Below are 72,089 nucleotides of genomic sequence, written 5' to 3'. Positions count from 1 at the left end.
AGTGAGAAATCTGCAAATATTCTTCAGTCTCTGACTATCACTCCATCGGGTGCCGTCAGTTTGAAAACGGATTTATGACTTCGAGCACAGAGACACGTAAGGAAGCATTCTTCCCTCGTTCTGCCCGCGCCGTTGCGGTGTAACTCACTGCTTTGGACACTCGACTAGCACACTACAGGAGCAGCGTTGAAATCTCCATCCGACCGAACTGATCTGGAGTTCCGAAGGATTGCACAAGTTACATGAGGTAAATACCTAGATAGTTCCTTTGTAAGAGAAACGATGGACATTACTTGTCCAGTGTAGATGCGAACGAAACCAGCACGAAAACCGATAATACATTATATAAAAACTCTATAAAAGACATTGTTATGATTTATGGAATTCAGGGGTATCAGAAGACTGTGACGACACTAGTTGGGAAATAGGAAGGAGAGCAGTGTTTTTTAAGGTGTATTGTTACGTTTCTAAGTTCATATTGACAAGAAAAGGGAGCACTGGGAAACAGGGTCCCAACACATAGCAAACCTTGCTGCAGTAACAACGGTGTGACAACCGATATTAAAAAGCCTTCCTGACAGATAAATTATCTCACCTGCTGTTGTGGAGATATTTGGAAGTCGACACAAGACAATGGTGCATATTCTGGTGATCATTATCCAACTAGCAATCTAATTTCCAATGACAAAAATTTAAATTTTAACTGAAACCATGATAGAATGTAGCATACCAAAGAAATCTGCAAGGCTCGTAGAGGTATGCTTCAACCACACTTAACCCAATGGTAAGACAGTCAATAAAAAGACAATAAGATTCCTAGTGGAAAGAGGATTTAGACAAGCATATGGATTGCCACCTGTTGTTTTTATCCTGGCACCCGGAAAGGTAATGCGGAGGTTCAGCAAAGAGAGATATCGGGGTGTTTAAATGGAGAATAAAAAGCGTTACCTATCTGATCTATGTAGATGACCGTGCGTTAGCAGCATGCACACCATAGGAATGAAAAATTATTCCGGCATTGGAATTAGTGCATCGACGTTCGGGTCTCAAATTACTACTGAAAATGATGAGTATATGACCACAAGAAGAATGGTCCATAACTCCCAAGATCTAACAGTGAACTATACCAGGTATAAAAAAGCACATAAAAGAATACAGCCATCTTGATCGATTTCTACTAATGTAACAAACTGAACCAGAGATTAACCCGAGATAGTAGGTGGCAAACAAATGCTGAGGCCTTCTAACTACGTATTAAAATACAGAAACATATCTCAAAAATTAGAGCTAAGAGCATATAGAAGATTAATAATGCCGGTAGTAAATGGTTAAAATGGCTCTGAGCACTAAGGGACTTAACATCTTAGGTCATCAGTCCCCTAGAACTAAGAAGTACTAAAACATAACCAACCTAAGGATATCACACACATCTATGCCCGAGGCAGAATTCGAACCTGCGACCGTAGCAGCCGCGCGGTCCCGGACTGAAGCGCCTAAAACCGCTCGACCACAACGGCCGGCAATGCCGATAGTAAATATGGTTGTTAATCTTGGAGTGCTAGAAGATTGAAACCTTAGCTGAATGGTTACATTTGAACGAAAGTTCCTGAGAAAAGCATATGGACCAGTATGGGGCAGAACTACCGGAGACTGGAGAAGGTGCCACAATATGGAACTAGAAGTGCTATGCAAAGAGCGTAACATCGTTGCAGTGATGAAAAATAAGACTACAGCGTGCTAGACATGTACTGAGAATGGGAGAAACGGGGTGGCCAAATCTGCAGTGGACTGTATCCCATTAGACAGTACACCCGTGGTAAGACCTAGGAAGAGATGGATGGATGGCCGTAAGACAAGACTTGCTCCAGCTGAGAGTCTTTGAGAACTGGAAACAGGTAACAGAAAATAGAAGCAGACAGAGAGACTTAAGGCTCCATTGCCCTAATTCAACGTATAAAATGACAGATTTTGCAACTTTTTTTTTGGAAAAACTAATGAAGCAAACAATATAATCTTTTACAAATTATTTATTGATTCTTGGTCAACATTTCTCCTGATTTTTTAAGAAATTCCGGCATCATTAAGCCCCCTACTATACACGAAGCTGACGGAATGGATTGTAGGCTCATTATAATATGTCTTTCAGACATTTGACTGTATTACACCTCGGGCATGGCAGCAAGGGTGAATAGCTAATTTTCTTAATTTTAATTTAGGCATTAGTTAATCCAAAAAACTTGACCAAAAACGCACTTCGAAACTATATGTTTTTTTCAAACGTCCACCATTTTATTATATTTTCAAATCAAAAAAATACTGTGCTATTATTCCATGCGCAATATCCTACAGATTAAGACAATTGTTTGTTTTTTGATTTCAGATAAGATTTGCAGACTGCAGGACTTTCGTCATAGGCGCACCTCATTTTACACAGAGCAACTTTAACTTCTCGGGTGGGAAGCATAATGATAGTGAAATTCCTTAAAAAACACTCAGAAAATGTTGTCCAAGCGTCAATGAACAATGTGCAAAATGATTTACGTTCATTGCTTTATCAGTTTTCCAAAACCCATCACGAAAATCGCTTATTTTCTACGCTGACTGAGGAGAATGAACCCTTAACTGTGACGTCGCGCGGTCCTCTGGTCTTGATCGCGTGAAGTAAGTAAAGCAGGAAAATTTCTGGTAGTTTTTTTTTTTTAAGTCATTAGTCTTCTGACTGGTTTGATGCGAACCACCATGAATTCTTCTCCTCTGCCAACCATTTCATCTCAGAGCCCCATTAGTAACCTACGTACTCAGTTATTTGCTGGATGTAGTCCAATCTTTGTACAGTTTTTACCCTCTAAAACCCCCTCTTGTGCTATGGAAGTTATTCCCTGATTTCTTAACAGATGTCCTACCATTCTGTCTCTTCTTCTTCTCAGTGTTTTCCATATACTCCTTTCGCCGTCGATTCTGCGGAGAACCTCCTCATTCCTTATCTTACCAGTCCCCATAATTTTCAACATCTTTCTGTAGCACCATATCTCAAAGGCTTCGATTCTCTACGGTTCTGGTTTCCACATAGTCCATGTTTCACCACCATACAGTGCTATTCTCAGAAATTTCCCCCTCAAATTAAGGCCTATCTCTGATACTAGTATTCTTCTCTTGGCTGGGTGTGCCCTTTTCGCCAGTGCTAGCCTGCTTTTAATGTCCTCCTTGCTCCCTGTGTCAGGAGTTCTTTGCTGCCTGAATAGCAGAATTCCTTGACTTCGTCTGCTTCGTTGTCTCCATTTCTGATGTTAAGTTTCTCGCCGTTCTCATTCCTGTTACTTCTCATTACTTTCGTCTTTCCTCCATTTATTCTCAGTCCGTATTCTGTACTCATTAGATTGTTAATTTCATCCAACAGATCCTGTGATTCTTGTTCCCTTTCACTAAGTATAGTAATGTCATCACCGAATCTTATCATTGACATTCTTTCAACCTTGAATCTTTCTTGTATTCGCTAATGCTTCTTCGATGTATTGGTCGAACAGTAGATGTGGAAGACTACCTTATGTCCTTACATTCTTTTTAATACGAGCACTTCGTTCTTGGTCTCCAACGTTTAGTGTTCCGACATGGTTCTTGCACATATTATGTATTTCTCGCTTTTCCCTGTAGCTTACCCCTACTTGTCTGAGAATTTCAAACATCTAGCATCGTTTTACAATGGCGGACGCTTCTTCCAGGTCAACGAATCCTATGAACGGCTCTCGATTTTTCTTCCGCCTTGCTTCGATTAACGTCGGCGTCAGAAATGCCTCTCTGGTGTCTTTGTCTATTTTGAATCCAAACTAATCGTCATTGACTGATTGCTGGATGTCTTCCTGAGTGATATCGTGCCAAACGCTGCGCAGTGCTTGTGTCAGATCACCAAAATACCGAGATGGTTGGAGTGGCAGGGCCGTTAATGCTCCTAAAGCTCTCAACAGGGAGAGATGAAGCGTCATTGCTGGCCGAGATAGTGTTTGGCAAGCTCGAAGACAAGCAGTAGAAGCTCTCGCCGTGTGCGTGCGGCCATTATCTTGGAGAAATGTAAGCCCAAGATGGTTTGCTACGAGGGTGAGTCAAATGTAAACCTTAAATTTGTAATAACAAATCGAAATTTCGCGCCGTTATCCTGTAAATTGGCAAGCGTGCTACAAACAGAGCGCAGACGGGCCTGTAGGTGGCAGCATAGTGCAGATGCCCACATACCGTCGCAGTATTAGTGTAAAGATGGCCATCCCACTTGCGACTTGCACCAGGGAAGAACAGCATTCTGTTATTAGGTATTTGCATAGTGAAGTTGTGAAACATATTGAAATTTATCGACGAATGAAGGTTCAGTACGGTGATGCATGTTTGTTTCAGCAGCAAGTCTACGAATGGAGTAGGAAATTCCCAAATGGTGTGACTTCAGTGGAAGATGCTCCTCGTCCAGGTCAGCAGCAGTGACTTCAGTGGAAGATGCTCCTCGTCCAGGTCAGCAGCAGTTGAAGCCATAGTGAAGGAAAACCGCCGAGTGACACTGAATGACATTGCAGCATGTTTACAGATTAGTCATGGGTCAGCACACCACATTGTGCATGATGTGCTCCAGTTTCACAAAGTGTCTGCACGATGGGTGCCACGGCAGCTGACTCCTGAAATGAGAGAACGACGTGTTGATGCTTGTGAAGAACTTCTTCGGCGCTTTGAACGAAAAGGTGATGGCTTCCTTGAAAGAATCGTTACTGGTGACGAAACCTGGGTTCAGTTCCACCAACCGGAAACGAAGAGAGCGAGCAAGGAATGGCGCCATTCCTCATCACCAAAACCAAAGAAGTTTCGAACAGAACCATCTGCTGAGAAGGTTATGCTGACTCTCTTTTGGGACGAAAATGGCATCATTTTGAAGCATTACATGCCTAGAGGGACCGCTGCCACCAGTACATCATACACAGATCTCTTAAAAAATCATCTGCGGCCTTCAATCAAGTCAAAGCGGCGTGGATTGCTGTCAGAAGGTGTCCTTTTCCCACATGACAATGCTAAAGCCCCACACTGCCCGTACAGCAGTTGTAATAATCACAGACCTGCGTTTTGAGTGTCTTCCTCATCCACCATACTCACCAGGCCTTGCCCCAAGTGATTTCGATATGTTTGGACCACTCAAAGACGCAATGGGAGGAAAGAAGTTCCGTTCTGATGAAGAGGTACGCCACGCGGTGCATGAGTTGTTGCGCGGACTACCAAAAGAATTTTTTTCTAAACGAATTTATGCAGTTTGTAAGCGCTGGAGGACTTGCATTGAGCGTGGGGGAGATTATGTTGAAAAGTGATACAGCTTTCTACCGGTTCTGCACAATAAATATTGTTTTAAAAAAATACGAGTATTTAAGGTTTTCATTTGACTCACTCTCGTATAAAGGGCAGTAAAATAGAGCTTAGAATATCGTCGACGTACCGCTGTGCTGTAAGGGTGCCGGGATGACATCCAAAGGTGTCCTGTTATGAAAAGAAACGGTATCCGAGACCATCACTGCTGGTTATCGGGCCGTATGGCGGGCGACATTCAGGTTGTGCCTGCAGAAGCCCTGGACAGCGGTGGGATGCCAGCCTGACTGCCTGTAGCTATGGGATTAGAAAAGATACTCCCATAGCGGGGGCCACGTCCTTACTGAATGTTAAAATTAGTACTCTTAGACGTGGACATGTATAATTTATAATTTGACGTGCATTGGCTCCTTACTTAGCTTGCATTTATCGCGAATCTCTTGCCCAACGTAAAGTCCCGAGCGACTGGAAAAAAGCGCAGGTGACGCCTGTATATAAGAAGGGTAGAAGGACGGATCCTCAAAACTACAGACCAATATACTTAAAATCGGTTTGTTGCAGGATTCTCGAACATACTCTCAGTTCGAATATAATGAATTTCGTTGAGACAGAGAAGTTGCTGTCCATGCATCAGCACGGCTTTAGAAAGCATCGCTCCTGCGAAACGCAACTCGCCCTTTTTTCACATGATATCTTGCGAACCATGGATGAAGGGTATCAGACGGATGCCATATTCCTTGACTTCCGGAAACCGTTTGACTCGGTGCCCCACTGCAGACTCCTAACTAAGGTACGAGCATATGGGATTGGTTCCCAAGTATGTGAGTGGCTCGAAGACTTCTTAAGTAATAGAACCCAGTGCGTTGTCCTCGATGGTGAGTGTTCATCGGAGGTGAGGGTATCATCTGGAGTGCCCCAGGGTAGTGAGGTAGGTCCGCTGTTGTTTTATATCTACATAAATGATCTTTTGGATAGGGTGGATAGCGATGTGCGGCTGTTTGCTGATGATGATGTGGTGTACGAGAAGGTTGAGTGACTGTAGGAGGATACAAGATGACTGGGACAGGATTTGTGATTGGTGTAAAGAATGGCAGCTAACTCTAAATATAGATCAATGTAAATTAATGCAGATGAATTGGAAAAAGAATCCTGTAATGTTTGAATACTCCGTTAGTAGTGTAGCGCTTGACACAGTCATTTCGATTAAATACTTGGGCGTAACATTGCAGAGCGATATGACGTGGTACAAGCATGTAATGGCAGTTGTGGGGAAGGCGGATAGTCGTCTTCGGTTCATTGATAGAACTTTGGGAAGATGTGGTTCATCTGTAAAGGAGACCGCTTATAAAACACTAATACGACCTATTCTTGAGTACTGCTCGAGCGTTTGGGATCCCTATCAGGTCGGATTGATGGAGAACATAGAAGCAATTCAGAGTCGGGCTGCTAGATTTGTTACTGGTAGGTTTGATCGTCACGCGAGTGTTACGGAAATGCTTCAGGAACTCGGGTGGGAGTCTCTAGAGGAAAGGAGGCGTTCTTTTCGTGAATCGCTACTGAGGAAATTTAGAGAACCGGCATTTGAGGCTGACTGCAGTACAATTTTACTGCCGCCAACTTACATTTCGCGGAAAGACCACGAAGATAAGATAAGAGAGTTAGGGCTCGTACAGAGGCATAGAGGCAGTCATTTTTCCCTCGTTCTGTTTGGGAGTGGAACAGGGAGAGAAGCTGCCAGTTGTGGTACGAGGTACCCTCCGCCACGCACCTTATTGTAGATTGCGGAGTATGTATGTAGATGCAGATGTACTGCCAACGAATGGGATATGTTTTGTAACAAGTGTTAGAGAATGGAACGCTGCTGGATTTCCTCTCTGAATCTGGCGCGTGCGGTACTGCTCTAAGAGGACATCATTGTGCAGACTGCGTGTCGACAGACAAGGCTTGCAACACGTGTGGCGAAAGCTCGACTCGCGTATGTGAAGATGAATGTACCAGGGGGCGATTTACAAGAGGCGCCTTGGCGGCGATCGCTGCCAGCGCGCGCAATTACAGTGCCGAGTGAAAGTGCCTACCTACAAGTCAGGAGCCTGTCTGCTCCGAAGAATTGAATACGACACGGCTTGGAAATATGACGGCTGTCCTCGTAAACAACTATGAAAGCCAGCGGAGGAGTCACCGGGATTGTCGACGCTTCCACGTCGGCCACCTGCGGTTTACTCGAGGACACCTGCGAGTGACGTGTTTCCAGTCTGATCTGCTCTGAGCAGAAGGCGGAAACTAATGCAGTGGCATGGTATTAATGCTGCCCTGACGGTAATGCCGTGAATCACTTCGTTCGTATTTGGCAAAAGAACGGCTTCATACCTAATACAGATATCACATCGATGAGGTCGTCACTCAAGGCGAATGCACGTTCAGTTTCTGAAACTGAGCCATCGGCGATTACATCCGGTTGCCGTCCTCTCGCCACTGTACGCTTTTCTTGCTTTAAGGTGTTGGGAAAGATGCGTAGTATACAATATGTACAAGAACCAAGGGAGAACAATTGTAATGGAAGCCTAAAGAGAACTCTTTCTTCCCTTATTATTTAATCCGCACATCAATGAACATAATACAAAAATAAAAGAAATGTAAAGGATCGGATTAAAATTCAGAATGGAAGGATATCTGAGATAAAATTTACCGATAACACTGATGTCAGTCATAGCAAGAAAGAATTGCGAAGTCGGCGGCATGAAATCAACAATCTAATGAGCTGAGAATATGGACTGAGCGAAGGCCCCCAAACTGATGTTTTGGTTTACAGAATTTTAACCCTTCCATCTGTGTACATGTTCTCGATTATAGACTTTGTTGTTGACAATACTGACTCATCTAGAAGAAAATGCAACATTCATTCACTTGAAGTTCTCTCGGATAACAATATGCACTTGGACAGCATTTTCTTCAGCCCCGAACAGAAACCAAAAATGACTTTAGCAATAAACGTAATATCAAAATTGGGTTCACAAAGTAGTCGAAATGAAGCAACGCTGCTACCATGGAAGCAAAATCCATTCTAATATTATAAATGGGAAAGTAGCTCAGCCCGTTACGCTTTCACGACTGAACCACTAAACCGATTTTGATGCAATTTGTTATGGAGGTATGGCTACGAAGGCTTTCCCGGCGTAATAATTGATAATATTCTTCTCGGGTATGCAGCCGGATCACAACGTCTTCATGATACAATATATCCGCAGTCCATCTGGCCGCCATCTTCAGGTGAGAGTGCTGGTGCACGAACTCGCCGGAACTGAAGCACTCTCACCTGAAGATGGCGGCCAGATGGACCGCGGAAATATTGTGTCATGAAGACGTTGTGATCCGGCTGCATACCCGAGAAGAATATTATCTGTTTTGGAGGTAGCTTGGACGAAGCGGAAGAATAAAGGATACTTTGTAAAGTGCGCCGTATAACGTATTTATTGATTTGAAGAACATAACGCGAAATGTGGAACATAATTACTTTGAAAATGCTATTGAGTCTTTCACCTTTGAACTTTATCGTATTTGTGAAAATGATTTTGTTGTTGGATGCATTTTAATAAGACAGTTCAACGTTATGAATACAATGCTTATACAGTCCACCTCGTGCATAATCCACACTTCCATACTAATATGAGTCACAAGCCTGACACGTTTTAGAACCCAATTTGTTCTGATTTTCATGAGCAGCTCGTGGTGCTGTTGATCGTCTCCCGATCGGGTTCGATTCCAAATCAGGTGGGGCTTTATACGACTCCCGATTGGATGTGTTGTTCTGATCATCATTTAATCACCATTGACACGCAAGTCACCGAAGTGACGTCAAATAAGAAGACTTACAAGAAGTTGCAAACATGCTGACTGGGGTACCCCGCCGACCGGGGTGGCCGAGCGGTTCTAGGCGCTGCAGTCTGGAACCGTGCGATCGCTACGGTCGCAGGTTCGAACCTGCCTCGGGCATGGATGTGTGTCATGTCCTTAGTTTAGTTATGTTTAAGTAGTTCTAAGTTCTAGGGGACTGATGACCTCAGAAGTTAAGTCCTATAGAGCTGAGAGCCATTTGAACCATTTTTTTGGGGTACCCCAGCCAACAAAGCCATACACATATTTCATTTCATGTTACTGATATGCACCGGGTAACACCTGAAATGCAGTGCTTATACAATCCTCAACGCGTTTAACCCACACTTACTTACTAATATCATAAACGCGAAAGTGACACTGTCTCCTACTTTTTTACTGCTAAACCACAGAACCGATATCCATGAAATTTGGTACGAGATAGTTTGAACCCTGAAGAACTTAGGTCAGTTTATAAAGTGTGTAGGATAAGATATTTATTGATGTGAAGAACATTACCTGAATTAAGAAAAAATAATTACTCTCTGAAAAGCTATTTACTCTTTCACTGCCGCACGGGGTAGCCGTGTGGTCCAGGGCGTCTTGTCACGGTTCTCGCGGCTCCTCCCGCTGGAGGTTCAAGTCCTCCGTCGGGAATGGGTGTGTGTTGTCCTTAGCTTAAGATAGATTAAGTAGAACGTAAGGCTAGGGGCAGATGACCGCAGCAGTGTGGTCCCATAGTCCTTACCACAAATTTCCGAGTTTACTCTTTCACTTGTGTACTTGATCATGTTTGTGGAACCGCTTATGCTTGTTGATGTGTTCTGGTAATGTGACTGAAAGTAATCAATAGGATGCTCCTTCAATTCTCAAATTGTTTAACCCATATTCCCATACTAATATGAATATTATTAAATACGGAAGTTCCTCTGTCTCTTACGATTTCATGACTCTGCCCCTGAACTGATTCAGATTAAATTTGGTATGGAGATAGTTTGAATCATGAGGAAAGAAAGTTGTATCTTTTGGGGATTATTAACATTTTTAAATATGGTATACGTGAGAGGAAAGCAAACGACCCTGGCGCTGTTTTCGGCGACCCTTACAGTTAACAGATTATTCCATGACAGTGCAAATCCAACATTATTGTGCGCGTGGCTTATAATATCGAATTGTAGTTTTCATGTTTTATGAACCTGTTGATATGTTTTACCTATAGTTCCAAAATTTTAAACCTCATCACGTCTGCAAAAACCAAAACCACCTGTTAATTTTAATACAATAGCAAGTAATGAAGAAATTCACTCTTATTACCTAACCGATACAAACGTCGCCAGTGAGTCAAAACGGCCTCATTTATGCAAGTTATCAATTACCTGTTGAATATATTTCAGTTTCTAAACTTCCTTGCAGTTTTAAACTGTATAGGTACCACTAGTACCGTGGAAACCAATTTATGATGTCTTGAAAGATATGATATCTTCTCGTTTTCCACGTATTCATCTGCTCCCCGATTCTACAAAGAATATTTTTATTTCTTATCTCACGACTCTACTCAGTATACTCTTCTTTACTACCACATCTTAAACGATTCATTTCTCTTCTTAGTCTGGGTTCCCACGGTCCATTATTGAATTTCGTAGTATACAAATGTACACTATCTGTGATTTACTCATCATATTAAGAATTTTGTTTGATATTAATAGATTTCTTTTGCCTGTGCTACTCTGGTTCTCATTTTCATTCTTGTTTCTTCCATTATCCATAACTACACTACTGCCCATTAAAATTGCTACACCAAGAAGAAATGCAGATGATAAACGGGTATTCATTGGACAAATATATTATACTAGAACTGACACGTGATTACACTTTCACGCAATTTGGGTGCATAGATCCTGAGTAATCAGTACCCAGAACAACCACCTCTGGCCGTAATAACGGCCTTGATACGCCTGGTCATTGAGTCAAACAGAGCATGGATGGCGTGTACAGGTACGGCTGCCCATGCTGCTTCGACATGATACCACAGTTCATCAAGAGTATTGACTGGCCCATTGTGACGAGCCAGTTGCTCGGCCACCCTTGACCAGACGTTTTCAACTGGTGAGATATCTGGAGAATTTGGTGGTCAGGGCAGCAGTCGAACATGTTCTGTATCCAGAAAGGCCCGTACAGGACCTGCAGCATGCGGTCGTGCATTATCCTGCTGAAATGTAGGGTTTCGCAGGGATCGAATGAAGGGTAGAACCACGGGTAGTGACACATCTGAAATGTAACGTCCGCTGTTCAAAGTGCCGTCAATCCGAACAAGAGGTGACCGAGACGTGTAACCAATGGCACCCCATACCATCACGCCGGGTGATACGCCAGTGTGGCGATGACGAATACACGCTTCCAATGTGCGTTCACCGTGATGTCACCAAACACGGATGCGACCATCATGATGCTGTAAACAGAACCTGGATTCATCAGAAAAAATGACGTTTTGCCATTCCTGCACCCAGATTCGTCGTTAAGTACACCATCGCAGGCGCTCCTGTGTGTGATGCAGCGTCAAGGGTAACCGCAGCCATGGTCTCCGAGCTGATAGTCCATGCTGCTCCGAACGTCGTCGAACTGTTGGTGCAGATGGTTGTTGTCTTGCAAACGTCCCCATCTGTTGACTCTGGGATCGAGACGTGGCTGCGCGATCCGTTACAGCCATGCGGATAAGATGCCTGTCATCTCGACTGCTGGTGATACGAGGCCGTTGGGATCCAGCACGGCGTTCCGTTTTAACCTCCTGAACCCATCGATTTCATATTCTGCTAACAGTCATTGGATCTCGACCAACGCGAGCACAATGTCGCGATACGATAAACCGCCATCGCGATAGGCTACAATCCGACCTTTATCAAAGTCGGAAACGTGATGGTACGCATTTCTCCTCCTTACTCGAGGCATCACAACAACGTTTCACCAGGCAACGTCGGCCAACTGCTGTTTGTGTATGTCAGCATGTTGTATGTGTCGCCACTGGCAATCTTGTGTGAATGCTCTGGAAAGCTAATCATTTGCATATCACAGCATCTTCTTCGTGTCGGCTAAATTTCGCGTCTGTAGCACGTCACCTTCGTGGTGTAGCAATTTTAATGGCCAGTAGTGTAATTGTTATGCACGGCTGAGATCCCATATCACTAGTTTTGCTATAATCAGCAGGTAAGCGAGTGATTTAGGAATGTCTGTGTATAAAGTGGTGCAGAGACGTCGGTATAAAACACGTATCCAGTGGCGGTAAGTAGGTACATAACGACTGTGCTGCAACCTGTTTGCTGTATGTCAAACGTGAAAGCATGCCTTACATTCTCTGATTATATTTAAAATGCTTCCATTCGTTACATTCGTACAGAAGTAAAGTTTTTAGGGGTCTCTCAGCCTCACCTAGTACTGGATAGGAGATTTTACCACCAGAGCAACATACACCAACCCTTTCTTCCTTCCATTTCAATGCATTATAGTGGTTACATTTTTGACTCATCCCCCTAAGATGACTAATGTATGATTAACATAGTCAATAGACCATAAGCAAATGCAGCCTCTCCAACAGGCTCTCACATTTCACATGTAAAGTTACGACGTCCCTCTATCGTACAGCCTTTATATGATGCCGCTGCTGTATCTTCAAGTGTGTCAGTAGCTATAAGAGACGTGCATGCACAGCGTATGAAATACGACGGTCTTGTGACTTTTCTGATGTCTCTGTAGCTCTTAAGGCCGCCTGACGTTCTGCAGCCAATTTCCGGTGAACCAAAGACTGCTCCGAGGTTTGCTGGTTTCGATAACTTTCCCTTCTCGAGCTCTCTTAAAAGTATGCACTAAATAAAACTTTGTAAGCCTTGTAGGAATATTTTTAAATTTGGATCTCGGGCTTACCGTCGGATTTTATCGTTCCATCTGCACAAAAACTGTCCAGCTGCATTAAACGTGAGAATAAAGTGCACAAGATGCCTCAACGTTACTGTAGTGTCACGTAGGGGCGCAGTCCACACTCTGGAAACAAGAACCAGGGCAGGGAGTGTACATTTACATATCAAGTTTACAATGATAGATGCTAGTGGGCTCAGGAAAATAACAGTTAAAGACTATTAGAAGTAATGGATAAAAACACATAAAAATAGTCAGTATAATTTATACTGGAAGATGAGTGCGATATCTTTTATACATTTCTATAGTACGGCATAATCTGTATATTTGACAAGAGATACTAAATGTAATATACGTGAAATTATAGATCAGTCCGTTTCACAGGTGAGAAAAGATTATAATTTATTATGTAAGGTAAAAGTTAAAAGACTAAAAACAATTTAAATCGCCCAAGAAGGCTTTACAATAGAAAGCCAGACCCCCACTGAGCTACTTTATCCGATCATTTTCCTACTGTGCTAACGTTTTAGTACAAGCATTGAGTGGGTCTGATCGGTGGATCACAAAGGCGTTATATGAAAAGCAGTACGTTTCATTGCAGCTGCCACACAGTTTTATACTTTGATGTGGTTATTATCTGATAAAATGTGCCATTATCTATAAACTAGTTAACACTTTTCTAAATCCAGTGAACATTTATGCTGGAAGAATCTTCCTAGGACGTAGAATAAGTTAAAGCAGCAGGAGGAGAAAAAAGAGAGGCGATTTCATTTGTCTTCATACTTGCATTGTTACTTTACGTGATTGTAGCTTGAAGCCCTACAGGAAGTTCAGTTGAGTGTAATTTAACTAGTTTAATAATTATTGCTTCACCCCAATCAGTGGCGTTCCTTATTTTATACTTTAAATGTGTTTCAGAGGAAAAATACGAGAGAGTGGCGGCGAATTTTTCGGGGGACGACCGAACGATGTCCGTCTTGCCTCGTTACCTGCTTTACAGCAGAAAGCCATAACCCCCATTAGAAATTATATGTGATTATTTTCCTTCCTGTACTTAAGATTTTACTGTGACCATTGCGGTCTCCCCTTTCGAATCCTGACGCCCACCAGCCTGCTCACTGGCCTGTTGCTCTCCCGGTTATAAGGAAACGTTCTGATGATGGACCATAATACGGTAATGTTTCGGTTAAATCAAGAGAAGTTCGCTATCGTGGTGCTATCTAGAAGATTGTCCATCGTCAGTGTGGCGTGCCTCCATGTCGCTACTGTTGAGTTATGCAACATCATGTATTTTGTTAAGCAATAATTGATGTCACCCCCTTGTGAAAACCCTCCCATTCAGAATCTCATTGCGAGTCTGGAGGTAGCGCCACGACGCAATACTATATACCTCATGATGTTATATCGAAAGTAAGGACAATTTAAAATAAGTTTGGAAGCATCAGGTATAAATGTGACTTGAATGAAAGTGTAAGGAAGTAAGTAGTCGTATAAAGATGGAATTAAAAACCGACGACTCGGCACACAGGAGTAATCGAATCTGAGCAAGTGACATACAAGGTGTGTTCAAAAAGAAACAGAAATTTTGAAATAGCGCGGGAACCAGCAAGGAGAGCGCGCGCGAACACTGTGCGTATCTACCGGCAGGTTTAGGCAACGAACTGCCATGTACGTCGTGTCGGTCGGACAACTAGCAAGCGAACCACAGCCGCTGATGTAAGCACGTGTAGAGCCTGCTCTTCGGATTGGTTCAATGAGGGAGCTTGAAAAAAACTTATATGTGTGTGTGTGAAATTCTGCCACAGACTTGGAAAACTTTGACAGAGACATTTCGAATGCTTAACCAAGCATACGAGGAGGACTGCATGAGTCCCACGCAGTGCTATGAGTGGTTTAAACGTTTTCGACAGGGCAGAATGTCGGTCTGTGACCATTTCAAGTCTGGTCGTCCTTCCACATCAACAGATGATGGCCACGTGGATAGCGTTCATGCTGTGATCCGCGGAAACGTCATTTAACCGTTCGGGATGTTGCTAAAGAGGTGGGCATCAGCGTAGGATAATGCCACCAAATTTTGAGTGTAAAACTTGAGATGCGTCGTCTCAGTGCAAAATTAGTACCGCGTTTCTTGACTGAAGATCAGCAGCAGACAAGTGTTGAAATGTGCGAGAAGCTGCTTGACGCTGTTAATGACAGTGAAACTTTCTTAAGAACATCATAACAGGCGATCAGACGTAGATATACGGCTATGATGCTGAAATGAAGATGCAGTCGTCGCAGTGGGTAGGCAAGGGATCACCTCGTCCAAAAAAACCATGCACAGTCGGTCAAAGATCAAGGTGATGTTGGTTGTGTTCTTCGACTGCAAAGGCATTATCCATCGTGAATTTGTGCCATGTGGTCAGGTGGTAAACAAGGAAGTCTACTAGAGAATCCTAGTGCACGTGAAATATCCTGTGCGCAGCAAGAGGCCCGAATTGTGGGAAAAACCAGAGCTGGACGTTGCATCATGACAATGCGCCAGCTCATGCGTCACTCCTAGTCTGCAGCTACCTAGCAAAACACCACATTCCCGTTGTGCCCCATCCACCGTATTCTTCGGATTTAGCCACAGCAGACAGTTTCCCAAACTGAAAAACACATTGAAAGTGCGCCGTTTCCAAACCAGAGAGGAGAGACAAGACAATGCGACGAGAAACCTGCACGCCATCCCACAAAATGTGTTCCAGGAGCGTTCCAAAACTGGAAGAAACGATGGGGTCAGTGTATTGCTAGTAGAGGGAACTATTTTGAAAAGGACGTGCTTAAAATGTTGTACAATAAGCAATAAAGCAGTAGACCTTCTCTTTCTTTTAGAACACACGTTCCAAAGGATTGGAAAAGAGCACACGTCATCCCCGTTTTCAAGAAGGGACGTCGAACAGATGTGCAGAACTATAGACCTATATCTCTAACGTCGATCAGTTGTAGAATTTTGGAACACGTATTATGTTGGAGTATAATGACTTTTCTGGGGGCTAGAAATCTACTCTGTAGGAATCAGCATGGGTTTCGAAAAAGACGGTCGTGTGAAACCCAGCTCGCGCTGTTCGTCCACGAGACTCAGAGGGCCATAGATACGGGTTCACAGGTAGATGCCGTGTTTCTTGACTTCCGCAAGGCGTTCGATACAGTTCCCCACAGTCGTTTAATGAACAAAGTAAGAGCATATGGACTATCAGACCAGTTGTGTGATTGGATTGAAGAGTTCCTAGATAACAGAACGGAGCATGTCATTCTCAATGGAGAGAAGTCTTCCGAAGTAAGAGTGATTTCAGGTGTGCCGCAGGGGAGTGTCGTTGGACCGTTGCTATTCATAATATACATAAATGACCTTGTGGATGACATCGGAAGTTCACTGAGGCTTTTTTCAGATGATGCTGTGGTGTATCGAGAGGTTATAACAATGGAAAATTGTACTGAAATGCAGGAGGATCTGCAGCGAATTAACGCATGGTGCAGGGAATGGCAATTGAATATCAATGTAGACAAGTGTAATGTGCTGCATATACATAGAAAGATAGATCCCTTATCATTTAGCTACAAAATAGCAGGTCAGCAACTGGAAGCAGTTAATTCCATAAATTATCTGGGAGTACGCATTAGGAGTGATTTAAAATGGAATGATCATATAAAGTTGATCATCGGTAAAGCAGATGCCAGACTGAGATTCATTGGAAGAATCCTAAGGAAATGCAATGCGAAAACAAAGGAAGTAGGTTACAGTGCGCTTGTTCGCCCACTGCTTGAATACTGCTCAGCAGTGTGGGATCCGTACCAGATAGGGTTGATAGAAGAGATAGAGAAGATCCAACGGAGAGCAGCGCGCTTCGTTACTGGATCATTTAGTAATCGCGAAAGCGTTACGGAGATGATAGATAAACTCCAGTGGAAGACTCTGCAGGAGAGACGCTCAGTAGCTCGGCACGGGATTTTGTTAAAGTTTCGAGAACATACCTTCATCGAAGAGTTAAGCAGTATATTGCACCCTCCTACGTATATCCCGCGAAGAGACCATGAGGATAAAATCAGAGAGATTAGAGCCCACACAGAAGCATACCGACAATCCTTCATTCCACGAACAATACGAGACTGGAATAGAAGGGAGAACAGATAGAGGTACTCAGGGTACCCTCCGCCACACACCGTCAGGTGGCTTGCGGAGTATGGATGTAGATGTAGATGTAGATGTATGCAACCGGATCAGCTTGGGCCGACCATCGGCGACAGCAGTGGCAACCACGAGGTGGAATACTCTTTCAGTCGGCTTCTGTCGACACAGGCTGTCCTCGAACTCGCTACAGGCGTGAAGTTCCCGTGATAGAAGCCATTGCCGACCGGAGTGGCCCAACGGTTGTAGGCGCTTCAGTCTGGAACCGCGCGACCGCTACGGTCGCACGTTCGAATCCTGCCTCGGGCATGGATGTGTGTTCTGTCCGTAGGTTAGTTAGGTTTAATTAGCTCTAAGTTCTAGGGGACTGATGACCTCAGAAGTTAAGTCCCATAGTGCTCAGAGCCATTTGAACCATTTTAATGGAAGCCATTACGATGAGTTGTCATGCGTCTAGACAGCATCCAGAGATGCTCTGTCGTATAAAATTTCTGAAGATGTCTTAATAGTTTCTTTGGCGGGAGGATGCTTGGTGCAAGTGCTACTCTCAACTGCAAATTTGTGGTAAGTACTATGGGACCAAACTGCTGAGGTCATCGGTCCCTAGGCTTACACACTAATTAATCTAACTTAAACTAAGTTACGCTAAGGACAACAGACACACCCATGCCCCAAGGGAGGACTCGAACCTCCGACGGGGGGAGACGCGCGAACCGTGACGAGGCGCCTCAGACCGCACGGCTACCCTGCGCTGCTGTTACTCTGAGAAGAAGAGGCTAGTACAGGAGAAGCAGTCGTGGAGGACCACATGAAACCAGCCAGGAGACTGGTAACCGTCCCCCTCACCCTCGCCCTCCACCACCGAAAAAACGCCAAGTGATTCTTCTCCAGTTTCCTCACTGCCGATGCCAAAAGTGGAGTAATGCGTTTAAAATTAACATCGTGTATATCACAATTAATCGCAACTCATTTCGGTAAATTCACCACGGTACGGATTTCGTTTGTAGGGATCACTTACTGCTGTATGGTGACAAGAGCAAAACAAACCGCTGATGGGAGAAATATTCTTCATCCGAATTTGGTTGAGGAATGGAGGTGTGCTCCTTTGAGTAAATTCCTTTTGTCCATTCGTTGTGAATGAGTAACCTACTTTTTATCCGAAATGGTCCCGCACTGCCTAACGGAGAGAGGGTCTGTAACGCTGCTGGTTGTGAACCGTTCTTCTGATGACGCCGGTAACTTCCACGATTACCTCGGAGCTGTTCTAGATGAATGTACCGGTACTCGCCTGCACGCTCCCCATTTAACATTAGCAGTACACAATTACGCTGAATTCAGAGTGCACCCGTCAGAGCGATTTGTAGTATACAGATACATACGCGACACTGTACGCACGCATCTATACTGAGAGGTTCAATGTACGTGAAGCAACAAATCCTTTCCATTGATGTGACTGAATACATGCTTTGAGTCTTCTTACCTATAAAACCTATGTACATAGAGGGAGAGAGAGAACGTGGTCAACTTTCCTAGGCGGTCACGTTTCGACCAAACAGGCGGAATGCATGAATGGACGACTGCAGAATCCGAACTCACCTGTCATAACTTCAACAACGGGACAAAAACACAACGTGAAATTGCAAAGATAGGCTAGTACTGATTTTGAACTGTTGGATGCTCACTAAACTAATAGTACGAGTACCTCTCCGTAATGATATTTATGGTTGTTGTGAGGTTAGTTTCCCATCTCAAGTGCAACAAGTTAAAAAATGAAACAAACAGTACCCCAGATAAAATAAAATTGTGTGGAATGGTCCATAAGTGTCTGTATGCATACGAAAAAGTACTCATACAACATTTTTAGAAGAATCAGTCATGGATTCAGGCTGGATGTTTTGCATGGGAAACAATGGGAATAAAAAGTACTTACTGGCTCTCATAATGTTAAACAACACTGCAGTAACAAAATAAAACAATGAATGTAACAAGAAAAGTAACTCTCCCCTATAACAACTATTCTCTTAATTTAGATAATTAATCTGCTGGTGTGGTATCTCATGAAAGTATAAAATTTTACCAAGGTGATTTGTTCAGTACACTATCTTCATATGAACGCTTATTAACAATGGACAGTGTTGCAGCAATCCACTACAATCTCGGAAAAAGTGCTAACAATTTGCCCGCGCGGTACTAACGAAACTGTAACAAAGCCAAGTGTTCTGGATCGTAAAAAAAGTGGGACTGAAACATTACGTTACTGTCTAGGACTGGCAGATACAGGTTTCATAAAGTCTGATGGCCGTATGTACGAAAGAGGAACATAGGGCATTAGAAAATCAGTATATTGCTGGATTTGTTGGAGCGAATGATGTTAGCAGGGACAAACTAGAACTGTCACCTGAGACTTTGAGAGTCACTGCGACTAAAGAAGCAAACAATTATTGCGGCAGACATCACTCACAAGAATCATCTAACAGATTCTTCTGGTGTAAATGGAATTCAGAGAGCCGCAGCTATCTACAGGAAGATGTCCTTAGCAACAGAAAACGAATTTTTCTTTCCTAAGACTTCTATGTCTCCTCTATTTACTGCCAGCATTTTTCTTAAATGTAACTTCTTCCTTTAACTTTAGATGCATTTCTGTATCAAAATTTAATTTGTATTTGGATGAAGAGTAACCAAAAATAAAAAGGTGTTATTTTTATTAAAAAATTATGATCCAGTATTTACTGAACATGCTTTCCTTTTAATAATAAATATGCAATTTATATAACAGTAAAAAAGAACTTTGCTGCTTAAGAGATTCGAACTAGAAACTTTCAGATCGCCAGACTGACGGCAGTTCATTTTGTTTATAAGGCAGTATTACTATAAAAATTTTAGTTCTATGTAAAGTATTGCTCATAGCGCAACGAAACAGAAACAATTAAATGTGATAAGTCGAAGAGAAGTACATTCGAAATGATAATCCTTCCCTTGTAAGTACTTAGATCTAAATCATAATTGCATCACCGTACATGTTTCTCAACTGACCATTAACTTAGTGTTCAATCTGTCCTAAGGCAGATTCCATAATGTAACCATCAAGATATTAGCTACGGAGACTAAATAAATAAATAAAAAACCATATTACAGTAAAGTAACAGAAACTTCGGATACTATCTACAAGTAGTCTTTATCGAGAGTGGTTGCACTTACATTTCATTTGAATTAATCATTCTGATCAACACAGCGTGCCGCAGTAGCCGAACAATAATTACTGTTTAATTTTCCACGTCGGCCGGGGTGGCCGATCGGTTCTAGGCACCACAGTCTGGAATCGCGCGACCGCTACGGTCGCAGGTTCGATTCCTGCCTCGGGTATGGATGTGTGTGATGTCCTTACGTTAGTTAGGTCTAAGTAGTTCTAAGTTCTAGGGGACTGATGACCTCAGAAGTTAAGTCCCAAAGTGCTCAGAGCCATTTGAACCATTTTTTTATTTTCCACCATGACTTGCTCATACTTCCTGAAGAATTTACGCACACCAACTTTTGCCATGAGTTGTCACTTTTTATTTAGATAAATAACCGTTGCGCATACCCTGCGTCCAAGAGGGAAAACATTTTGGATAAAACCGTATTAGTTTTTGGTATAGCGCAGATTCTTTCCCAATACTTTCCTCACTGCTTATACTTCATTTTTTATAAAACAGCCTGTCAGTGTTCAGTGGGAACGGATTTTCAAAATTTTCGTTTACGACGCTACCAAACGACTACTCTGTTATTGATACCTTGCCCGCATCTCGTGGTCGTGCGGTAGCGTTCTCGCTTCCCACGCCCGGGTTCCCGGGTTCGATTCCCGGCGGGGTCAGGGATTTTCTCTGCCTCGTGATGGCTGGGTGTTGTGTGCTGTCCTTAGGTTAGTTAGGTTTAATTAGTTCTAAGTTCTAGGGGACTGATGACCATAGATGTTAAGTCCCATAGTGCTCAGAGCCATTTGAACCATATGATACCTTGTTATTAAGTAACAATCTACCCTTATAACGTATAAAATAATTATTTACAGCCAGCTGTAGGTGTATTAGATGATTCACTTTACATGTTCCGACGACAGTACGTGAATTTATTGTATAGGAAAGTAACTCGGTGCTGTCAGGCCGCATTCCAGTTCTTTATGGCCACGTAGAATGCTCGTAAAATGTTCTGAATAACAGATACATGGCTCAGCTGCATAAGTCGCTCGTAGACGCTGTGGACTGAAATTACTTCTCTGTGCGTTAGGCAACTTTGTTGTGCAGCTGGGTCACATTTTCTCACGCCTGGAACTGTTGTGTTCATTATATCTTCGACACTGCCAAGTCAACTGGCATAATGACGTCAAAAGTTACACACTCTTCGTCATGAGAGACTATTCTAACCTTTGTTCGGAACCATTACGAAAATTGTCCATTCAGCTCTGCCGCTCTCTCACAGAATAATGAGCCTCACATCAAAGTGAAAATAGTTGTGAATAATTATATCATAAGCAATATTTAATATCTTTTCCCAGCCCATAAAAAACACGGCGCGCCACGCTATCCATTTTGAGAACGAAACACGCGGCGCGGAGGGGATAAATTGTAACAATTTACATGAGAATGGTGCGCGCCGCGCCGACGCAGTTCATTAACGCGCATGCGCACTGCTGTCCGCAGCAAAGGTGCGCGCGCAGCCAGCGGGTTCCGGGGTCCTCTGCCGTGAGCTCTGACCGCCATAATTCCCAATTACAGGCATGTCGGCGAGCGCGCGATATATGGACACCGCGTGACCCTATCTCGGCCTAAACAAACCTCATTAATGGCGCTTCGTTTCAATGGCTCTGTCTTACTTTCCCAGGGCACGTTTTCTCATTTGGCAACGCACATCTTCGCGCTCATTGCTGCTATGGTTCCATTGAAACCCGTACTTAAAGATATTTACTCGCACATAGCTCAATGACAACCAGTGTTATTAATATACAAGTTGCTGGAAATGGGCTCTGCTGAGTCATAGAAGTCAAATTACGGTGCTGGATCATATATCAAAGTAAGTGGACGATGCACGCTGTAACGCGGGCACACTTCTTTCGTTTTTACTGTTGCGTCGGCGAGACGAGGAAGACGAAATTTGAAAGAAATTTGCAGGTTCACACCCTTACTTTAAAAAAGACCTATAGTGAACACAGTTTTAGAGAACGAGGACGGGTTTCTCACATGAAGCTGAAATTGATGACAGAAATATAGAGAAAACGATTAAATTTTGAACTCATTTTTCTGTAGTCTGAACATTGTTATGATGCTATTATTTTAAATACACTATTACGGCGAATTTGTTTCTATATCTCCCTTCATGTGACCATTTGTTCCTTTAACACGAAAGTCAGAAAACGGAATTAATGACATAGTAAACGGTCAAGGCGATGACTGGTGTAGCTATGAATAGAAATAGAGATTCGTAAAGGTGAAAGAATAGTTAAAATTCTGAAAATACGTAAATTTACAACGAAAACAATCATTAAAATCCGTCATTCTGTTAGTAAGAACCTGAATTCATGTGTGTGCCTTTTATTTTTGTATGACTGAGTTTTAAGACCTAGCTTTTTCTTTCTTCAGTAACTATCTAGTACTTCACGGATACTGCTGGAGAAAATAAATCCTGCTTATATATATTTGAACCTCAGTCACTCTCGAACACATGTCAGACGTCTGAAGAAAGTGAACGAAAATCAGAAAACATTTTCGACGTCAAAAAGCATTAAAGAGTAGCCTCATTTTCACTTTAAACCTGAGATTTCGACAAAATGTGGTTTATGTTTGTACAGTTCTCAACGTTTGTGGAAGAACAACTCGTTTCTTTTACTTAAATTTTGAGTTTTGTTGAGTTCTTCCTAGAACGGTAATCTTTAAATAAAAATGAATATCGGTGATTACTGGACCGTCGATGTTGAGGTTATTAGTGACGAGACGCGAACTCAGATGGAGACGGACGAGGCAAGGAGGCAGAAAGTCACCTGGTTAACGACGCGTCCCTATACCTGCCTGCAATGATTTACTGTTAAATCAATGTGGCTGGATGGTGATCTGAAACACGATCATGCAGTTCAGCATCTCGACCTGTGCGCCAGTTTGCTAGATTTTTATCACACCATTAGTAGGCCCGACAGGAAACTTTCAATTTACTAATACACTTCAGAGAAAAATAAAACTTGACAAGAAAGCCTAATCACTCCACGAACGTAGAGGAACCACGCGCATCTTTGCAACAATACAGTAACAGTGACGACACGTGATATGATCTTTTCCCTGTTACTAGTGTCTGCGGTAGACTATATCTGACAGCTGTTTGGTACGTCTAACCCTCAATCGATGCCTATAAAGTTAAATACATCTTACCTTACGGAAGTAATTTGGCATACACGCATAACAGTCTGGAATCGCGCGACCGCTACGGTCGCAGGCTCGAATCCTGCCTCGGGCATGGATGTGTGTGATGTCCTTAGGTTAGTTAGGTTTAAGTACTTCTAAGTTCTAGGGGACTGATGATCTCAGAAGTTAAGTCCCATAGTGCTCAGAGCCATTTGAATCATTTTTGACAATGGCTAAACTCGCCACATTGCTTCTGCTACATTTGTGGTAATTATACCGTTAAAAAACAACAAACGAACATTTCCGATTTTGTAGAAGAAGTATATTTCGCCTATTTTGGTATAAAATTAGGCGATCAAGATAAGCCATGGGCCCCAGGCAAAGTTTATTCATTGTGCGTTGAGCAACTAAGTCAATGGTTTCACCGTAAAAAGCAGTCCTTACGTTTTGGAATACCAGTGGTTTAGGGGAAGCCCAAAAATCATAGTGATGACTGCTATTTTTGTTCTTGCAACGTACGAGGTATCAATTTGAAAAACAAAAAGGATATTTCTTAACCTAACATTCAATCAGCCATTCGCCCTGTTGCTCATGGCCCTGAAGTACCCATACCATCTTCTTCAGATTTTTCGCATAATGTAGATCATCACGAGCCATTGGCTGAGCAAGGTGATAGTGAAGAAGACAGAGATTGCTACGATCCTGGCACAACCGATCCCATTCCATTCTCACAATCTGAACTGAACGATTTAGTTAGAGACCTAGGCCTTTTTAAAGGATCGGCAGAGGTTTTAGGATCTAGATTGAAATATAAACATACGTTGGCTCCGGGTACATGCTTTTCTTGGTATCGATTGTGGGAAAAGGAGTTTGTATCTTTATTCTGTCAAGAAGGTGGCCTGATTTTTTGCAGTGATGTTCCTGGACTTAAGGCACGCTTCAAAATAGAATATGCTCCTGATGAGTGGAGACTTTTTATTGATTCTTCAAAAAGAAGCCTTATAGCAGTACTTCTACACAGAAAGCGAAAGCGTTATTTAAGGACTTAAGAGCTTAAAAAGAAATGGAAGTATAATGGAAATGTAGTTTACAACGTGATTTATAAGTAAAATAATAACGTTGGAAAAAATGTGATAAACTGCTTAAATTTTGTTATTATACCCAAAAATACCTGACGTGATAGAACAAAATGGATTGTATTTTTGAAATCAGTGCTGAAAATTACATAAAACTCAGTTATCAAAATTCAAACAACTTTAAAAAAATATTTTTTTACAGGCCTGTGCAATTATTAGCATCTGCGCAAAGTCGCTTGTGTTTATTAGGTCTGAAGCCGTCCTCGTCGAAACAGCTTGATGTGGTCGTCATTTACATTACTCCTAATGCTGTGTACCCCACCCGTTATTGCCGCAGCACAAGAGGTTATACTTCTAATCAGGCAACGAGTGCTGTAATCATGGCGAGTACGCAGCAGCTCTGACACATTGAATCTCTTGTAAAAGTATAGCTTAATCAGTAAGTGCCAAATTACTTTACGCACTATGAGTTCACAAATGTCGAACTTCCCAGAGTGTAAATGGGAGAAACTATTCTCTCAATGAACAGCGCCTGGATTACGTAATTTTCCACAGTGCAGCGTTGATAAGGCGAGAAACGTGACACATACATCAGAGCTGTGTACCTGTCATCTGTTTGAACGACTGCTCTATAATGCTATTCTTAATCTTTATAACCCCAAAAACAAATACGTGATTTAAATATCACATCAAATGACTTATTTTCGTTGTGAGCCAGAAATTTAATGAAATGTTAATTTCTAATACTATTCAGTAGATACTGCAATAGCATTTCACACAATAATCTCCATCTACCTACATACTTCTCAGGTCTGCGTACTGTGGGTGCGCACGGTTCCTGTACCACCACTATTCATTTCCATTCCTCTTCCGCTCGTTCGCAAATAGAGCGATGGAAAAACGATTGTCTATATTGCTCCGTAAGAGCCCTAATTTCTCTTATGTTCGTGATTCTTACAAGGAATGTAGGTTGGTGGTGGTAGAACCAACCTGCCGTCAGCTTCCGATACCGGTTCTCTAAATTTTCTTAGCAGTGTTCCTAAAAAAGAATGCCGCCTTCCTGCCAGAGTTCCCATTTCAGCTCCTGAAGCATCCCTATATATATAATGATTTTTGAACGCTATTAAGGTAAATACATTGTTTGTTCTCTAACAAAATCTTTCGTTTGCTATCTATGCCTATCAGTAGTTAGTACCTTCAGTAGTTAGAATCTTTTATTTAGTTGACAGTATTGGCGCTAGCTGTATTGCAGTAGTTCGAGTAACGAATATTTTTGTGAAGTAAGTGATTCATAAAAGGTATGGGCTATTGTTAGTCAGGGCCATTCTTTAGTAGGGATTTTTGAAGGTCAGACTGCGTTGCGCCAAAAATATTGTGTGTCAGTTTAGTGATGATCAGAATAAGTAAAGAGAAAACTGTTTTGAGTACGTTGAGTTTTGCTCAGCTGTTTGAAAATCAAATGACGTAGAACTTTACCAGCACAGTCATTTATAATTTTTCAAAGGGGACGTTTCACTGGTTGCTCGAACCTACCGGTAACATATCTAGCAATCCGCCTCGGAACTGCTTTCTTTAATACGACGTCGTCTGGATCCTAAACACTCAAGCAGCATTCGAGAATGGGTGGCTCATTCTCCTTCCCTGCCACAATCCCCACAAGTTCGTTAAGTTTAATGTCGCTTTGCAACGTCACGCCAAGATATTTAATCGTGACAGTGTCAGGTAGCACGCTACATAGGCTGTATTCGAATATTATGGGTTTGTTTTTCCTACTCATCTGCATTAGATTGCCGGCCGGAGTGGCCTTGCGGTTCTAGGCGCTACAGTCTGGAACCGAGCGACTGCTACGGTCGCAGGTTCGAATCCTGCTTCGGGCATGGATGTGTGTGATGTCCTTAGGTTAGTTAGGTTTAATTAGTTCTAAGTTCTAGGGGACTGATGACCTCAGAAGTTAAGTCGCATAGTGCTCAGAGCCATTTTTTTTGCATTAGATTACAGTTTTCTACATTTAGAGCCATCTGCCAACCATCACACCAACTATAAATTTTTCGATTCCAATCTCAACGACACACCTTCCCGTGCACCGCGGCATCATCAGCAAACAGCCACAGATTGCTGCTAACCCTGTCCGCTAGATCATTTGTGTATAAAGAACATAATAGCGGTCGTATCATACTTCCCTGGGGCGCTCGTGAACGATAAAGACTTTTTACCTTTACAAATAAGTTCGCGGCCTTCCTCATATTTGTAGTTTGCGTTTGTCTGTCATACTCTGTCTGCATACCGGCATATCGATTGCTCTCTATTCATCGTCGCCAGAATGCAAAGCGCTGGACGTAACGTGCATAATGGGTTAATTCGTCGCGCCTGATCACATTCGTACCCAGTTCACTGTGATTAACAGGATGGTTAATAAACACGACTATACCATAATTTCCCATTATACAGAAATGAATTTGAAATTTGAATTTACACCTCAAGTTTGATTCTTAGGCATGTGATAGATAATGCTTATTGTTAGCCGCGTACACTCAGGTGCCGAAGAACGAGCTCTTTTAAATTATTTGTTCAGGACATTTCAGAGCTATGTTTTAACGGTTTTTGTTCCAGGAAATCCAGCTACAACTGGAAAAATATTTTCAGTTGCGAATGTTTTCGGGAACCGAACCCGTGCCCTTAGGATTGACATTCTGTCGCGCTGACCGCTTTTTTTATTATTTATTTTTTTGTATTTTGTTCGTTATAGTTAATTGTATTTGGTCGTTGCGGACGTCACATGACATCCGTTCAAGTTCGTTTGTTGATCCTTCGACTCAGATTTTTTATTACAGAGGCCAACCAGCTCTCTGACCAAACACGCTGAGCTACCGTGCCGGCAACACTCAGCTGCCGGTGGCGGACACCGTGCTAGAAAACTTTGTGGCGTGGAATGCGGTGAGAGATGGGAAGACCTTCGGTGGATCACTATTAATGTCACCGAAGTTACTACAAAAACAGCGAGCTGCGTAGCAGATTCGTACGGATCCTAATCTTTGTTGACAAACAAAAGATCAACGAAGTCTAAACAAGCGCAAGGAATGTTACTCGTCACTCATTATAGCACCGAAAAGGAATGTGATGAAGCCCGAAATATCTCATTCTCTTCACCGAAGGAGATCGCAAAGCAGTTCCTACATTCGCCGCCGTGAGGATGTGAAAGCGACAGTTACAGAAGAAATAAGCGGGATGGAATTCGAAAACAGCTGATCTTTCGACACAGTAATGACCACAGACGCTAAGGCGTTGCCTGTCAAATTATATGTTGCAAATTTGGAGTGACTGGACTCTCTTTTGTCTATCTCTTTATCGTAGAATTCTGGATCAATGGAGCGTGCTGTGCTAACGGAAAGAATATTACCAACACGGTGCAGGTCGTTCCACTCCATATGAACAGTTGCAGGACCGATATGTGGAACTGTATGTTAATAAATGCCGCACAACATGCATTAAAAAAAAGTAAAAGTAATTTCGGGCTGTTCGGCAAAGCCAAGGAGCAATGAAGTGCTTACGAATTACTTCCCTTCTCACAGAGGCCGAAGAAATGCCTGTTGACATTTGTAGAGAACGACTCGTTAAAAAGTTTGTGCTTCAAAGATCCATAATAATTAACCATCGCGCGACAGTTAAAGCTAAGCGACTGACAGAAAGAAGATATCCTGGAGAAGATAAACGAACGCCCCTGTCAGTAAAATGTTACCGATGTCTCAGATTTAAGTTTCTTTTGACTAGGAAGGACCGAATGTTGCCAGTGTTTAGTAACGAATAAGAAACAACAATTTCACAACGTGAAGTTTTTTGTCTACAGTTTTTTGTCCGGGTCAAGTGTTTAGAACTATAGTGGTGTAACAAATTGCCTGGAAAGCAAATAGCCAGAGTTTTTGCGTGTGCCTTCTGACGGATCTAAAACAAGCGAAGGAGTTGGCTGCGCATGTTATTGCTCCAAGTTGCGGATAGCTAAAAAGTTTTTATTACCACCGTTAATCAGTATTTAGAAGGCAGAGGTAACAGCAATTAAAGAAGCAATTAAGTGTGGAACTGAAAAAGGAAACAAAATACTAATTCTGTCTGGCTCTAAAAGTGCTTTGGCGCAATTAGAACATGAGGAAAGTGGAGAGCTGATAACAACTAAGTTTGTAATCTCATGCAATTAATATCAAAGGCCAACAAAGAAAATAAATCTATTCATCTAATGTGAGTAAAGGGTCACTCAGGTAGCAATGCATAATGAAGTAGTAAACAGTTCTGCTAAAGAAAGTGTCAAGGAAGGGGAACCCGCTATTTACAGTTTCCAAATTGCGACTTTCTACACGTATCAAAAAGAAAAAAAAGAGGCCTGCGATAAATGGGAAGACTAGTGACAAAGCTGGCCGGTGTGGCCAAGCGGTTCTAGGCGCTTCAGTCTGGAACCGCGTGACCGCTACAGTCGCAGGTTCGAATCCTGCCTCGGACATGGATGTGTGTGATGTCCTCAGGTTAGTCAGGTTTAAGTAGTTCTAAGGTCTAGGGGACTGATGACCTCAGATGTTAAGTCCCATAGTGCTCAGAGCCATTTGAACCATTTTTTGAACTAATGAAAAAATTCGAAGCTGGAACAGGGCTTTTCGTTCGCTTCAATTCAGCTTAGTATACCAACAAAACCATGGTACAACCACAGAAATCTCCCAAGGCGATATTTAATATCAATTATTACTGTATGGTTGGGTCACTCATGTTTCCCTGCACATCTGTACGGGTTTGAAGGCCCAGCTAACATCCAGCAGACGACCAAGATCGTTATGATGTCAAATTGGGTTGTTCCAAACATATTCCACATCAAAATAAACTGTGGGGATACCTCCTAAAATGAAGATTACCATGTGAACAAATATTGAAACATTAATGCGTGAGAACGAGCTTGAAATTAACAGTTTAATAGTACGTTACCTACAAGAAGCAGATTTAAATCAGTGACATACCTGTATCAAAGACTGAATTTTTAATTTTATTATGTATAAAACAACTGTGTTTTTTTAAAATTTAACTTTAGTCACTGACATAAGCAATTGTAATGGCTGCATTGTTTGCTGCAAAAAGCCACGAAATTTAGTTACAAAAGCTTTATCTGTGTCTCAGTGGTGTCAGTTGTTCTTAGAAATACGGGGCATACGAGGTGTTTCAGGTTAGGTGCTTTTCTCCGCAATTTACAAAATAGTAAGTGACATTTAGATAGATAACCAGAAAAACGTTACTCTTTATGTGGGGTTATCAATTTTTATTTCATTATTTTTCAGAGGAGTTATAATGTACTAACTAAAACATTATTATTCCTTATCATGCAGCTGATGTATTTAAGCCAACTGTGCAATCAAATTTCTATCAGTTTTCGTTAGGCACCTATAAATGTTCGAAATTTTGGGGATTGGTACAGCTAGCTCTACATAAACTGACTATTCGGATGGATATTCTGATGTCCGAATGGTTATTTAAGTGATGGGTTCTAACGAGTGCCAACTTTCCCGAATGCATATCTCACTGCACCTTCCGAGCTGAGGACGAAATGTAAATTTTCTGGTGTCATGGTATCACTAGCTTCCTGGATGAGTTGTCGGAAATCATGTGGGGTTATGGGTTGGGTGGTATAAAAACAATTCTTTAAATGTAAAGAAAAAAAATTATCGTTTTAAACCGGACGGCGGCGTGAGCCTTTCCTGAGGAGCACGGCGTCCTAATCGTCTCTTCCAGGAAAACCATCTTATAAGAAGCTTGTTGCTCCATGACGCGAGCAACTTTACAACACGTCCACAGGTCGATTAAAGTGTATAATTTTCATTGCGCTCTTAATGATGGCATCTTTGCTTTTAATTTCATCGAAGATTGTATCGACTTTCCTAAATGCCGCATCAGTCCTTCCATTTACCATTTCTTTTTCGATTTCTTCGGATTTTGCTTGCAGCCATTTCGCCTTCGCTTCCCTGCACTTCCTACTCATTTCATTCCTAAGTGACCTATATTGCTTGCTGCATTCTTTTCTGACCCTGCTATTTTTGCAGTTCCTTCTTTCGTCGATCGAATCCTGTCTCGGGCATGGATGTGTGTGATGTCCTTAGGTTAGTTAGGTTTAAGTAGTTCTAAGTCTAGGGGACTGATAACCTCATATGTTACGGCCCATAGTGCTTAGAACCATTTGAACCATCTTTCGTCCGCGCTGCTGCTACTGATGACCTTAGAAGTTAAGTCCCATAGTGCTCAGAGCCATTTTTTTTTGAAAATCAAGTAAATACAGAGGCATTGTTGTTCAGTACACGCGATTTTTGAACTGCATTGTTTTTAGATCTGTTAAACACCCGAAGACAAGTGACTGGACGGAATATTTGGTTCTAGGGCAGTACCGGACCCAAAATCTAAGACTTACACACTGACAAGCCAAAACACTGTGACCACTGCCCACCATGACGTTGAATGCCGCCTGGTGCCGTTGCAGGCACGTGACGCGGTAACCAAAGTGTGTAAGCGGAGCAGATACGAACGTGGGATTATCCTAGCGAAGATATGGGCTGCAAATGGGGAATCCATTGAGATAAGCGACTTTGACAAAGGGCAGATTATTAATAAGCAGTGCCTGTGAACGAGTATCTCGAAAACGGCGAAGCTGATCGAATGTTCAAGTGCTAATGTCGTGAGCATTTACAGAAAGAGATAGAAGGATCGTGAAACTACCATTAGGCGCTAAATAGTTGGACGTCTACGACTCTTTACAGAAGGTGGTGTTCGGAGGCTTGTCTGCTCTGTAAAGTAGTATTGATGATGATCTGTGAGATATCTGCCGAAACAGCACAATGCTGGTGGATGCACATGTGTTTCGGTGCACACCGTTCATCGTACATAGTTGAACACGGAGCTCCGCAGCAGACAACCACTACGTGTTCACATGTCGACCCAACTACATCGTCAGTTACGATTGCAGTGAGCAGAGGACCATTGGGATTCGCCGTCGATCAATGGAAACGTGTCAGCTCTTCGTGTGAATCATATTTTTGCTTCACTAGGTCGATGGTCTTCTCCAAAAACGGCGTCTTCGATGTGAACGGCGGCTCGATAGGTGCAGGGCGCAACGGACTCAGGTTGGTGGGAGCAGCATTATGCTGCGGGAGAAATTCTACTGCGCTTGCATGGGGCCTATGGCAGTACTCGAAGACACGCTGACAGCTGCGAACCACCTGCATCCATTCACTCCTTATGTTTTCCCTGACGGCGATGTTATCTTTCAGCAGTATGATCGTGCGGTTCTCAGAGCCAGAACCGAACTACAGTGGTTTGAGGAGTGTTACACTGAACTCATGTTGATGTCCCGCCGACAAAATTCGTCTGAAGTAAATCGTATGGGATCTATGTGGGTCGCCATACGCAAATCAGAGGCACGTTATTTACGCAAATAACATGACCCGTACTTAGGCATCTGATGCCACAGACCTCGACGAACCTACCAACAAACAGTCGGATCCCCGATACGCAGAATGAGTGATGTATTTCGTTCCAAAGAAGGAAAACAAGCTATGAAGCAGGTGGTTGTAATGTTTTGGCTCATCAGTGTATGTAAGGGGCTATCAACAGTCTGCTTCTGAGGACGTTGCTGCAGTGCATACACTACGGTCGCAGGTTCGACTCCTGCCTCGGGCATGGATGTGTGTGATGTCCTTAGGTTAGTTAGGTTTAAGTAGTTCTAAGTTCTAGGGGACTGATGACCTCAGAAGTTAAGTCCCATAGTGCTCAGAGCAATTTTTTTGCAGTACATATGCTATCCCGCGTGACTCCGATGCGGGTATATACGAGGATGACTCCAGAAGAAATGCACACTGTTTTTGTAAAAATACAGTTTTCATTCTGCATGTGTGAAAGTCTTACAGTGTGTAGATACATCATTACCGCTTGTTTTCAAACTTAGTTCAACCTGTTCCCTTGATTGGCGCCGTCACAGCATGTCTTCAAGATGGCTGCTACACTTGACGTTCGTCAGAAGCAACGTGCTGTCATAGAATTCCTGTGTTGTGAAAACGAGACACTGGGAAACATCCACAAGAGGTTGAAAAAGGTGTATGGAGATGCTGCTGTCGATCGCAGTATAGTTACAGTCCGTGGGCATGCAGGTTACACGATGAAAGAAGGCACGGCAATATTGAGGACTGTCCTCGCAGTGGCAGGCCTCGTACTGTACACACTTCAGACAATGTGCAGAGAGTTAACGAATTGGTGACAGCTGACAGACGCATCACAGTGAACGAATTGTCACGCTTCGTTTGGAAAGGGGAAGGAAGTGTTTGCAGAATACTGAAAGTGTTGGCGTTAAAAATGGTTTGTGCCAGGTGGGTTCGCAGGATGTTGACAGTGGCTCACAAAGAAACAAGAAAAACGGTATGCAGCGAACTTTTGGAACAGTACGAGAATGGTGGAGATGAATTTGATGGAAAAATTGTGGCAGATGATGAAACATGGCTCCATCATTTTTCACCAGAGACGAAGAGTCAATTAATAATGCAGTAGCATCATGAAAATTCAACCCAAGAAAAAAGTTCAAAACCGTACCTTCTGCTGGAAAAGTTATGGATACGGTGTTTTTCGATTCCGAAGGGCTCTTACTTGTGGACATGATGCCGAGTGGAACCAATTTAAATTCTGATGCATATGTGACGACACTGAAGAAACTTCAAGTTCGACTGAGTCGTGTTCGACCACATCGGCAAAAGCAGGATGTTTTGCTGTTGCACGACAATGCACGGCCACATGTTATTCAAAAAACCATGGAAGCGATCACAAAACTCGGATGGACAACGCTGAAACACCCGCCTTACAGACCTGACCTGGCTCCATGTGACTATGATCTCTTTGGGAAACTGAAAGACTCTCTTCGTGGAACAAGGTTCGAAGATGATGACTCCCTCGTGCACGCTGCCAAACAGTGGCTCCAACAGGTTGGTCCAGAATTGTACCGTGCGGGTATACAGGCGCTGGTTCCAAGATGGCGTAAGGCAGTTGATAAGGATGGAAATTATGTGAAGAAATGAAACATTGTTCCTAAAGGATGTATCTACACACTGTAAGACTTTCAAACATGTAGAATAAAGATGGATTTAAAAAAAAATAGTGTGCATTTCTTTTGGAGTGACCCTCGTTGCTTCGAACGGAACCGTTTTGATCGCTCCTTGTGTATTTTAAATTTGGAACTTTCTGGATTGAAGAGGAATATTCTGATAAAAAATGCAGCCATCTGAAGATTTTCTTACTATTCAGTATCGTCAAGGGCACAATAAGCTTTTACATGACAGTGCTTTTTGACTGCAATTGGATCGTTAATCGTAAATCTTTAAAGAGTCCTGAAAATTATGGAATTATCATGGCTTAGAGCAGCGCTGAAATAAGTAAGAGTCAATGTTTAATACCAGTATAGCAGAAACTACGAACATCTGAATCTTCCTCTTAATTTACAGACTATTCGAAGTGCCTTCATTCTCAAGATACTTCACATTAGTAGCGGGAAAGCTGAACAGGAAAACACGTAAGCAAGAGTCAGGGATCGGTGCATCGAAAAGGTTCCTCTGCTCTCACAGTCGACGACTTTCGGACAAGCGTCCCACATGAGGTGACTTTTCACTCAGCGAAACAAGAAGAAAGTTAATTAAGTCGAAAGGCGCGTGGCGATGCTCCTGGCTGTAGCGGGCCAACGAGAACTGTCACGTTTGAGCCACAGTAAACATAAAAAGAAAATGTGACTTGTGTCTATAACATTCTGTTTCTCAGTTGTGCAAACTTGTTCACAGTAAATTAGGGACACGCGGACGAGCTGCTTGCGCAACCTAGTAACGGTACGGCGCTGTCCTCATATCCACAAAGGCGACTTGTTCTCAGAACTACTTCTTCAGGGAACAGCGAAAGTGGAATGTGAGAAAGTCATGTTAAACTTCTATAGGAGACAGACATGCGTGATGTGGACAAGCAAACGTCCTTACGCATAGATTTATTACGCAAATTGAATATCTCTGTGCTTTTTACACGGCTGTGAGTTATGGTTGCTGCTGGAACAGTCAAACGTGTTATAACGGCCGTGCTTCGACGGAAAGTAGATGCAACTGAGCCAATGTATAGTGCCCTAATAATGTCGCAACTGAAAAAAAGTTTGCTGTCACACAAACGAATGTTTGTTGGTAAATGAATAGTGCTTCACAGAACTCCGGTTCTACAGTCAAACAGAACAGGGACATGACGTGCTGCAGCAAGTTCTTCAGTATATCTGACAGAAACATCCATTAGGTTCAACTAACAATAATGATTGCAACATTTGGAGAATTCAGGATAGATTGTAATATCGTCTGCCTTTTATATTGCAAACCTAGATTTCAGTTAACAGTGCAGCTGCCATCAGTGCGTTGTAGGTAATTAAGTAGACTCAACGCAATTATAAGAATGGATATCCCAAACACAGCTTATAAAGGTACAAGCATTGGTGCAACTGAGGCTTCCTCAAAGTAATTATAACAAGACATATACCGATATAACTTAGGCGTATACAAGCATTAGTCCAATTGAGGCTGCCTCAACGCAGTTTTAAGAACACATGCGTGAGTATAAGTTAGGTGCTTACAAGCATTAGTCCAACTGAGGCAGCCTCAGTTGAACTAATACTTGTTCATGCGTAAGTTATATTGGAAATGGTTCAAATGGCTCTGAGCACTACGAGACTTAACATCTGAGGTCATCAGTCCCCTAGAACTTAGAACTACTTAAACCTAACTAACCTAAGGACATCACACACATTCATGCCCGAGGCAGAATTCGAACCTCCGACCGCAGCATTTATATTGGAATATGTGTCGTTATGATTACGTCCAGTCTACGTGACTACCTATGACGCACTCATAATAGCTGCACTATTAGCGAAATCTGGACCTATAATAAAAAAAGAGACATGACATTACTATTGATGCTGACGTTCTTTCTGTACTGGATTACAACACAGTCGTGGGACACAATCATTCCCATGAAGTCTCACATGGTTTGGAGACTTACTGATAGCGCTGATATTAGAAATGCATTCGTTCATGTAGCGCGCTTTCTGTTTTCTTGTAAGGTATACGGCAAGAGTTCTGATAATCAGCAGTATATGCGTAGAGAGTGAACGATGTAAAACTGAACCCTTTTTATTCAGCGAATGTTCTCGGTAAATTGTGGTAGGCAGAGGAGCATGTAATTTTGTTGTACAGATAATACTATGCAACCGAGATAACGAAGTAAGGTTTTTCTTTACTAACAAAGAGATAGAGGGGCTGGCCAGTACTTACCTCAGCTTAGTACAGCCGATAGATACACAAAAAACAGAACCGAAAATTTACGTTCCTAGCTTTCGGAACAAATGTTCCTTCATCAGGGAGGAGAGAGGGGAAAGAAATGGAAGAAGGGAAAGTAGATTCAGTTACCCACAACCCAGGTTATGAAGCAACTGGGAAAGGAAAACAGTGAGGGTAGCAAGGATGGAGGCATGGTTGTCAGAGGGAAGCCAAAGATATTCTACTGTAAGTACTGTGCCAGCTTCAAACCAAAGAGGATGCATACAGAAGTAAAGAGGTATATAGTATAAAGATAAACACAACTATGTAGGATGAAAAGATGCGTGAATGGCTAAAGAGGAAAGGGAAAGAGGAGAAGACTGAAGAGTATTTGTTTCACATCTTTATATGAGATTTTCCATTAATCATTAAGGTTTTTCTTTATTATTTTAAAGTCGCGGAAATTGAAAGCTCTTAAAACTCAAGTACGATGATGTAACGCTCGTTAACACTTTTGCGCAAAGATATCTGAGAGCTGTGCTAAAGTTGTAGGCTGCCAGAATCGGCCATTTCGCTGTAAAAGTCGCCACCTGGCGCCTCCAGGCCAAGCTCCACTCCTGTATCGAGCCTATTCACTGCAGACGTGATTACACAGAAGCTGCTCACTCAAAAGTGAGTACACTTAAACTCTGAAACAGTTTTCCTAAGCTCTTGCTGATACGTTAGAAGTTACCGTATACAGGGTCGGCAGAACCGACTAAGCAGTTTCTATCGATTACTGCTGGGGCTGTGGTGGGGGTAGGCAGTTGCACGTGGTCTGTTTTTGTTCAGTCGTTGACCCCATTTTAGTAGCCAACATCGTCTGGACCGGTGCACATCGTGTTTTTGGCGTTCGCGCTTATTGTGAAAACAACAGATCTGTGATCGCTGCACAATGAGCTTTTCGGCGAGAGTTCAACATTCCACATAACAGTGCCGTTCCTCATCCAGAGACAATTCGGTCCAGAGCTCGGCAGTTGGAGGAAACTGGTAGCACACTAAGAATAGATACACATGGCCGACGCAGATCCATCAGGACGCCAGAAAATGGTCAGCGGGTGAGAACAGCAGTTCAACAATCGCCGACGCGCGTTGCAGCTGCGCGGTCTTAGGCGCCTTGTCACGGTCCGGGCGGCTCTCCCCCGTCGGAGGTTCGAGTCCTCCCTCGAGCATGGGTGTGTGTGTCGTCCTTAGTGTAAGTTAGTTAAGTTAGATTAAGTAGTGTGTAAGCTTAGGGACCGATGACCTCAGCAGTTTGGTCCCATAAGACCTTACCAAAAAATTCCAAAAAAATTTCCAACAATTGCAGCAACGTTCTGCTCAACGACATGCTGTTGCGTTGGGGATTTCAGACCGCCGTTTGAGAAGGATTCTGCAATGCGATTTGCAGTTTCATCCTTTCAAAATAATGATTGCTCAAGAACTACGGTCAGATTACGCCAACCGTCAAAATCTGTGTGAGCAAATGCTTCCTCAGGTCCCTCCGAATGCAGCTTTCTTCAGTAGTGTCGAGGCACTTTTTCATCTGAGTGGGTGAGTGAATAAGCAGAACTTTCGCTACAGGGCTGAAAATAACGCCTTAATTATTCATGAAAGACCGCAACATTCTCCTGAAGTGACAGTGTGGTGTGCCAGATCACAATTTGACGTGGTAGGCTCTTACTTTTTTGAGGATGAAAGAGTGAATGTGACAGTGAATTCCACACGTTATGTTTCAATGTTGCAAAATTTTCTACAACCCAAAATGGACGAGATTGTTGAAGGGCGCGGACTGGGGGACTTGCGGTTCCAACAGGATGGAGCTACTGCTCACACAGCTCGAATTTCACTTCATGTTTTGAGAGAAGCCGGCCGGTGTGGCCGAGTGGTTCTAGGCGCTACAGTCTGGAACCACGCGACCGCTATGATCGCATGTTCGAATCCTGCCTTCGGCATGGATGCGTGTGATGTCCTTAGGTTACTTAGGTTTAAGTAGTTCTAAGTTCTAGGGGACTGATGACCTTAGCAGTTTAGTCCCATGGTGCTCAGAGCCATTTGAACCATTTTTGAGAGAAATGTTTCCGAGACGCCTCGTCTCTTTGAGGGGTGATGTCGGGTGGCCTGCGCGGTCACTAGATTTGAGCATTTGTGGTTTCTTTCTTTGGGGATATCTGAAGGAAAAGGATTTCAAAAGCCGCCCTCACAACCTACCAGAGTTAAAAGTGCAGATTATTGAGAAGAGAATGCAATATCTGCTCGAAAGTTCAGGGACGTCTACAACAATGTATTGATGCTAACGGCCGCCATCTTGAGGACATTATTTTTAAAACTAAACGAGTGAAATTGGTATATTGTACTTATTTAGAAAATAAAAACATTTTTTCTCTATATATCCAGATTTACTTTTTATTCCTCCTTAAAACTGCTTTGTCGGTTCTTCCGCAGACTGTAGTTCCATTTACAATAGTAGCTGGCCGTGTATTAAATGTCGTGTAAAATACGATCAGGAGGAAGTACGCTTCATGTTATTTTTCAAGACTGTTGGCATTCCTTATTACAACAGAGCCTGACATGACAGCTACTCTTGTTGTTTACACCGCAATAATCGATTCTGGTCCTCTTGCATTTTTTGGATACGTCTGCAAAATGTTTCAGTGCCAACATGAATGGACGTTATAACACACTACTCGTTTTCGATGGGCTTTGAAATACCGTTAATAACAACATCGTTCTTATAAAAAATATCATACTTGATTCATGTCCCGGTTTTATCACATCAGACAACAATTCGCTTACGGGCGCTGCGACCACATTTAGCACTCAGTGTAAATGCACTAGTTGCGGTCAGCAGCATATACGATGTATTTACGGGAATCAGATCTTCGCCGACAGAAATATGCGTAGATCTGTAACTAAGCTGGCTAGGTCACACAACAAGTCGTATAGCTGGCTAAGAATAGTTTTTTGATCACAAAGTGTGCATGACGCGTTTCGGAATTATTTCTATCTTCAGTGATCCAAGTACAAAGGTGACACACGACTGGTAATGCTCCTGTCCTTGTGCCACCTTTGTGCTTGGATGTATGAAGGTGGAAATAATTCCGAAACGCATCACACACGCTCTGCCATTCGTGACCTGCTGTATGACCTTTTATGACACACAGCTAGTTTAGGTGCAGATCTGCGCATATTTACAAGAATGGTTGCCTGCCTCCTACGTGATTTTATGTCACAAATTTATTTAAAACTTACAGATTTTGTTCAGGGATATCTCCTAAGTATTTTTGCATAAGCAGCCCACGGTCTCTGGGGACGTATTAGGGACCTATTGCATTTCGTAAGTTTTATTGCCCCAAATTTCCTTTGTATCATCATTGCACTTAAAATAGTGTGAAATGAAGCAAATGTCAACAGTATGGGTTATGTGTCTTGTTTCTACTCGTTCGGGGACCCTGTTGTGGACAACAGTAGTTCCCATTTTACTCTTCGTCTTCAAACTGGCCATCAGCAGTGTTCGTTTCCCCGAGCGGTTCCAGGCGCTTCACTCCGCAACCACGCTGCCGCTACGGTTGCAGGTTTAAATCCTGTGTCTGACACGGCCGTGTGTGATGACCTTAGGTTAGTTAGGCTTGCGTAGTTCTAAGTCTAGGGGACTGATGACCTCAAATGTAAAGTCCCATAGTGCTTAGAGCCATTTGAATCACTTGTTCGGTTCTGTCTTCACTGTGTTATTCCGGCAGCGTTAGTTGTACGTTGACAGCGATACGCAGCTGTAAGGACAGGTTTACCGATGAAAAGTTGGTTGACATGTACCTCGTGTATTGATTCACTAAACGTAATGGGAGAGTAGCACGACGACGCTATGCTGAGCTGTTCTCGCAGTGACGTCAGACACATCATAGCGCAGTGGTTAGTCTGAGGCTTGTTGCTTTATCCTTATGTTGTGCATCGGGCGTTTCCTTTGTTTTACGAATTATAGGCTTATTCGCCGTTGTGAAGGTATTTTTGCAGAAACAACAGTGACTGAGTTCATAGAATAAATCATAATTACATTATAAGTCTGTAATTAGCTACCCTATCCGTGGGTCCCTTTACCAAAATACTTCCTGAACAACCTCTGAAAATTTTTCTGGTTCACCCTTTCATATATACTTACAGATTTTGGGACAGCCTCGTGATTTCGTAAATCTCATGATAAAGAGTAATCCGGAATGATGAGATGATGAATAAAATATTATTGATGACCAAAAGAGTGTATTTCCATTGAGTGTCTCGAAATGGTTCAAATGACTCTGAGCACTATGGAGAGCTTCTGTAAAGTTTGGAAGGTAGGAGACGAGATACTGGCAGAAGTAAAGCTGTGAGGACCGGGCGTGAGTCGTGCTTCGGTAGCTCTGATGGTAGAGCACTTGCCCGCGAGAGGCAAAGGTCCCGAGTTCGAGTCTCGGTCGGGCACACAGTTTTAATCTGCCAGGAAGTTTCATATCAGCGCACACTCCGCTGCAGAGTGAAAATCTCATTCTGGATACTATGGAACTTAACATCTGAGGTCATCAGTCCCCTAGACTTAGAACTACTTAAACCTAACTAACCTAAGGACATCACACACATCCAAAGCCAAGGCAGGATTGGAACCGGCGACGATAGCAGCAGCGCGGTTCCGGACTGAAGCGCCTAGAACCGCTCGGCCACAAAGGCCGGCTTCTGTGTCTCGGTTCATACAGTGAACAGTATTACTCATACGACAGTATTACGTACCCTTACGCATACAATTATTTGCGTTATAAATATTTTAACATACAACCACCAATACTGGGCATAATCCACAGCAACGTGTTCCGGAAAAACAGCTCCCATCATCTGGCGGTCTTAGTGAATCGTATAGATAATGCACCTCAACAGCACACCAGGTTAAAATATAGAAAATTATTCGGATATGAAGTCCCTGTATTACTTTAAAAGTATCAGCACCAGATTCCCAAATCCGTTTATCCACACATCCCCTAAGACGCTGCTTCCGTAAGGCAGTTAGCATCGGTCACATTAGCTGCCTCTCCGTGCACCACTAGTTCTTAAAGATATATGCGGCTCTGACAGACTGCACTGAGCCATCGGCCGTTCCATAACATTCCAAAGATGTTACGAAGGCTATAAAGAGGCACCAGTTTGGACTTAGATTGCTTTTGAAATGCATTTTATGAAGGGTTAACTTAGACTGCCAGATGATTGGAGCTTGACTCCTTAAAATACGTTGCTGTGGATTATGTTCCTAATATTACTGGTTGTAACATGAAATATTTATAACGATTATCTTAACCACTACCTCCGTTCTTTAAAATGCACGATATTAGAGAGCAGTTATATTCCGAAAATATCTTTTCCATATCTTTAACCGTTCACGGAGTAAGAAGACTGCGAGTGAAATGTGTCTCACCTCATATTATCGATAGTGAAACATTTTTTAGTTTCATTTAAAGAGATACGTGTACGTCCACTGAGAGACACATAGGGAAGGCTACACAAGCCAACTCTGAAATCCAGTTGTGAGAGAAGTTTCCGCACAAAACACAGAGAACGGAGCCCCTAAGCAAAAGGGTAAAAAATAATGAAAGGGAGGAGTAGAAGGAGACGAAACGAGGAGGGGGAAAGAACAGGTGGGACGGCGGGAGTCGCAAGAGATACTTTCTGGATTTGAAGAGTTGTGTAGATGACGCATATTTACAGGAAAACACCGGGCCCATTAGTTCTAATGACTGGCGTGATTTGGGCGGGCGTTCCTGATTGCTGTTATCGCCCGATCGTCATGCAGTGACGGAGGTGGCTATCGCATCGCGGAAGGCTGCTCACCCAAATGAACCGAGATGGGCTGCGTCCGAGCGGGCGTGCTCCCATGTCCCGGCCGGCCAGGGGAGGGGCGCATCGGCGCCAGATATCTGCGCAGATATACGGCCGGCGCGCCGCGTTAGTGCGTGTGAGTGGTCGCAGGGTCAGAGGCGGCGGGTCGCGGCCAGGGGTCGCCACCCGAGCCCCGGCCTGGCCCGGCGCGGACACTGAGCGCCGACGCGGCCTGTCATCAGGCACGCCCGCTACTCCACACGGTCCAGCAGCCTTCCGTGATTTCTAATGCCTCTACGAGGACGCAGTGTGACCGAAATAAGGTTAGTATATAAACGTCCATCGGCAACTGAAACATTACAGAGCATTACGTAACAATTTTTTTCATGTCATACGGGGGTGAGTCAAATGAAGACCTTAAATATTTTTTTAAATATTATTTATTGTGCAGAAGTGGTATAAAGCTGTATCACTTTTCAACATAATCTCCCCCACGCTCAATGAAAGTCCTCCAGCGCTTACAAAGGGCATAAATTCTTTTACAAAAAAATTCTTTTGGTGGTCCGCGCAACCACTCATGCACCGCGTGTCGTACCTCTTCATCAGAACGGAACTTCTTTCCATCCATTGCGTCTTTGAGTGGTCCAAACGTATGGAAATCACTTGGGGCAAGGTCTGGTGAGTATGGTGGATGAGGAATACACTCCAAATGCAGGTCTGTGATTATTGCAACTGTTGTACAGGCAGTGTGGGGCCCTACACTGTCATCCGGCAAAAGGACACTTGCTGACAGCAATCCACGTCGCTTTGTTTTGATTGGATGCCGCAGATGATTTTTTACTAGACCTGTGTATGATGGCCGGCCGGTGTGGCCCAGCGGTTCTAGGCGTTTCAGTCTGGAACCCCGCGATCGCTACTGTCGCAGGTTCAAATCCTGCTTCGGGCATGGATGTTTGTGATGTCCTTAGGTTAGTTAGGTTTAAGTACTTCTAAGTTCTAGGGGACTGATGACCTCAGATGTTAAGTCCCATAGTGGTCATAGCCATTTGAACCATTTTTGTGTATGATGCACAGGTGACAGTGGTCCCTCTAGGCATATAATGCTCCAAAATGACGCCTTTTTCGTCCCAAAAGAGAGTCAGCATAACCTTCCCTGCTGATGGTTCCGTTCGAAACTTCTTTGGTTTTGGTGATGAGGAACGGCGCCATTCCTTTCTCGCTCTCTTCGTTTCCGGTTGGTGGAAGAGAAACCAGGTTTCGTCACCAGTAACGATTCTTGCAAGGAAGCCAATTCTTGCAAGGAAACAATCACCTTCTCGTTCAAAGCGCCGAAGAAGTTCTTCACAAGCATCAACACGTCGTTCTCTCATTTCAGGAGTCAGCTGCCGTGGCACCCATCTTGCAGACACTTTGTGAAACTGGAGCACATCATGCACAATGTGGTGTGCTGACCCATGACTAATCTGTAAGCATGCTGCATGTGTCCTTCAGTGTCACTCGGCGGTTTTCCTTCCCTATAGCTTCAACTGCTGTAATGTTCTGTGGAGTCATAACTCGTTGTGCCTGACCTGGACGAGGAGCATCTTCTACTGCAATCACACCATTTTCGAACTTCCTACTCCATATGTAGACTTGCTGCTGTGACAAACATTCATCACCCTACTGAACCTCCATTCGTCGATGAATTTCAATAGGTTTCACACCTTCATTACGCAAAAACCGAATAACAGAACGCTGTTCTTCCCTGGTGCAAGCCGCAAATGGGGCGGCCATCGTTATACTGATACTGTAACGGTATGTGTGCATCTGCACTATGCTGCCACCTACAGGCCATTCTGCACGTTGTTTGTAGCACGCTTACCAACTTACAGGATAACAGCGCGCAATTTCGGTTTGTTATTACAAATTTAAAGTTTTCATTTGTCTCACCCTCGTATTTAACGAAAAATGTGCAGGTACATTGACGAGAATGGTGTTACAATATGAAGCCTCAGTCAGATATTCATTTAAATGTGGGGAGATGTTCACTGCACAAAAGGTATAAAATCAAGGCCAGCCACATCGTGCCAATCTGCACGCGAGCACGACGTGCGGGCTACGTGCGGGCAGAGGATCGGCCCGTCTCGGCTTTGGTCAACAGTTCCCGGGAGTGCTCGGGAAGTGCGACATTTCATTTAGCACAGCGGTGCTACATTTTTCGACGACATTACCTTCTCCAGTTCGGCAGAATCGTGGCGTCAGAGCTGTTTGCCCTCCGCTACTTTTTAATGGTATGAAATAAAAAATGGTTCAAATGGCTCTGAGCACTATGGGTCTCAACTGCTGAGGACATTAGTCCCCTAGAACTTAGAACTAGTTAAACCTAACTAACCTAAGGACATCACAAACATCCATGCCCGAGGGAGGACTCGAACCAGCGACCGTACCGGTCTTGCGGTTCCAGACTGCAGCGCCTTTAACCGCACGGCCACTTCGGCCGGCGGTATGAAATAAATTCACAGGTCAATCTTTAGGAGAAACAGGAGTAGTCTACCGATTTATCGTCACAAATCTATAAGTTTGAATCTCAGTGACAGAAGAGAAGGCTAATAATTCTCAATATCTTTCCTGCAATATGTAGTCACGTAATCAACAAGTACGGCATATTGCTATGAAACGATGTTACAACACTATGCAAGAAGAATTTAAAGAGATAATTGACGATGAAGGAACAAAAGATTAAAACGATCAGCAGACTGATTCGTTCTTCTTTACACTGAGAAGCAGTTTGTGCTAAATCTGCAAGCACGGAGCACCTGACGAAATGTGTTACGAATAGTATGGGGTATCTATAAATTATCCTTACAACTTAAGACTTTAATACCTTAAAGTTATACTAGATATTAAGAAATGGTTTTCAACATAAAGTTCTTTTTCTTCATTCAACCACAGGAAAGTGTGCACCCTCAGTGGCTCAGTGAATGTCTAGTCGGAAATCCATTTCTCTCCACACACGATTCTCTCCAAGGTGACATGTTCAGATGAATTGCAAAAGCATGCCTTCAACTCCTATAGGTCACTAACCTTGGCTCGGTACACCAGATCCTTTACAAAACCCTCACCGTAAACACTGACTTTGCGACTACCTCTTTGAATTTCATGTGTAACATGAGCACGCTGTCAACCCTATATAGAAACGTTACGACGGTTCACTTTGCCAGATACATGAAACGTTGTTTCATCGGAAAAACAATTTTTTTCCAAAAAGTCATTGTTGACGTCAATTTTGCCTAGGATCCTGCAAGCTCTGCGCTGAGGTTAATGCCTGAAGCAGCTGCACGTTGTACGGATACAGCCGCAATCTCTAAAGCAAGTCATTGTGCTCTGTTAATCGTCTAATTTACAAATCTCTGGCCTCATACGCAACGATTTTATTGGACTCCTTGCAAATCTCTGCCGTCCTTGTCCACGCTGGCGTCTGAAACAGATGGAAGATCCGCCCTTTGCTTGGGGAACACTACCTCTGGCCATGAATGACATATGCCAAGCCCAGTAGTTGATCAGAATGGTGGTTTTCTTCCACTGTTGTGTTCGAAAGATTCGTTGCACTTGGATCTGGACGTCATCCTTATGACCCAGGCCAGTCATTGTACTTTGTGCTGCGTGACATGGAGGAAAAAAAAAAAAACTTTTATAAGTTACGTTGAAAACTATTTGTTAATATCTAGTGTAGTCTTAAATTTATTAAAGCCTAAAGCTATACAGATAATTTATGGACACCAGGACATTTTGTGGAGTCGCACGAATTATATCAGTGTCAATTGCAACAGTTTTCAATGGAACTTAGCGAAGAGTATGGGGACGTTATATATTACAGCAGAGTATCGTGGTGAAGTCAGAGTCATTCCTGGAGCGATTTTCAATTTCATACCGGCTATTGCCGAATTTATGAAGGAAGGAGGAGATCAGGAACGAAAATTAAAACATCCGGAAGCGAAAGCAGAGATCACGTTTTAAATCGACTTTCTTACACACTGTCCACAATAAGATATAGCCTAGTGGGAAACAACATATTTCTGATTTGATGGGGACGTATTTAAAGAACAAAACGCGTTGTGGAAGGGACAGAGTGTTACAAAAAAACACCGTCCATTTCTGTAAACTCACTAGCGTTACAAAAGAAGCCAAGTTTGAGGAATTCAATGTAGCCTTCAAAAATGTTCAAATGTGTGTGAAATCTTATGAGACTTAACTGCTAAGGTCATCAGTCCGTAAGCTTACACACTACTTAACCTAAATTATCCTAAGAACAAACACACCCACCCATGCCCGAGGGAAGACTCGAGCCTCCACCGGGAGCAGCCGAACAGTCCATGACTGAAGCGCCCCAGACCGCTCGGCTAACCCCGCAAGACGGTAGCCTTAAATACAAGATTACAGGGATAATTTTGTAAAGTTGTTGACGGCACTGAAAGTCTTACATATGTTATCGAACTGAGATCATTTGGCGTTTCAGTGAAAGTGCCCCTGTGCATCTGCAGACTGAACTAATGATCTGCAGTGTAATTCGCGTTTAAAAGACAAATTCTTTTACGGTGAAACTGTCGAGTAGGGCTACCTTGTTTTCCTCAGGAAGATTTTGCACGTCTCCACAATGGGGGTTATAAAAAAAAGTTATTTCGATCAACATATGTGCGTGAAAGTTTGTTTATCGATTATGAAATTAAACAAGAGACGATTACGTGGTAACCTGAGTGCGAAAACCTGTGAAATATTCTGTGCCTGCCCGTATGACGACAGTTTTACCAAATAAATTTTTTTTTTTTAGAAATATGAAATCTAGTAATAGTTAGTGCGTCTTCGTTGCCATTTCAATGCGGGACTTTCAGTGTTCCCTCTCTTTGCCCCTCACCCTCCCCTTATGTTCAAGTAGAGTGGCGTGGTGGTGGGGGCAGTGTGCAGCTAGGCGAGAGAACTATGGCACACGAGCAAGAGCTCTGCTCGCTATCAATTCTTGGCGGTCCCTGTATTATATAATTAAATATATGTTCCATTCAGAAGTAAGGTGCGACCCCTAGGACAGGAATACACTATTGTATTTGTTGTGGCATGGAAGAAAATAACTTCTGAATGTTCGTTTTTAGGATTTGTTGCCTTTCTTGAAACACATTCTCTATCAGTGCGTGAAGAGTGCTGACTGATGGCTGGTGTGAAAGTATAGGCTGACTTCTTCCCACTACATTCCAGATATGCTCTGTGAAAAATCAGGGGACGACATGATAGTCAATGATATGTACATTTCTCGAGGCGTTTGTAGTGTGAACTGCTTTGTGGGGTGTGACCGAACCGCTTTTGTGGAAATGGGCATTTGGGGTGGATAACGAAAAGAAATACAATCTCCCTCATCAACTTGCCGAAAATCAAAGTTCTAAACCACTCACCAGTTCCATATTAGCTCGGAACCGCCACATTCTGCTGCACGAAAACATTTACCCACACATTACAAGGCACAAACACTTCAATAGACCCTCGTAAATGTGGTTGGACTTACAAGTTGACTACGTTTCGTCTAAGGAGCGCGAACACTTATTCGTCAGAATGTAGACCATACCAAATGTTGCACTAAGGTACTCGTGTTCAATATAAATGCAGTAAGGATGTGCTATGCAGAAATCATGTACGAACTCATGTGTTTCTTAAAGTTTCACAAATTCGAGTTTATTTCCTATAAGAACGTAGCAAAATAGAAATTCACAATTCACAATAAATTAATTTCAGAGCCTGACCAAATTTCTTAAGATCATGGAGGTGATTGAATAAATCACGATTAATTGCGTGAGTTATGTTTAGAAAACCGTTGAAGTTCCACGGTATCACAAACTATAAACTCCACAATGGCTACACACTGAAACCTTGTAAGTGTGGCTTGTATCATACGTAATCTGAAAAATAACAAATCCATCAGATGTGGAAAATTTTCTATGTCCGAAAGGAGGAACTCTGAACAATTCACACGCGCAAACTAGCGGCTGTTGCACATCTCATCAGAAAAAACTTTCTCGAAAACCAGACTGAGGCTTGACCGTCACCAAAGGTGTCCGAACATGGACTCCCCACCAAAATGCCGCTGTTCACCAGGAAACCTCGATCAAGCACGACTGCTGTCAATTAAACAGCTGGCCATGAATATTGCTGAAATTCTTAATTTTATCCATTTATACACATTTGATACATCAAATCACACTGAAATTTTCTGAGAAATATTATGCTGTTATCAGTTTTCTTCTATCTGCCATAGTTTATTTCTAAATTATTGTAATTTCTATGGTTTTCCTCTGTTTTCAGATTTATGAGTGTAAATATTAACAAACAATTTAAAGTATACATTAAATAATTTCCTATTCATCTTAAGTACGGGCGGGGACTACTCACGAGGACGTCGTTATCAGGAGAAAGAAAACTGGCGTTCTACGGATCGGAGCGTGGAATGTCAGATCCCTAAATCGGGCAGGTAGGTTAGAAAATTTAAAAAGGGAAATGGACAGGTTAAAGTCGGATATAGTGGGAATTAGTGAAGTGCGGTGGCAGCAGGAACAAGACTTTTGGTCAGGTGAATACAGGGTTATAAATACAAAATCAAATAGGGGTAATGCAGGAGTAGGTTTAATAATGAATAAAACGATAGGAATGCGGGTAAGCTACTACAAACAGCACAGCGAACGCATTGTTGTGGCCAAGATAGACACGAAGCCCACGCCTACGAGAGTAGTAAAAGTCTATATGCCAACTAGCTCAGCAGATGACGAAGAAATTGAAGAAATGTATGATGAGATAAAAGAAATTATTCAGATGGTGAAGGGAGACGAAAATTTAATAGTCATGGGTGACTGGAAGTCGGTAGTAGGAAAAGGGAGAGAAGGAAACGTAGTAGGTGAATATGGATTGGGGGTAAGAAATGAAAGAGGAAGCCGCCTGGTGGAATTTTGCACAGAGCATAACTTAATCATAGCTAACACTTGGTTCAAGAATCATAAAAGAAGGTTGTATACATGGAAGAATCCCGGAGATACTAAAAGGTATCACATAGATTATATAATGGTAAGACAGAGATTTCGGAACCAGGTTTTAAATTGTAAGGCTTTTCCAGGGGCAGATGTGGACTCTGACCACAATCTATTGGTTATGAACTGTAGATTAAAACTGAAGAAACTGCAAAAAGGTGGGAATTTGAGGAGATAGGACCTGGATAAACTGAAAGAACCAGAGGTTGTACAGAGTTTCAGGGAGAGCATAAGGGAACAATTGACAAGAATGGGGGAAAGAAATACATTAGAAGAAGAATGGGTAGCTTTGAGGGATAAAGTAGTGAAGGCAGCAGAGGATCAAGTAGGTAAAAAGAGGAGGGCTAATAGAAATCCTTGGGTGACAGAAGAAATATTGAATTTCATTGATGAAAGGAGAAAATATAAAAATGCAGTAAATGAAGCAGGCAAAAAGGAATACTGAAACACGTATGTATTCAGTAGCAGCGATGGCGAGGCATGACAGAATCTCTGACCAGAGAGTTATTTATCGTTGCTAGTCTGCGTTTGACCGCGCGTGAGTGCAGTAGTTGTACGTAGCGAGTCGCGAGAGCGTGTAGTTGCGAGACGGAAGTCGTGTGTGAGGAGTCGGCGGGCGTCGACATGGGTCTCTGGTCACGGCCCGGGACGAGGTATATTGTTAAATAAGGTAATGAAGCAGCATTGCGCTCAGCCAATAACATCTGTTAATTGTAATTAATTTGTTCAAGAAATGCCCCAATAATAATTTTGTTTTCAAAGCAATCTTTTTTAAGAAAAGAATCATTCCAACTGAAACAATATTTCCCATGCTTTTCCTCCCAGAACCAATTTATCAGTTTAATTATTGCACAGGGCCTAAGGTCAGCGATGCTGCCCTTCAATTTATCAGATTAATTATTGCACAGGGCCTAAGGTCAGCAATGCTGCCCTTATAAAATTTATCAGGTTGATCTTAACGTTAATTTTTCATTATCATAGACTTTTCTTTTATTTTTGCTGGGAGGTCGCATAAGGCTCTATTCACAGTAACATTTATATTGTCTTAAAAGAAATCTGCTGGGAGGTTACGTTTAGCACGATGCCCATTTACATTTAAAATAGTTTTCAAAATTTTGTGGGAAGGTTACACTTGGCGACCCTGCCAGGATCGTATTTCTTTGTGAATCTTCTAAGAAACAGTCAAATATCCGCTCTTATATACTTAAATATAATTAGGATTTGGCGCAACGCTTTTACTAATTTTGTCAATTTCTTTCACAGGTCATTGGCAATTCGTTGCTCTTTGTTGTACTTGTATTTGTTGAATTTTGCATTGTCTTTGTTTCATTTGTGAATAATTGTGATTTGTGTTAAAATGCCGCGAAAAACTATTAATAGTACATCGCGAGGTGTAATGAATGAAATTACCGACTTAAACAACTTCACCGATAGTACTTGTGACACGCAGTGTAATGATGACAATGCTGCGTTCACTGACAATCAGTGCTTTCCAACCACTAATGATGCTTTTTGTCTTAATGATGAACAAACGAACTCGGTTATATCCTGTGTTGATTTGACGACAATCGATGACGCGGGGCGTTCTGTTGTAATGAGCGCTGCCCAGCTTAACACATCCGGTTTGGAAGATTCCAGTAACGTACAGACAAATTTTTCTAATGAAAATGGACGGTGTACTGAAAGTACGACGGATTTATTTAATTCCGAAATAGTGACTGGCAGTGTACATTTGACTGGCAAACCTTTTTGTAAATTGCAGAATGACCAAATGGTCACACAAAACGCGACAATTACAGGTATGCAATCAAACAGCACAGATAATAGAGTAGGTAATGTTACTTTGGATCAAATTATGGCATTGTTGCTACAAACGAATAAACAACTTAGTGATGATCTCAAACTACAATTTAGTGAAGATTTCAGACAACAGAGTGAAAAACAAGACAAACTTAGTGAAAAATTAGACAACAATTCGAGACAGTTAAATGAAAAATTAGACAACAATTCCAGACAGCTTAGTGAACAGATTAAAACCGTTGCCCCACAGTGTCATGACACTAAGGAACAATTACGCGAGGAAATTGGGGCTTGTGCTAGGAAAAGCAGCGAAGAAATTAGATCTGTTGCGCAAGAATTAAGGGACATGCAAACAGCTGCAGCAGAATCACTCAGAGACGAAATTAGTACAGTCGGTAAACAATGCTCTGAAAAGGCTACACAATTATGCGACGAGTTTAAACTAATGACAGCAGAACTTTCGCGCACAATGGATGCAAAGATAGACGCGAAATTCGACCAACAGAACACTCAAATTGACGAACGTTTTAATCTTCACCCACAAAACTGTGATACGCGTTTCCGCAAATTTATTCAGGATCAAAATAAAGTAAAACGTCAAGTCATGGAAACAATCACTGCACAGAGACAAGAAGATAAACGTAAAATGTTTGCGAAGGCAAAAACATACGTAGACAACAATATTGCTACAGTATCGGGCAAAATTAATATCATCGAACAGTTGAACACCGAATTACGTGATGAAATTTCTGATCTTAAATCAAAAACTGATACACACTCAGTAGATTTTCAAACAGTGACCGACAGACTCGAACAATTAGAACTAATGCAGGATTCCGATGTCGTCAAAGCTGACGCTAAAAAATTGAACGAAACCACACGTAAATTACAAAAACAGATTAATGCTTCTGACACTGAGAACGATGATCAGGTAAAAATACTGACTGAAAAATATGATGAATTGGCCAGTCGTATTGACGTTATTGAAAGTAATAATGACAGCAAATCAGACGAGACTTCACCGGTTTCATTTAATCAAACACCGGAATTTCAAAATCTACAACAGGCAATCAATGAGATCGATTCGTCTAACAACACATTGCGTAGAAAATTGGCAAGTTTACAGCAAGAGGAACAGAGATAAAGAATATTTCAATTAATAACACATCACAGCAGACGCCACTTTGCGAACATTTGCCAGACTCACGCAGCGCGTATAATTTGGATAATCTACAGAGACTACGCGACTTAAAATCCGAAAAGCCACGCGACTTAAAATCTGAATAGCTACGCAACTTGAAATCTGAAATGACAGACAAACAGATTCTCACACAAACCTGAACGTGTTCTAAAATTTAGTGACGAGAACGTTGATTACAAGCAATTTTTATCCGTAAGAAAATCTAAGGAATTTAATAATGACAGAGCACAGAAACTAGCTTTGAACTGGATACGACAATTTGCTTTTGTATTTTCAACAGCATTGAGTGTAATGCAGAAACTAGAATTAGCGTGGATACTACAATCTTCTTTTGAATTTTCACCGCCATTGCCTGTAACGCAAAAGCTAAAATTTATTTGCAGCGCGTCCTTGGTCCATTACTCTTCTCACTGTACATCAATGATATTTCTTCAGTGATTCACTCCTGCAACTACCATCTATATGCCGACGACATCCAACTGTACATAAGTGCAAGCCCCAAGAACATTGCTGACGCAGTAGCGAGTATGAACGCAGATCTTTGCTCTGTTTCTCGATGGGCACAGAACCTAGGTCTGAAACTAAACCCCAAGAAATCCCAGGTCATACTTATATCTCATCCAAAGTTAATCAGTCGGTACTTTCGCGAAACAGTCCCTCAAATACTCCTCAATGGTACCCAACTACCATACCAAAAAACAGTAAAAGACCTTGGAATAATCTTGGATGAACACCTAAACTGGGAAGAACAAACAGTCACAGCTTGCCGGAAATCGCTCTCCTCCCTACATGCAATTCAAAAGTTTAGAAAAATATTTCCATCCCATGTTAAACAAAAATTAGTCCAAACACTAGTCTTGCCTAATCTTTACTACTGTGATGTAGTTCAACATGGCACAAATAATGAAAATTCGAGATGCCTCGAGCTAGTGATGAATGCTTGTGTTAGATACGTATGCAACATACGGTTGTATGATCATATCAGTCCTTCATACTCCCAGCTAGGTTGGGTACGCCCACATAAGGCACGCGATCTCCACACGATGTGCTTACTTCATCGATTTCTTAGCCACTGGTGCCCCCAATACTTATCTTCTCACATTAAACACCTATCATCATTCCACAACCGCAATACCAGATCGGATACGTCTAGCATCTTGGCTGTACCTTTACATAACACAAAATCTTTCTCCGTGTCATTCTCCATCTCAGCCATACGACTATGGAACGCGCTCCCCTGTGATCTGCGTCTTATCCAAAACCATTCCACATTCAAGAGGGAACTTAAGACTTACATATTAGGGACGGTATAGCCACCATTGTTGTGCCCCCCCCCCCTCATCTTTTTCTTTCTCCTCTCCATCATAGCTTCGAATTTTACCATTCTATTTCTCTTCCTCTAACCTATCTACCTCTTCTATATCTCTTTCACCCCATTCCATCGTCTTATGTCTCTGCTTGATGAGAATAACTTACAAGCTGCAAGAATATAACGAGAAAATTCCCAACTAGCAATAGGACTGACACTCATATAAGAAAAATATGTTTACTTTCATATACATAGTCATTATTATTATCATTATTATCATTATTATTATTATTTTTATTATTCTTGATTGTTATAATAATTTTTTGATTGTTATAATTATCATTGTACTACTTTTATAATCTCTATTTTTTTTCTTTAACATTAATACTGTATAACATGTTATATGTCCTAATTTTCTGTAGACACTGAAATTTGTTGAATCTGAGTATGCCTGGTTAGGTGTAAGAGAGGGCCTGAAGGCCCTAATCTTGCCAGGTAAAATAAATGCATAAATAAATAAATAAATAAATAATTGACCTCAGGGGATTCATTACGCTTTAATGAATATGTGCCGTAGCATGCATAGGGCCCCGAGCTGCAGTAGTGCTGTTTCATCTTTAGTTTTCTGCACTGCTGCCTTCTCTTCTACTATCCTTTATATCTATCAAAACAGCTCTTTAACTATTGCTCTATCTAGAATTAAGAAACGTAGTAATGAAAACTCGATGTGACAAATTTTTACCGAAAGTGACAATTTTCATTAGGTGCTCCAGAATTACCAGCGTAATTTTTAATAACAGATAAAATCGTACTCATCAGTATGTGTAAAATTATCAGCAACAGGAACCACATTTTTGTAACAATACACGTTTTCCACCGCAACAGCATGAAAGCCATCCGCTTAGCATACGTAACCAACAATGCAGTCTACAAGGTCAACCAAACTTTAATGTTTCGCCGCGTGCACGTATAGTCTCAGCTACAACAAATAGTAACGCACAGCAGCAAAGAAATAACTACGTATAGAAAACACAGTATTTCAATTCCTATCGCAAATGCGCCGTATAGAAGTGACTATCATGACAGACGTAAAAATAATGAGCACTATTTTCAGCGTACAGTTAATAACAATCGATCTTTTCAGCAGCAAGAACATCAGCAACAACATATTATCATGAATGAACCAGACAATAGGTGTCATCAATAGCGTAATACGTCAGGAAGAAATAACAGAGCAGTTCAAATAGTGGATATGCCACAGCATCCTCCCGTAAATAACAGCACGTACGATAGAATTTGACCAGATACAGTACAGGTTGCATATTCCAGTAACGTAAGCAATAATTTTGACACGCAGAATCTTGTTCACGAGAATGTTATTTGAAACACGCCTTGTTGAATGCACCACTTTTATCGCACCAAGATCTTACCACAAATTTTTCCATTACCACCGACAGTTCTAACACCGCTTTAGGTGTACATATTTTTCAGGAAATTGAAGAAGATGGCTCAACAGTAATTAAAAACATCGCATTTGCAAGCCGCATTCTGTCACCTGCTGAACGAAATTATTCCGTTACTGAACTTGAAACATTATGTGTTGTTTGGGGCATTTACGAGATTACGGCATTTTCTTTATGGGAGACACACTACAGTTTACACAGACCATAGAGCGATACAATTTTTACTTTCAGCTAAATTTACACACGACAGATTAAGCAGATGGAAGCTTTATTTGCAGGAATTTAATTTTACAATTGTCCACATTCCCGGCACACAAAATGTTGTAGCAGACGCACTATCTCGTTCTCTCAGCAACAATCAGCAAGACATCGCAACCAACTTCTGCAAAGCAAATTTCAGCGTCATGTACATTCAACAAGTTGCATTTGAAAATTTTATTTCGTCGTCATTACAGGACATAGCACAAGAGCAAAGTAAAAACAATGGGTGGAAAGAAATTAAACACCTTTGGCAAGATAAGAATAATGTTACGATTAGAAACCATTACACTGTACACAATGACATTCTGTTTCGCCGATCTCACCCTGACAGCAACAATTGGTAATTATGCATTCCTGACGAACTGGTTAACAAATTAATCTGGTACACTCATTTAAGTTACGCACATTATGGACCTAGAAAATGTTTTCTTATACTGAGACAGAACTGTTATTTTACGAACATGGAGAAACGTATTCGACGAGTTTTAGCGTCATGTAAAATTTGCCAGAAAGCTAAGTCAGACACCACTTCACAAATTTTTTCCATTATATCCCATTGTACCTGTTAAATTAAGACACATGGCCGCTGTAGACATTTTTGGTCCGATTCCCAGAACTAATAGAGGTTATTGCTACATCTTTGTCGCTGTTGAACTCACTTCAAAATTTGTTACCTTCACTCCGTTAAGCAAAGCTACTGCTAAAACTGTTTCGAAAGCATTTGTAAAACATTTTCTATTTCATGTAGGGCATGTGTTGAAAGCAATTTCTGACAATGGATCACAATTTCGTTCTGCTATATGGACACGTATGTTACGAACTAGAAACATTTCTCCGATCTATATATCCAGGTACCATGCTTCTTCGAACCCCTGTGAACGATTAATGAAAGAAATTGGTAAACTGTGTAGAATATACGGCCACAAAAGACATATTGATTGGGACACACACATATTCTCATTCTAAGATGTAATTAATTCCATTCCAAATGAATCCACTATGCTATCTCCGTCTGTTATACTGAAAAATGTTGAACCACCTAACAAAATTACAGAATTAGTAAACTTTCCTACATCTCGTCGATTACGACACCATGAAATAATTAACATTGCGCTGAACAACATCAAACGTGCCGCAGAGCGCCGGAGAAGACAGCAAAAACAAGTTTGTATACGCCGTGACTTTCACATTGGACAGAAAATATTGGTACGTACACACTATTTATCCAGCAGAATAAAAGGTAAGTGCAGTAAATTTGAACTTCTATACGCAGGTCCATATCGGATTCGCAGCATTCCTCACCCCAATGTTGTACACGTCGAAACTTTGAGAACCAGAAAAAGTAAAGGCAATCACCATGTCTCCAACATTAAACCCTTTATTGAATGAACATAGTTTATGATTTATCACACTGTAATGCCATTTACTAATTTTTATGATCACTTATGCAATATATTCACATGACTAATTACTGATGATTATCACATTTTTCTTGGCAAGTACCTGGCAAGGTAAGGTTAGCAGGTCGCTTTTCTTGTCGTTACACATCAGACCATGCATATTTTCCAGATGAACTTACACATTTTTATGACCACTTACACAATTATATTTATGTGACTACTTGCTGATGATTATCGCATTTTTTCTTGGCAAGTGCCCGGCAAGGTAAGGTTAGCAGGTCGCTCTTCTTGTCGTTACACATCAGACCGTGCATATTTTTTCAGATAAACTTGCGTATCTTATGAATAATTATGCAATTTTATCTAGTGACATATTAATTTTATTAAATTCTCTCTCCATTAAAGTCTTTAATTCTCGTCTCTACTAACTACACAACATACAAGGTGAACTCAAAGAAGGTCACATTTCTTGTCATCATTTTTTTATGTATGTACGATTGTTTTCATATTTTGTTTATATGCACTGTGAAATAATTAAGATATAACACACACCAGTTGACTTTGGCATTTGCCCTATGATATCTCAACATCGTGACTGTTTTACATTTTTTGCTGCTGCATTGTGATATTCTGTGTACATTTTTGCATTTGAACACTGTCTATTTTTTTTCATATTACGTTTTCTGTCATGGTATGCCGTATGCTTAATTATGTTATCATAAACCAGTCATTATTTAGTGAGTAAATGATGTAAACGCAAGACATTAATCTTTGTTCATCAATTTCAGAAAGAAATGATGTGTAAAAGAAATAAATTAAACAGAAATGGGAATTTCACCTTCGGAATGAACGAAAGAAGATGCAAACCTCGTGATGAAGAGTAAATGGATCAGGATGAACAAGCATTAACAAGAATATACTATACACATCGTAGAATAGCAGTCTTAACTAATTTTTTCTTTCAGAATACAAGGCGATTGATGCTGGCTGTCAGACAGAACTACACATCTTAGTTTTAGTGATGAAATATGCTAGAGATAAGGAATAGTTATGTAATGAGTAATGAAGTGATTTTTTTGCAGATGATAATGAATGCTGATGAATAATGATGAAGAATATGCTACTATGGATAATGAACTTTTTCTTTACAGGTGATGATAATAATGGAGTTATGATAATGAAGTGATGGATAATGAAATCTTTTCTTTACAGATGAGGATATTGTTGAAGTTATGTATTTATGCTATGTAGTTATTTAAGTATTTGTTGCAGTTTGCTTTGACAGCAGGTGTTATATTGCGTAGTGTAATGGCGGAAGGTTTTAGAAAGGACAACTATGGAACACATTTTTGTACACATTTCACTACCTGTTAATTCGAAGTTCACTACTTTTCAGCATAAAATGCATTTCTTCTTTCAGCTTAATAATCCATTTTTTTGTATATTTTTGCAGGAGAAATTATTTATGAAATTAATGTGCTATAAGCAGTTGTTCATTAAATCTATGTCATTTATGAATGTGATTACATATACACTACTTGTTTCATAATCTTGCCACAGCTGACTCATGACGAATGACGTTACACATTTTCATTTACACCAACAACCCAGAAGCAAATTTTTTTTCTTGCTTTCCCCTATAATTACCCAAAGCAGTGCATTGCTAACAAAAAAATGTATTACCAGTCCTAAATAATGATACCAGTTTAAGAGAGTTCTGAGTAATGCTGATCAGCTATGAATAATATGTCACTTGAATAATGAATGCTACTGATTACGGTATTTAAATGACCAATGATTAATAATGCTTTGTAACTAGGAAATGAATGCTACTAATAATGCTTTGTAACAAGGAAATGAATGCTACTAATTATGCTTTGTAACTGGGAAAAGAATGCTACTGATTACTGTATTGAGATGATTACTGTATTTAAATGACCAATGACTTATTAATAATGCTTTGTAACTAGGAAATGAATGCTACTAATAATGCTTTGTAACAAGGATATGAATGCTACCAATTATGCTTGGTAACGGGGAAAAGAATGCTACTGATTACTATATTGAGATGATTACTGTATTTAAATGACCAATGATTAATAATGCTTTGTAACTAGGAAATGAATGCTACTAATTATGCTTTGTAACAAGGAAATGAAGGCTACTGATTATGCTTTGTAACTGGGAAATGAACGCTACTGATTACGGTATTGAAATGACCAATGACAATGTTGTCTGTAAATCAATTAATGAATATTTTTCTGTAATACTACATACATGGTACAGAAATGTTCAATAACTGGGCTATGAATGCCGCAAACTACTAATGTAATTCTCAGTGGAGACTAGTATGTGACTTAATGTCCTTCACCTTCTGGCATAACTACCCTGAATTACTGCAATATACGTTTATCCTGTATATCCTCTTGATCATGGAGCACTATATTTGGTTTTTGCACTAATTCTACGTTGGTGTACCTTACAAGAACGTGGTGTTGACACGACATGCTGTCCACCACCTTGAGCGATGGAGATGTCATTATGGTCCCACTGTTTGGTGTACCTAATGTACTGCTACAATGATAACATGGAATATTACTACGACATTTCAGTGCCTTGGCTACGCTGATAAATACGTCTGGGAAAAGAGCTGCAGATTCTTTCACTTGGTGTTGTGCTATAGTAGAAAGATATGGACTTTCAGTGCAGCTGCGTGCAACCTAAAGTGCTACAACAATGATACAATCCTTCCCTTTCCTATCCTAATTCGTGTAACATAGTGAAAATCATTTTTGCTAACATGATTTGTATTCATGGCCTATACATTTTCGATTTGTTGATATATTCTGCACTATAGTGCGTGTGCACTCTTGTCATTTTTCTAACATGATTTATACTCATTGTATGGACATTTTGATTTGCTGATCTATTCTGAATTACAGTGCGTGTGCACTTTTGTCATTTTTCTAACATGACCTCTACTCATTGTATGTACATTTTTTGCACTACAGTACATGTGCACTTATGTCATTTGTCAATGTGATTTGTAATCACTGTGTTTATTTGTTGTGAAAACGCTAAAGAGTTTTTCAGTGCGTGTGCACTTTTGTCATTTGTCAATATGATTTGTATATACATTTTTCTGATTTGCTAATATGTTCTGTACTCATTGTATATATTTTTTGTCATTGTCTGAAATGTTTTGTACTCGGTGCATGTGCACCACATTTAATTCATGTTCTACATCTGAATATTCTGTGATTGTAAAAGTTAATTAGTTAAGAAAAAATTTGTTGCTCATGGCAAGTCCAAATGAATCACTATCGCTGCCAAATTTTTGCCCCCCCCCCCCCCCCCCCCCCCCCCAGTGGAGGGTTATGAAACACGTATGTATCCAGTAGCAGCGATGGCGACAGAATCTCTGACCAGAGAGTTATTTATCGTTGCTAGTGTGCGCTTGACCGCGCGTGAGTGTAGTAGTTGTACGTAGCGAGTCGCGAGAGCATGTAGTTGCGAGACGGAAGTCGTGTGTGATGAGTCGGCGGGCGTCGACATGGGTCTCTGGTCACGGTTCGGGACGAGGTACATTGTTAAATAAGGTAATGAAGCAGGATTGCGCTCAGCCAATAAAATCTGTTAATTGTAATTAATTTGTTCAAGAAATGCCCCAATAATAATTTTGTTTTCAAAGCAATCTTTTTTAAGAAAAGAATCATTCCAATTGAAACAATATTTCCTATGCTTTTCCTCCCAGAATCAATTTATCAGTTTAATTATTGCACAGGGCCTAAGGTCAGCGATGCTGCCCTTATAAAATTTATCAGGTTGATCTTAACGTTAATTTTATGGGGACTTAACATTTGGCACGTTTTCATTATCATAGACTTTTCTTTTATTTTTGCTGGGAGGTCGCATATGGCTCTATTCACATTAACACTTATATTGTCTTAAAAAAATCTGCTGGGAGGTTACGTTTAGCACGATGCCCATTTATATTTAAAATAGTTTTCAAAACTTTGTGGGAAGGTTACAATACAAACGTCTCAAAAATGAGATCGACAGGAAGTGCAAAATGCCTAATCAGGGATGACTAGAGGACAAATGTAAGGATGTAGAGGCTTATCTCACTAGGGGTAAGATAGATACTGCCTACAGGGAAATTAAAGAGACCTTTGGAGAAATGAGAGCCACTTGCATGAATATCAGGAGCTCAGATGGAAACCCAGTTCTAAGCAAAGAAGGGAAAGCAGAAAGGTGGAAGGAGTATATAGAGGGTCTATACAAGGGCGATGTACTTGAGGATCATATTATGGAAATGGAAGAGGATGTAAATGAAGATGAAATGGGAGATATGATACTGCGTGAAGAGTTTGACAGAGCATTGAAAGACCTGAGTTGAAACAAGGCCCCGGGAATAGACAATATTCCATTAGAACTACTGACAGCCTTGGGAGAGCCAGTCCTGACAAAACTCTACCATCTGGTGAGAAAAATGTATGAGGAGGCGAAATACTCTCAGACTTCAAGAAGAATATAATAATTCCAATCCCAAAGAAAGCAGTTGTTGACAGATGTGAAAATTACCGAACTATCAGTTTAATAAGTCATGGCTGCAAAATACTAACGCGAATTCTTTACAGACGAATGGAAAAACTGGCAGAAGCCGACCTTGGGGAAGATCAGTTTGGATTCCGTAGAAATATTGGAACACGTGAGGCAATACTGACCCTACGACTTACTTTAGAAGCTAGATTAAGAAAAGGCAAACCTACGTTTCTAGCATTTGTAGACTTAGAGAACGCTTTTGACAATGTTGACTGGAATACTCTCTTTTAAATTCTGAAGGTGGCAGGAGTAAAATACAGGGAGCGAAAGACTATTTACAATTTGTACAGAAACCAGATGGCAGTTATAAGAGTCGAGGGACATGAAAGGGAAGCAGTGGTTGGGAAGGGAGTGAGACAGGGTTGTAGCTTCTCCCCGATGTTGTTCAATCTGTATATTGAGCAAGCAGTAAAGGAAACAAAAGAAAAATTCGGAGTAGGTATTAAAATCCATGGAGAAGAAATAAAAACTTTTAAGGTTCGCCGATGACATTGTAATTCTGTCAGAGACAGCAAAGGACTTGGAAGAGCAGTTGAACGGAATGGACAGTGTCTTAAAAGGAGGATATAAGATGAACATCAATAAAAGCAAAACGAGGATAATGGAATGTTGTCGAATTAAGTCGGGTAATGCTGAGGGAATTAGATTACGAAAAGAGACACTTAAAGTGGTAAAGGATTTTTGCTATCTGGGGAGGAAAGTAACTGATGATGGTCGAAGTAGAGAGGATATAAAATGTAGATTGGCAATGACAAGGAAAGCGTTTCTGAAGAAGAGAAATTTGTTAACATCGAGTATAGATTTCGGTGTCAGGAAGTCGTTTCTGAAAGTATATGTATGGAGTGTAGCCATGTATGGAAGTGAAACCTGGACGATAACTAGTTTGGACAAGAAGAGAATAGAAGCTTTCGAAATGTGGTGCTACAGAAGAGTGCTGAAGATCAGATGGGTAGATCACATAACTAATGAGGAGGTACTGAATAGGATTGGGGAGAAGAGGAGTTTGTGGCACAACTTGACTGGAAGACGGGATCGGTTGGTAGGACATGTTCTGAGGCATCAAGGGCAGCGTGGAGGGTAAAAATCGTAGAGGGAGACCAAGAGATGAATACTCTAAGCAGATTCAGAAGCATGGAGGCTGCAGTACGTACTGGGAGATGAAGAAGCTTGCACAGGATAGAGTAGCGTGGAGAGCTGCATCGAACCAGTCTCAGGACTGAAGACCACAACAACAACAACATCTAAAGTTTACGCTACTTTTAATGTTCCTCTATTTATTTAGTAACTAATGCTGTTTTTAATTGCGCGAAATCCACTTCTCGGCCTCTTATTTAAATATGTGAATAAATTCAGTAAATCTACTAACACAGTCAGATACAGCTTTGCCGAGGTGTATCCATAGACACGTCGTTTGTTGCAGTCGTATAATGCACTCTCGAGAAATCCACTTTTACAGTTCAGGAACTATTTACAGCGTATAACCTACAATAACTTATATACTAATGCGGATATCGAAGGCATGTTTTCACATGAGTTATCGTCCATCTTTTTCGTTTCAAATAAGGCTCTACATCGACACATATGGTTCTATATTTATTAATTTTCGGGTAAGCTTTAATTTTCCAATGGACGCCCAAAGCGCCCTTGAGAAACGATGAGCTATTATTCTGTCCAACGTGCGGGTTTTCCCGGTCATAGAGTCACCTTAGTGGTCGGTGGAAGTCCAGAGACAGCCCCATCTGTGGAGCACAGTGTGAAACTGGCCCTCCACGTCCTCCTGTCAAGCTGATTTCAGCTTTCAGCACAAATATGACCCGATCTTAGCCGCCACCTGTGCGTCCGCCGTTTTTTGTTTGTGACTAGTACAGGGGTCTTCGAATATCCTTCTGCAGTAAGTCGCATTTGGTATGCTAGTCAAGAAAAGTATCAAAATAGGTTTACCATTTTTCCTACATACTGACGAGCATTCAGGTTCCCTCCAACAACCAGCCAACGAGTCCTGTTGTCGTATCCAGTGGCTCCCCACACCACAATTCCTGGAGTTGGGAAGTCGCTCATATCTATTATCGCTGCTTCTTGTGCTATTTTACACTGTTGTCTTCCTGCACGTTTATGTCGATATGACCATCAGAGACAGAAGTGAGACTAATCGCAAGAACATAAAGTCCCAGTTTCTGTTGTCTGTGGCAAGGAGTCAGTGGTAAAGCGACGGGTAGCAGCTACAGATATCAACTCAGTAATGTGTTCTCTGCGGCTCATGGAAAGAGTCCGCCTATAAACTCTGTGCAGATTTGAGCTGTTGTCATCCATCTAATCGTCAGATACAATCTCTGGTGTAATTCTTCAGGAAGTACCGGTGCCGTTCCCTTACGCCACACTCCTGCCCTGAGTCCATGTCCCCACCATCCGTCCTGCAGTCACTGAGCTACAGATAACTGACTGTGCGGCCTGCCGTTGTAAGGGTCCCATTACGCTTTTGACACTGATTCAATCTTTCTCCAAGTCCGAAAGATATACGCCTGCACGTGCACATCTCCCTGACGTCAGAAGCACACAACAGTGATCATGTACTCACGCCATTGTCCATTTGTGTAAATAAGTGTTTTTTCTCTTCGGAAAATAGTAACAATAACAACTGATATGGATGAAATTTTAATCAACACATCCCCAGACATGGAAATACTAGAGAATGTGTTTAGTTATAGTGTAAAACTTACCATTTCAGGCTTTTGATACCTACTTTAACAAATATTTTTCTTCGGTGTATGCATGAAGCATCAAGTGGACGCTCTCCACTTCTGTCCTGAACGTCTGCGATAAACTGCTGCTAACATCGCTTACCACTTTTTATGTCATCCGGCATTTTAAGCTTCCCTCCTCCTCTGTTTCTCCGCCCTGTAAGCTTTTCATCGTTGATCCTTAGTGGCAGACGATTTCTTTACACTGTATGCTCCCATAACAGTGTTTTCTTTCCTCCATACTCAGCTGTACTTTTCCTCAACGACCATGTTTAACACGTGTTTTAAGTACTTTTTTCTTTCTTTTTAATGTACATTATTCGCTGCTGTACACTGTTTCACTCAATACAAAACAGTTGAAGAATCTGTTCCATAGTACAATCGCAATTCGTTTTCCTACTATTTTCGAAAGCACTGTAGGGCAACCTGGCCTAAAATGAAATACTAGGATAAAATGACACACCACTTGTTTCTCGAATACCATGATACTCAGCTTTAAATCTAGTGTAGTGCGCAATTCATAAGTTGATAGTAGTGGTACTGAGTTAATGGCGTGCGCCTCTTGTGTTTATTTTCCGTGAAAGAGCTCAAAGTTGTAATCAACAGATGCTGATCTAATATCGGTAAGTCACATAATGCTCTAAACACGTGCTTTATTATATTGTCATCAAAAATGTAAGTTAAGGCCGTGGAACCATATTCTTTTCTTTGTTTGTTGACTACAAGGTTTTGTTGATAGACTTAAACTGATCACACATCTGTTGTTCCGAGTACAAAATGTCTGTCCAGGGTAAAATGATACACCCGGTACTTGGGTATAATGAAACAGTGGGTCATTTTATCCATATATAGTGTGCCATTTTACCCTGGCAAATAAATCGTATATTTTGAACGTTTATTGTTGTGGTTACGTATTAACATTAATTATAATACTAAAAACAACAAAACAGTGTTAATAAGATAATGAAATTATACATCGTAAATGTTTTATATGCAGAAATATTTGTAGTCTTAGGCTATAACTGCTGGCCGGTAGTAATTGATGGAATATAATAATATCATATGCCTAACTTTAAGCATGCTGCCTATGTAGGATCATAAAACAATGGATGCGTAATACTCAGCTTCGTTTCAGCACAAATGGTTGGGACCTACAAGAGAGAGACAGATCGTCAGTCATGGAGCGAAGACTCAATGAAACAAGCTATTCAAGCTATGGAAAGAAAAGACATGGGATGGCCAAAGACTTCAGAGACATTAGGTGATCCAAAAGCTACGTTACGTCGAAGAGTTATGGGAAAAAAACAAAAGTATCACTGGAGCAGACAAAGGCCTGGGACGATTCATCCCTACATTTTCTAAGAGACCTGAAACATTGCTGGCCGATCACATAAAAGATTTAGAATACCGAATGTTTGGTCTTACATGTAACGATATACCAAAATAAGGTTTTCAGTTAGCAGAGCAAAATAGTATACCTCACAGATTCAGCAAAAAAGATGAAATGGCAGGCTGAGATTTGCTTAGGGGATTTCGAAAGAGAAATCCAGAGATTTCTCTCAGAAAACCAGAGCCCACTTCAGCAGCTAGAGCCCAGTCTTTTAACAAACCTGAAATAGAAAAGTTTTTTAACATTCTTGAACAAACATTACAGAAAAATAATATTGAGCCCGCTAGAGTATGGAATGTTGACGAATCAGCACTTTTAACAGTGCAGAAACCTCAAAAAGTGCAACTGGTAAAAAACAAGTTGGGACAATCATCAGTGCAGAGAGAGGACAGCATGTTACTGTTGTATGCTGCATGAGTTCATCAGGAAACTTCATCCCACCAACTCTACTTTTTCCAAGGAAAAAATTGAAGCACGAGCTTTTAGATGGCGCACCTACATGATCACTAGGGCTGCCTAGTGAGTCTGGCTGGATGACGGGAGATTCATTTCTCACTTGGCTTAAACATTTTCAAAAGTATGCAAATGAAAGCGAAGATAACATGGTTTTATTACTATCAGATGGACATAGTACGCATAAAGGCTTAGAAATAGTCACTTACGCGGGAGAAAACGGTATAATTATGATTTCTTTTCCTCCTCATTGCACACACAAGCTGCAACCTCTAGACGTATGTTTTATGGTCCCCTGAAGACTTACTATGATCAGTCCGCCACAATGTGGTTAAAATGTCATCCCGGAAGAGTCATAACTCAATTTCAGGTAGCTGAAATATTTTGTGAGGCATATGCTACCATTAGTAATGCCTTAAGTGGTTTCAGGAAAACCGAAGTTTGGTCGTTCAACCCACGAATATTCCCGGAGCACGAATTTTGGCCTTCTTTGGTAACAAACATTGATGAAGAGAGCGAAGAGACTGGCAATGGAGAAGTTATATTGGAGAATATAGTTGAGCCAACACATTCAGAAGAACAACGTATCCAGAATGACTCGACTTCAAAAGAAGACGTTACACTTCCATACGGTTCTAATGAAAATAGCAAGAATAGTCCAGATACCCCTCTACCAGTTCTAAGGGAAACATACTGTTCCGAGACCCAACATATCCGAGTTTCACCACAGGATATATTACCAGTCCCATCAGCTTCTGGATCTTATGTTCAAAGCAAAAGAAAACGGGATGGTTCCCAAATTTTAACCAGTAATCCATATCTATTAAATTTACAAGCAAAGGTATCGGGAAAGCGAGCATTAGAAGAGAGAAAAGCGGGAAGAAATGCAAAAAGACAGCTGACATGAAAGTGAAGACGAAGCAGGTATTTTGGGTGGAGATACTGACGAGGACGATGCTCCTTGTATGTACTGCAATGACCTTTTTAGTCGTTCTAAGCCTAGGGGGACTTGGCTGCGGTGTGTAAAATATGCCTTGTGGGCAAATGCTGAATGTGCAGGTCTTCCTAGGACAGCTAAGAGATTTGTATGTGACATATGCAAAGACTGAATACTTTATAACATGATATTTTTACTAGGGTAAAAGGACCTACACGTGTTTCATTTTACCCCCAGTAACTATGGTAAAATGAAACACTGAAGTAATTTTGCAATGCTAAATTTCTGCAAAAAATATTTTCTTTTTTAAAATATCTTGTGTACTAACACATGTGTTTGTTAGTTATCTTCGTGTCTGCAATTTTGCACAAACAAGTATAAATAAATATCGAGTATAGTGTCAGTTTTGCTTAGGGTGTGTTATTTTAGGTCAGGTTCCCCTATCCATAAAAAAACCTGTCTCATATTCACACAGCTTTCATTTACAGCAACCAAATTTCCAAGTATTTAAAAGACTGCATGTGTTACAAGGTCTTTCCCTGCAATGAAATTTGAAAGGAAACATAATGTTAGCCGATTATATCCACTTTTATATTTGTTAATCCATACCCTTATGCCAATTTTACCGACCCCTTAATCATTAAGCCACAGTTGTGATTGTGCCAACTTTGTATGATAAGTTGCTATTTGATTGTCTTTGTCCTCTCTCTTCCTACCGTTATGCCTCTTGCTTTCTCAATACTTTATCTGTTAATTTTTCAGCAAAGATATTGAAAAGTTTTCATGACAAGCAGCGCTCTTGTCTAACGTCACTTTCAGTACTCATCTTATCTGTTTCATCGCCAATTCTTACTACTAACTAAACTCCGTCGGAACAGACCTTGGAAGGCCCAACGGTGCCGCCCGATCACCTTGTTCTTGTCAGCCGACTGGAGTCTCTGGATGCGGATGTAGAGGGGTACGTGGACAACACAGCGCTCGCCAGAACGTTATCAGCTTTTGTGACCAGGGCCGCTACTACTCGATCGAGTAGCTCCTTATTTGGCCTTCAAAAGGGCTGGGTGCACACCGCCTGGTAGACCCGGATGGTAACTCTTACTACTACAGTTTCTTTATCAGTTTTCTGTAGTACTAAGCTACACCACCTTCTTGTAAGATCTCAGGTCAACTCTACGTAACGCGTTTTTCTCGATCGTCAAATCAGATATATGATCCTCGTTAACTTCTAGCATTCATCGCTCTGTTGTCCTCAAAAATCCAATGGAAACTCCTGTTCCCTACCCTTCCCTGGATCCAAATGGATCTTCCCCCTGTTTTCCTAAATTTTTCTTTTAAATCATTTAAGTAAAACTCTATATACGCCATTGGTAAGGTGCCGTAAGAAACAATTATCCTTTAATCTTTTCATTCTTAAGCTATGTGTTTTTAAGTAAATGAACAAGAAGCGTTGTAACTAAACATTCAAGCTAAGTGTCGTATTCACATTGTAGCCTCCTCCTTCCTAATCGTCCTATTGGAGTGCGATGTAACTGACCGCGATCACGTATGTCTAATGAAATTTTACAGTGAGTAAGGCTATCGTTACAGAAGGAAAATAACACCGATTAGTCGAGGAAAGTGTACTACAGACCCTTCTGAAGGAAGAATCTATTCTAAACTTAAGCTAAACACTGGTGACGATTTTGAAATGAGTGGAATATAGCGTAATCGCTCACGAACCGCACAGGGTGGAAAAGGGTACCACATAATATTTACTACAAAATTTACTTATCATACAAATAAAACACTAATTTTCTGATATGGGCATAATGTCGCAAGCCCCCTAGGGCAATGAACCCCCAGAGTCTTCAGAAAGGTAATGGCAAAGAAATTTAAGCAAGTAATCGGAGGCATGGCAACAGAAGGCTGTCACGCTTTTGCACAGCACAATAGTTGACTAGAAAATATATGAATCAGAAACGACTCAGTTTACAATTACTTACTCTGAAATACTAAATTTTGAAAGTAAAATTAAATGAAGTTACTTGCTAAATAAATGAATTGCTTAATTTAAACTTTGTTAAATAAAAAAAATTACTTCCAGTAACCTCAGTATAACGTAATGCAAACTTTAGAAAAAGGCAGGCAATACACTTTTGATTATTGAAAGACTGAAGTGAATATACTTTAACCAAGTGAGCAACTGATTTTACTTTTAAAATGACAACAATAAGATACATGCAAAGCCAGCAGAAGTCAAACCCTAAGCTAAATATAGAATAAATGAAATTGCGCACTCTTAATTTGTGCTGTATCTTTAGTTATAAGTTTTTCTAGTGAAATTTTACGTTACTTCAAGTGAGTGGAGTTAGTACGCAAACTGCAAATAATTTAAGCCTCTGTTATGCAATACAATAATGAACAGTTACTGTGGGAGAAAATTTACACTGAAACTGGTCATTAGCAAACAAACAACTCTGAAAGTCAATATGTTTACGACACCCGGTGATACCATGGAAAGGAAAGGGACTCTGCCTGGCAATAATGCCTGTGCACAATGACAACATAGGTGCTCTACAAGTTTTAACTATTACAAGTTATTATTCAAGTTAGTCATAATTCGTGAAAGAAATTCAACAAGGTAAATCCTCTACAGTACTACATCTGTTAGTTAATAGTCTTACGATGTTGTAGCTGTGCGGACGACGAAGCATATAGCTGACGACAATGCTGAACTGCCGCTGTTGCTGCTTCTGTTTGAGAGACCCAAGTCATCTACAGATCCACGGATAATTATGGGACAGAATTGCAGCTCTTCCGCCTGTCCACTTCCACCGCGCTCTCAATACACACTGGTTAATAAATCAGGCGCGTCTACACTGGCGCTAGCATAGCTGCACACCGCGTCGGAGGGAGCGCCCAACAAACACTTCCGCAATCTTTTATCACTCAAGCTACTCTGCTTCCTCTCTGTACGCAATGCGACAGAGAATCTCCATATGCAAAGATAAACAATGGCACAGCTACTGCCATTTCGTCGTTACTATAGACACATTTAAATAAAGTTCCGTTGGTACAATATTCTAATTATAATTAGAATCAATTACATACAGTCAGAAATAAATACACGATTACATCGATTACTTATTAAATATAGTTTCTGTAACACAGCTTACAGTTTCAGAATCGAAAGGACGGTAAAAGTTATCAACGGTGAAATATTACTGGTCCAGGGAGGAGGGGGGGAGGGGGGGAGGGGGGGAGGGGGGGGGGGAGGAAGAGTTTTGCGCCATTTTCATGTGCTCCCATTGGTTCAGGATCTCCCACAAACTTCTACTCAGATTCTGAATGCCCACGACCGTTTCTTATATACCTTTGGTTCGCGCTCCGTTTCGTGAACTAAATATCAACAGAAAAGATTTCTCTGACTGGGAATGAGTCTTTAATTGAATCACTCAGGGTTCAGTCACAGGTTCAGGATTATATACAAGAAAAAAAAGTAGCTTTGTAAAAAAATACTGTATGCTTTTCATCAAATGTAAATAGCTTTCTAAATAAAACCTGAAAATAAAAATGTTAGTAAACAGTAAAAACTAAAAAAATCTACATGGGAAAAGAAATTTCCATTAGTTACTTCGGTATATCACAATTATTATTTCCAGACTCTTTCATTACAGAATTATTGTTGTGACTTTTCAATCTTTCCCGGCAGATATGTTGTAAATAGTTTTCGCGTGTTTTACAACGTGATCCATTGGCAGACACTTGAAGATTACTTACAGAATTATTGTTACTGATAATTTGTGTATAAAAAACCTAAGCCAGTCCCCATGGTGCACAGAACTAGAATGAAGGGACCTACACAACTGAATTTGTTATGAAGCTTGGCAAAGCAAAGGGGAGCTCAAATATTATTCGTCCCGTAGGGAGAAGGAAAAGTTTTCCGCCATTTTCATGTGCTTCCATTGATTCAGGGATCTCCCACCAGTATTGTATCATGTGGTCCATATCGAGTTACGTCATGATTTTAGACATAACTACGCCTGTTGCCTAAGGTAGGTGGGTTCATCCGCATGACACTGAATATAACTCACACAATTGTCTGAATGACACTGATATATTTCCCAAATGGAGGAGAGGGGTGATGTTGACCTTGAACACACAAAGTGTAACAGATAGAAGTGCATATATTTCTATTGCTGACTGAGGACTGTGTACTGAACAACATTACATCAGTATTTATGCCATTTGCTGACTAATAATTATAGCTATTACAATTGCATGTTTTTAGGTTGGGTAGTACTTCCAAGTATGTGTGGGAAGTGCAAGCCATTAACTCTTATTTTCCCCTGGAAAACAGGTCATGTGTAGAAGCGTGGATGCATGGATGTAAAATGGTTAGTCCATAACCTACAAGCATAGTTCACTTAATGGTGCAGTCACGACCATGCAGAAAATATCAGGTCGTAAAGTTCGTGATGTGTTTGTGGTAAACTGTTCGACATAGAGAGAAAACAATGAACACACTGATGTCTATACATATTAAAGTATCGCATATGAAAATATCTGCACTCATACCCATTACACACTGTGTATACCACAAGTGTGCAACCTGGCACCAGGGTCCCTTAGCAGTGATCATGAGATATGACAGTTATCTAGGCTCATATGCCCACTGACAAACTACTACTTATCACTTATAGTGCTGTCGTATCACCGGACGTGCGGGTTGCCTATCCACTTTACCCCTAGGCTTGAACCCACATTCCTATCCTACTCACCTGTAGTTAATTTTACAACTGAAGATTTCTCTCCGTTGAGAATGAAACGATGTATTCTGTTTGCTAGAAATTCTTCAGTCTAATCAAGTCTAATCACACACCTGGTCTGGTATTCTGTAAACTCGTATTTCGTTCATCAAGCACTAGTGCGTGTACGATGGGATAGTGATAGGTATATACACAGGTGGCGGTAGTATCGTGTAGACCAGGTAGAAATGGGCAGTGCATTGGCGGAGCCGCCATTTGTAGTCAGGTGATGCATGTGAAAAGGTTACCGACTTGATTAGTGCCCCACGACGGGAATTAACAGACTTTGAAAGCGGAATGCTAGCTGGAGCAAGACATATGGGACATTCCATTTCGGAACTTGTTGTTCAACATTCCGACGTCCACAGGATACCAAATTTCAGGCATTTCCTCTCACCACAAAGAAGCAGTGGCCAACGGCCTACACGTAACGACCTAGAGCAGCGGCGTTTTTGTAGAACTGTCAATGCTAGCAGACAAGCAATACTCCATGAAGTAACCATAGAAATCAGTTTGGGACGTACGACGAACGTATCCGTTAGGACAGTGCGACGAAATGTGGCGTTAATGATCCATGGCATCAGATGACCGACCCCAGTGACATCAACTGCAGTGCCTCTTCTGTGCTCGTGACCATATCGGTTGGACCCTACACGGCTTGGAAACCGTCGCCTGATCAGATGAGTCCAGATTTCAACTCCTAAGAGCTGATGGAAGTATTCGAGTGTAGCGCAGACCTCACAAAGGCATGGACCCAAGTTGTTAAAAAGGCATTGTGGAAGCTGGTGGCGGCTCCATAATGGCGTGGGCTGTGTTTACATGAAATG

This window comes from Schistocerca serialis, chromosome 4, assembly GCF_023864345.2.
Source record: "Schistocerca serialis cubense isolate TAMUIC-IGC-003099 chromosome 4, iqSchSeri2.2, whole genome shotgun sequence".
Taxonomy (NCBI): domain Eukaryota; kingdom Metazoa; phylum Arthropoda; class Insecta; order Orthoptera; family Acrididae; genus Schistocerca; species Schistocerca serialis.
This window is presented reverse-complemented; position numbering follows the sequence as displayed.